This window comes from Syngnathus typhle, unplaced genomic scaffold (genome assembly GCF_033458585.1).
Source record: "Syngnathus typhle isolate RoL2023-S1 ecotype Sweden unplaced genomic scaffold, RoL_Styp_1.0 HiC_scaffold_63, whole genome shotgun sequence".
Lineage (NCBI taxonomy): Eukaryota > Metazoa > Chordata > Actinopteri > Syngnathiformes > Syngnathidae > Syngnathus > Syngnathus typhle.
This window is the reverse complement of record NW_026871969.1, coordinates 198,862-270,950: the sequence shown is the minus strand read 5'-3', so window position 1 is coordinate 270,950 and position 72,089 is coordinate 198,862. Positions and strand designations below refer to the sequence as shown.

Here is a 72,089-nt window from a genome sequence, read left to right as displayed (position 1 = left end):
AAAAAACGCTATCGGGTGCTTTAGAGTGCCGAGTTATTCACTGCGCATGAAGAAATGACCACCTCCAACGTTTGGTTTATGTTTAATAAGCATTTTTAATTTTATTGCTTAAATCGCATTTTCTCGGCGAGCTGAGCACTTTTTCTGAATTGTGCCGCTCCCGTCACTCTGGTTAGGTTGGCATCGAAGAAAACGCTCTCGGGTGCTTTAGAGTGCCGAGTTTATTACTGCGCATTAAGAAATGACCACCTCCAACGTTTGGTTTATGTTTTATAAGCATTTTTAATTTTATTGCTTAAATCGCATTTTCTCGGCGAGCTGAGCACTTTTTCTGAATTGTGCCGCTCCCGTCACTCTGGTTAGGTTGGCATCGAAAAAAACGCTCTCGGGTGCTTTAGAGTGCCGAGTTTATTACTGCGCATTAAGAAATGACCACCTCCAATGTTTGGTTTATGTTTTATAAGCATTTTTAATTTTATTGCTTAAATCGCATTTTCTCGGCGAGCTGAGCACTTTTTCTGAATTGTGCCGCTCCCGTCACTTGGCATCGAAAAAAACGCTCTCGGGTGCTTTAGAGTGCCGAGTTATTCACTGCGCATGAAGAAATGACCACCTCCAACGTTTGGTTTATGTTTTATAAGCATTTTTAATTTTATTGCTTAAATCGCATTTTCTCGGCGAGCTGAGCGCTTTTTCTGAATTGTGCCGCTCCCGTCACTCTGGTTAGGTTGGCATCGAAAAAAACGCTCTCGGGTGCTTTAGAGTGCCGAGTTTATTACTGCGCATTAAGAAATGACCACCTCCAACGTTTGGTTTATGTTTTATAAGCATTTTTAATTTTATTGCCTAAATCGCATTTTCTCGGCGAGCTGAGCACTTTTTCTGAATTGTGCCGCTCCCGTCACTCTGGTTAGGTTGGCATCGAAAAAAACGCTCTCGGGTGCTTTAGAGTGCCGAGTTTATTACTGCGCATTAAGAAATGACCACCTCCAACGTTTGGTTTATGTTTTATAAGCATTTTTAATTTTATTGCTTAAATCGCATTTTCTCGGCGAGCTGAGCACTTTTTCTGAATTGTGCCGCTCCCGTCACTCTGGTTAGGTTGGCATCGAAAAAAACGCTCTCGGGTGCTTTAGAGTGCCGAGTTATTCACTGCGCACGAAGAAATGACCACCTCCAACGTTTGGTTTATGTTTTATAAGCATTTTTAATTTTATTGCTTAAATCGCATTTTCTCGGCGAGCTGAGCGCTTTTTCTGAATTGTGCCGCTCCCGTCACTCTGGTTAGGTTGGCATCGAAAAAAACGCTCTCGGGTGCTTTAGAGTGCCGAGTTTATTACTGCGCATTAAGAAATGACCACCTCCAACGTTTGGTTTATGTTTTATAAGCATTTTTAATTTTATTGCTTAAATCGCATTTTCTCGGCGAGCTGAGCGCTTTTTCTGAATTGTGCCGCTCCCGTCACTCTGGTTAGGTTGGCATCGAAAAAAACGCTCTCGGGTGCTTTAGAGTGCCGAGTTTATTACTGCGCATGAAGAAATGACCACCTCCAACGTTTGGTTTATGTTTTATAAGCATTTTTAATTTTATTGCTTAAATCGCATTTTCTCGGCGAGCTGAGCACTTTTTCTGAATTGTGCCGCTCCCGTCACTCTGGTTAGGTTGGCATCGAAAAAAACGCTATCGGGTGCTTTAGAGTGCCGAGTTATTCACTGCGCATGAAGAAATGACCACCTCCAACGTTTGGTTTATGTTTAATAAGCATTTTTAATTTTATTGCTTAAATCGCATTTTCTCGGCGAGCTGAGCACTTTTTCTGAATTGTGCCGCTCCCGTCACTCTGGTTAGGTTGGCATCGAAAAAAACGCTCTCGGGTGCTTTAGAGTGCCGAGTTTATTACTGCGCATTAAGAAATGACCACCTCCAACGTTTGGTTTATGTTTTATAAGCATTTTTAATTGTATTGCTTAAATCGCATTTTCTCGGCGAGCTGAGCACTTTTTCTGAATTGTGCCGCTCCCGTCACTCTGGTTAGGTTGGCATCGAAAAAAACGCTCTCGGGTGCTTTAGAGTGCCGAGTTTATTACTGCGCATTAAGAAATGACCACCTCCAACGTTTGGTTTATGTTTTATAAGCATTTTTAATTTTATTGCTTAAATCGCATTTTCTCGGCGAGCTGAGCACTTTTTCTGAATTGTGCCGCTCCCGTCACTCTGGTTAGGTTGGCATCGAAAAAAACGCTCTCGGGTGCTTTAGAGTGCCGAGTTTATCACTGCGCATGAAGAAATGACCACCTCCAACGTTTGGTTTATGTTTAATAAGCATTTTTAATTTTATTGCTTAAATCGCATTTTCTCGGCGAGCTGAGCACTTTTTCTGAATTGTGCCGCTCCCGTCACTCTGGTTAGGTTGGCATCGAAAAAAACGCTCTCGGGTGCTTTAGAGTGCCGACTTTATCACTGCGCATGAAGAAATGACCACCTCCAACGTTTGGTTTATGTTTTATAAGCATTTTTAATTTTATTGCTTAAATCGCATTTTCTCGGCGAGCTGAGCACTTTTTCTGAATTGTGCCGCTCCCGTCACTCTGGTTAGGTTGGCATCGAAAAAAACGCTCACGGGTGCTTTAGAGTGCCGAGTTTATTACTGCGCATTAAGAAATGACCACCTCCAACGTTTGGTTTATGTTTTATAAGCATTTTTAATTTTATTGCTTAAATCGCATTTTCTCGGCGAGCTGAGCACTTTTTCTGAATTGTGCCGCTCCCGTCACTCTGGTTAGGTTGGCATCGAAAAAAACGCTCTCGGGTGCTTTAGAGTGCCGAGTTATTCACTGCGCATGAAGAAATGACCACCTCCAACGTTTGGTTTATGTTTTATAAGCATTTTTAATTTTATTGCTTAAATCGCATTTTCTCGGCGAGCTGAGCGCTTTTTCTGAATTGTGCCGCTCCCGTAACTCTGGTTAGGTTGGCATCGAAAAAAACGCTCTCGGGTGCTTTAGAGTGCCGAGTTTATTATTGCGCATTAAGAAATGACCACCTCCAACGTTTGGTTTATGTTTAATAAGCATTTTTAATTTTATTGCTTAAATCGCAATTTCTCGGCGAGCTGAGCACTTTTTCTGAATTGTGCCGCTCCCGTCACTCTGGTTAGGTTGGCATCGAAAAAAACGCTCTCGGGTGCTTTAGAGTGCCGAGTTTATTACTGCGCATTAAGAAATGACCACCTCCAACGTTTGGTTTATGTTTTATAAGCATTTTTAATTTTATTGCTTAAATCGCATTTTCTCGGCGAGCTGAGCACTTTTTCTGAATTGTGCCGCTCCCGTCACTCTGGTTAGGTTGGCATCGAAAAAAACGCTCTCGGGTGCTTTAGAGTGCCGAGTTTATTACTGCGCATTAAGAAATGACCACCTCCAACGTTTGGTTTATGTTTTATAAGCATTTTTAATTTTATTGCTTAAATCGCATTTTCTCGGCGAGCTGAGCACTTTTTCTGAATTGTGCCGCTCCCGTCACTTGGCATCGAAAAAAACGCTCTCGGGTGCTTTAGAGTGCCGAGTTATTCACTGCGCATGAAGAAATGACCACCTCCAACGTTTGGTTTATGTTTTATAAGCATTTTTAATTTTATTGCTTAAATCGCATTTTCTCGGCGAGCTGAGCGCTTTTTCTGAATTGTGCCGCTCCCGTCACTCTGGTTAGGTTGGCATCGAAAAAAACGCTCTCGGGTGCTTTAGAGTGCCGAGTTTATTACTGCGCATTAAGAAATGACCACCTCCAACGTTTGGTTTATGTTTTATAAGCATTTTTAATTTTATTGCCTAAATCGCATTTTCTCGGCGAGCTGAGCACTTTTTCTGAATTGTGCCGCTCCCGTCACTCTGGTTAGGTTGGCATCGAAAAAAACGCTCTCGGGTGCTTTAGAGTGCCGAGTTTATTACTGCGCATTAAGAAATGACCACCTCCAACGTTTGGTTAATGTTTTATAAGCATTTTTAATTGTATTGCTTAAATCGCATTTTCTCGGCGAGCTGAGCACTTTTTCTGAATTGTGCCGCTCCCGTCACTCTGGTTAGGTTGGCATCGAAAAAAACGCTATCGGGTGCTTTAGAGTGCCGAGTTATTCACTGCGCACGAAGAAATGACCACCTCCAACGTTTGGTTTATGTTTTATAAGCAGTTTTAATTTTATTGCTTAAATCGCATTTTCTCGGCGAGCTGAGCGCTTTTTCTGAATTGTGCCGCTCCCGTCACTCTGGTTAGGTTGGCATCGAAAAAAACGCTCTCGGGTGCTTTAGAGTGCCGAGTTTATTACTGCGCATTAAGAAATGACCACCTCCAACGTTTGGTTTATGTTTTATAAGCATTTTTAATTTTATTGCTTAAATCGCATTTTCTCGGCGAGCTGAGCACTTTTTCTGAATTGTGCCGCTCCCGTCACTCTGGTTAGGTTGGCATCGAAAAAAACGCTCTCGGGTGCTTTAGAGTGCCGAGTTTATTACTGCGCATTAAGAAATGACCACCTCCAACGTTTGGTTTATGTTTTATAAGCATTTTTAATTTTATTGCTTAAATCGCATTTTCTCGGCGAGCTGAGCACTTTTTCTGAATTGTGCCGCTCCCGTCACTCTGGTTAGGTTGGCATCGAAAAAAACGCTATCGGGTGCTTTAGAGTGCCGAGTTATTCACTGCGCATGAAGAAATGACCACCTCCAACGTTTGGTTTATGTTTAATAAGCATTTTTAATTTTATTGCTTAAATCGCATTTTCTCGGCGAGCTGAGCACTTTTTCTGAATTGTGCCGCTCCCGTCACTCTGGTTAGGTTGGCATCGAAAAAAACGCTCTCGGGTGCTTTAGAGTGCCGAGTTTATTACTGCGCATTGAGAAATGACCACCTCCAACGTTTGGTTTATGTTTTATAAGCATTTTTAATTTTATTGCTTAAATCGCATTTTCTCGGCGAGCTGAGCACTTTTTCTGAATTGTGCCGCTCCCGTCACTCTGGTTAGGTTGGCATCGAAAAAAACGCTATCGGGTGCTTTAGAGTGCCGAGTTATTCACTGCGCATGAAGAAATGACCACCTCCAACGTTTGGTTTATGTTTAATAAGCATTTTTAATTTTATTGCTTAAATCGCATTTTCTCGGCGAGCTGAGCACTTTTTCTGAATTGTGCCGCTCCCGTCACTCTGGTTAGGTTGGCATCGAAAAAAACGCTCTCGGGTGCTTTAGAGTGCCGAGTTTATTACTGCGCATTAAGAAATGACCACCTCCAACGTTTGGTTTATGTTTTATAAGCATTTTTAATTTTATTGCTTAAATCGCATTTTCTCGGCGAGCTGAGCACTTTTTCTGAATTGTGCCGCTCCCGTCAGTCTGGTTAGGTTGGCATCGAAAAAAACGCTCTCGGGTGCTTTAGAGTGCCGAGTTTATTACTGCGCATTAAGAAATGACCACCTCCAACGTTTGGTTTATGTTTTATAAGCATTTTTAATTTTATTGCTTAAATCGCATTTTCTCGGCGAGCAGAGCGCTGTTTCTGAATTGTGCCGCTCCCGTCACTCTGGTTAGGTTGGCATCGAAAAAAACGCTCTCGGGTGCTTTAGAGTGCCGAGTTATTCACTGCGCATGAAGAAATGACCACCTCCAACGTTTGGTTTATGTTTAATAAGCATTTTTAATTTTATTGCTTAAATCGCATTTTCTCGGCGAGCTGAGCACTTTTTCTGAATTGTGCCGCTCCCGTCACTCTGGTTAGGTTGGCATCGAAAAAAACGCTCTCGGGTGCTTTAGAGTGCCGAGTTTATTACTGCGCATTAAGAAATGACCACCTCCAACGTTTGGTTTATGTTTTATAAGCATTTTTAATTTTATTGCTTAAATCGCATTTTCTCGGCGAGCTGAGCACTTTTTCTGAATTGTGCCGCTCCCGTCACTCTGGTTAGGTTGGCATCGAAAAAAACGCTCTCGGGTGCTTTAGAGTGCCGAGTTTATCACTGCGCATGAAGAAATGACCACCTCCAACGTTTGGTTTATGTTTAATAAGCATTTTTAATTTTATTGCTTAAATCGCATTTTCTCGGCGAGCTGAGCACTTTTTCTGAATTGTGCCGCTCCCGTCACTCTGGTTAGGTTGGCATCGAAAAAAACGCTCTCGGGTGCTTTAGAGTGCCGACTTTATCACTGCGCATGAAGAAATGACCACCTCCAACGTTTGGTTTATGTTTTATAAGCATTTTTAATTTTATTGCTTAAATCGCATTTTCTCGGCGAGCTGAGCACTTTTTCTGAATTGTGCCGCTCCCGTCACTCTGGTTAGGTTGGCATCGAAAAAAACGCTCACGGGTGCAACCTAACCAGAGTGACGGGAGCGGCACAATTCAGAAAAAGTGCTCAGCTCGCCGAGAAAATGCGATTTAAGCAATAAAATTAAAAATTCTTATAAAACATAAACCAAACGTTGGAGGTGGTCATTTCTTAATGCGCAGTAATAAACTCGGCACTCTAAAGCACCCGAGAGCGTTTTTTTCGATGCCAACCTAACCAGAGTGACGGGAGCGGCACAATTCAGAAAAAGTGCTCAGCTCGCCGAGAAAATGCGATTTAAGCAATAAAATTAAAAATGCTTATTAAACATAAACCAAACGTTGGAGGTGGTCATTTCTTCATGCGCAGTAATAAACTCGGCACTCTAAAGCACCCGAGAGCGTTTTTTTCGATGCCAACCTAACCAGAGTGACGGGAGCGGCACAATTCAGAAAAAGTGCTCAGCTCGCCGAGAAAATGCGATTTAAGCAATAAAATTAAAAATGCTTATAAAACATAAACCAAACGTTGGAGGTGGTCATTTCTTAATGCGCAGTAATAAACTCGGCACTCTAAAGCACCCGAGAGCGTTTTTTTTCGATGCCAACCTAACCAGAGTGACGTGAGCGGCACAATTCAGAAAAAGTGCTCAGCTCGCCGAGAAAATGCGATTCAAGCAATAAAATTAAAAATGCTTATTAAACATAAACCAAACGTTGGAGGTGGTCATTTCTTCATGCGCAGTGAATAACTCGGCACTCTAAAGCACCCGATAGCGTTTTTTTCGATGCCAACCTAACCAGAGTGACGGGAGCGGCACAATTCAGAAAAAGTGCTCATCTCGCCGAGAAAATGCGATTTAAGCAATAAAATTAAAAATGCTTATAAAACATAAACCAAACGTTGGAGGTGGTCATTTCTTAATGCGCAGTAATAAACTCGGCACTCTAAAGCACCCGAGAGCGTTTTTTTCGATGCCAACCTAACCAGAGTGACGGGAGCGGCACAATTCAGAAAAAGTGCTCAGCTCGCCGAGAAAATGCGATTTAGGCAATAAAATTAAAAATGCTTATAAAACATAAACCAAACGTTGGAGGTGGTCATTTCTTAATGCGCTGTAATAAACTCGGCACTCTAAAGCACCCGAGAGCGTTTTTTTCGATGCCAACCTAACCAGAGTGACGGGAGCGGCACAATTCAGAAAAAGCGCTCAGCTCGCCGAGAAAATGCGATTTAAGCAATAAAATTAAAAATGCTTATAAAACATAAACCAAACGTTGGAGGTGGTCATTTCTTCATGCGCAGTGAATAACTCGGCACTCTAAAGCACCCGAGAGCGTTTTTTTCGATGCCAACCTAACCAGAGTGACGGGAGCGGCACAATTCAGAAAAAGTGCTCAGCTCGCCGAGAAAATGCGATTTAAGCAATAAAATTAAAAATGCTTATAAAACATAAACCAAACGTTGGAGGTGGTCATTTCTTCATGCGCAGTAATAAACTCGGCACTCTAAAGCACCCGAGAGCGTTTTTTTCGATGCCAACCTAACCAGAGTGACGGGAGCGGCACAATTCAGAAAAAGTGCTCAGCTCGCCGAGAAAATGCGATTTAAGCAATAAAATTAAAAATGCTTATAAAACATAAACCAAACGTTGGAGGTGGTCATTTCTTAATGCGCAGTAATAAACTCGGCACTCTAAAGCACCCGAGAGCGTTTTTTTCGATGCCAACCTAACCAGAGTGACGGGGGCGGCACAATTCAGAAAAAGCGCTCAGCTCGCCGAGAAAATGCGATTTAAGCAATAAAATTAAAAATGCTTATAAAACATAAACCAAACGTTGGAGGTGGTCATTTCTTCATGCGCAGTGAATAACTCGGCACTCTAAAGCACCCGAGAGCGTTTTTTTCGATGCCAACCTAACCAGAGTGACGGGAGCGGCACAATTCAGAAAAAGTGCTCAGCTCGCCGAGAAAATGCGATTTAAGCAATAAAATTAAAAATGCTTATAAAACATAAACCAAACGTTGGAGGTGGTCATTTCTTAATGCGCAGTAATAAACTCGGCACTCTAAAGCACCCGAGAGCGTTTTTTTCGATGCCAACCTAACCAGAGTGACGGGAGCGGCACAATTCAGAAAAAGTGCTCAGCTCGCCGAGAAAATGCGATTTAAGCAATAAAATTAAAAATGCTTATTAAACATAAACCAAACGTTGGAGGTGGTCATTTCTTCATGCGCAGTAATAAACTCGGCACTCTAAAGCACCCGAGAGCGTTTTTTTCGATGCCAACCTAACCAGAGTGACGGGAGCGGCACAATTCAGAAAAAGTGCTCAGCTCGCCGAGAAAATGCGATTTAAGCAATAAAATTAAAAATGCTTATAAAACATAAACCAAACGTTGGAGGTGGTCATTTCTTAATGCGCAGTAATAAACTCGGCACTCTAAAGCACCCGAGAGCGTTTTTTTCGATGCCAACCTAACCAGAGTGACGGGAGCGGCACAATTCAGAAAAAGTGCTCAGCTCGCCGAGAAAATGCGATTTAAGCAATAAAATTAAAAATGCTTATTAAACATAAACCAAACGTTGGAGGTGGTCATTTCTTCATGCGCAGTGAATAACTCGGCACTCTAAAGCACCCGATAGCGTTTTTTTCGATGCCAACCTAACCAGAGTGACGGGAGCGGCACAATTCAGAAAAAGTGCTCAGCTCGCCGAGAAAATGCGATTTAAGCAATAAAATTAAAAATGCTTATAAAACATAAACCAAACGTTGGAGGTGGTCATTTCTTAATGCGCAGTAATAAACTCGGCACTCTAAAGCACCCGAGAGCGTTTTTTTCGATGCCAACCTAACCAGAGTGACGGGAGCGGCACAATTCAGAACAAGTGCTCAGCTCGCCGAGAAAATGCGATTTAAGCAATAAAATTAAAAATGCTTATAAAACATAAACCAAACGTTGGAGGTGGTCATTTCTTAATGCGCAGTAATAAACTCGGCACTCTAAAGCACCCGAGAGCGTTTTTTTCGATGCCAACCTAACCAGAGTGACGGGAGCGGCACAATTCAGAAAAAGCGCTCAGCTCGCCGAGAAAATGCGATTTAAGCAATAAAATTAAAAATGCTTATAAAACATAAACCAAACGTTGGAGGTGGTCATTTCTTCGTGCGCAGTGAATAACTCGGCACTCTAAAGCACCCGAGAGCGTTTTTTTCGATGCCAACCTAACCAGAGTGACGGGAGCGGCACAATTCAGAAAAAGTGCTCAGCTCGCCGAGAAAATGCGATTTAAGCAATGAAACTAAAAATGCTTATAAAACATAAACCAAACGTTGGAGGTGGTCATTTCTTCATGCGCAGTGAATAACTCGGCACTCTAAAGCACCCGAGAGCGTTTTTTTCGATGCCAACCTAACCAGAGTGACGGGAGCGGCACAATTCAGAAAAAGCGCTCAGCTCGCCGAGAAAATGCGATTTAAGCAATAAATTTAAAAATGCTTATAAAACATAAACCAAACGTTGGAGGTGGTCATTTCTTCATGCGCAGTGATAAACTCGGCACTCTAAAGCACCCGAGAGCGTTTTTTTCGATGCCAACCTAACCAGAGTGACGGGAGCGGCACAATTCAGAAAAAGTGCTCAGCTCGCCGAGAAAATGCGATTTAAGCAATAAAATTAAAAATACTTATAAAACATAAACCAAACGTTGGAGGTGGTCATTTCTTAATGCGCAGTAATAAACTCGGCACTCTAAAGCACCCGAGAGCGTTTTTTTCGATGCCAACCTAACCAGAGTGACGGGAGCGGCACAATTCAGAAAAAGCGCTCAACTCGCCGAGAAAATGCGATTTAAGCAATAAAATTAAAAATGCTTATAAAACATAAACCAAACGTTGGAGGTGGTCATTTCTTCATGCGCAGTGATAAACTCGGCACTCTAAAGCACCCGAGAGCGTTTTTTTCGATGCCAACCTAACCATAGTGACGGGAGCGGCACAATTCAGAAAAAGTGCTCAGCTCGCCGAGAAAATGCGATTTAAGCAATAAAATTAAAAATGCTTATAAAACATAAACCAAACGTTGGAGGTGGTCATTTCTTCATGCGCAGTGAATAACTCGGCACTCTAAAGCACCCGAGTGCGTTTTTTTCGATGCCAACCCAACCAGAGTGACGGGAGCGGCACAATTCAGAAAAAGTGCTCAGCTCGCCGAGAAAATGCGATTTAAGCAATAAAATTAAAAATGCTTATAAAACATAAACCAAACGTTGGAGGTGGTCATTCCTTAATGCGCAGTAATAAACTCGGCACTCTAAAGCACCCGAGAGCGTTTTTTTCGATGCCAACCTAACCAGAGTGACGGGAGCGGCACAATTCAGAAAAAGTGCTCAGCTCGCCGAGAAAATGCGATTTAAGCAATAAAATTAAAAATGCTTATAAAACATAAACCAAACGTTGGAAGTGGTCATTTCTTCATGCGCAGTGATAAACTCGGCACTCTAAAGCACCCGAGAGCGTTTTTTTCGATGCCAACCTAACCAGAGTTACGGGAGCGGCACAATTCAGAAAAAGCGCTTAGCTCGCCGAGAAAATGCGATTTAAGCAATAAAATTAAAAATGCTTATAAAACATAAACCAAACGTTGGAGGTGGTCATTTCTTCATGCGCAGTGATAAACTCGGCACTCTAAAGCACCCGAGAGCGTTTTTTTCGATGCCAACCTAACCAGAGTGACGGGAGCGGCACAATTCAGAAAAAGTGCTCAGCTCGCCGAGAAAATGCGATTTAAGCAATAAAATTAAAAATGCTTATAAAACATAAACCAAACGTTGGAGGTGGTCATTTCTTCATGCGCAGTGAATAACTCGGCACTCTAAAGCACCCGAGAGCGTTTTGTTCGATGCCAACCTAACCAGAGTGACGGGAGCGGCACAATTCAGAAAAAGTGCTCAGCTCGCCGAGAAAATGCGATTTAAGCAATAAAATTAAAAATGCTTATAAAACATAAACCAAACGTTGGAGGTGGTCATTTCTTAATGCGCAGTAATAAACTCGGCACTCTAAAGCACCCGTGAGCGTTTTTTTCGATGCCAACCTAACCAGAGTGACGGGAGCGGCACAATTCAGAAAAAGTGCTCAGCTCGCCGAGAAAATGCGATTTAAGCAATAAAATTAAAAATTCTTATAAAACATAAACCAAACGTTGGAGGTGGTCATTTCTTAATGCGCAGTAATAAACTCGGCACTCTAAAGCACCCGAGAGCGTTTTTTTCGATGCCAACCTAACCAGAGTGACGGGAGCGGCACAATTCAGAAAAAGTGCTCAGCTCGCCGAGAAAATGCGATTTAAGCAATAAAATTAAAAATGCTTATTAAACATAAACCAAACGTTGGAGGTGGTCATTTCTTCATGCGCAGTAATAAACTCGGCACTCTAAAGCACCCGAGAGCGTTTTTTTCGATGCCAACCTAACCAGAGTGACGGGAGCGGCACAATTCAGAAAAAGTGCTCAGCTCGCCGAGAAAATGCGATTTAAGCAATAAAATTAAAAATGCTTATAAAACATAAACCAAACGTTGGAGGTGGTCATTTCTTAATGCGCAGTAATAAACTCGGCACTCTAAAGCACCCGAGAGCGTTTTTTTCGATGCCAACCTAACCAGAGTGACGGGAGCGGCACAATTCAGAAAAAGTGCTCAGCTCGCCGAGAAAATGCGATTTAAGCAATAAAATTAAAAATGCTTATTAAACATAAACCAAACGTTGGAGGTGGTCATTTCTTCATGCGCAGTGAATAACTCGGCACTCTAAAGCACCCGATAGCGTTTTTTTCGATGCCAACCTAACCAGAGTGACGGGAGCGGCACAATTCAGAAAAAGTGCTCAGCTCGCCGAGAAAATGCGATTTAAGCAATAAAATTAAAAATGCTTATAAAACATAAACCAAACGTTGGAGGTGGTCCTTTCTTAATGCGCAGTAATAAACTCGGCACTCTAAAGCACCCGAGAGCGTTTTTTTCGATGCCAACCTAACCAGAGTGACGGGAGCGGCACAATTCAGAAAAAGTGCTCAGCTCGCCGAGAAAATGCGATTTAGGCAATAAAATTAAAAATGCTTATAAAACATAAACCAAACGTTGGAGGTGGTCATTTCTTAATGCGCTGTAATAAACTCGGCACTCTAAAGCACCCGAGAGCGTTTTTTTCGATGCCAACCTAACCAGAGTGACGGGAGCGGCACAATTCAGAAAAAGCGCTCAGCTCGCCGAGAAAATGCGATTTAAGCAATAAAATTAAAAATGCTTATAAAACATAAACCAAACGTTGGAGGTGGTCATTTCTTCATGCGCAGTGAATAACTCGGCACTCTAAAGCACCCGAGAGCGTTTTTTTCGATGCCAACCTAACCAGAGTGACGGGAGCGGCACAATTCAGAAAAAGTGCTCAGCTCGCCGAGAAAATGCGATTTAAGCAATAAAATTAAAAATGCTTATAAAACATAAACCAAACGTTGGAGGTGGTCATTTCTTAATGCGCAGTAATAAACTCGGCACTCTAAAGCACCCGAGAGCGTTTTTTTCGATGCCAACCTAACCAGAGTGACGGGAGCGGCACAATTCAGAAAAAGTGCTCAGCTCGCCGAGAAAATGCGATTTAAGCAATAAAATTAAAAATGCTTATAAAACATAAACCAAACGTTGGAGGTGGTCATTTCTTAATGCGCAGTAATAAACTCGGCACTCTAAAGCACCCGAGAGCGTTTTTTTCGATGCCAACCTAACCAGAGTGACGGGAGCGGCACAATTCAGAAAAAAGTGCTCAGCTCGCCGAGAAAATGCGATTTAAGCAATAAAATTAAAAATGCTTATTAAACATAAACCAAACGTTGGAGGTGGTCATTTCTTCATGCGCAGTGAATAACTCGGCACTCTAAAGCACCCGATAGCGTTTTTTTCGATGCCAACCTAACCAGAGTGACGGGAGCGGCACAATTCAGAAAAAGTGCTCAGCTCGCCGAGAAAATGCGATTTAAGCAATAAAATTAAAAATGCTTATAAAACATAAACCAAACGTTGGAGGTGGTCATTTCTTAATGCGCAGTAATAAACTCGGCACTCTAAAGCACCCGAGAGCGTTTTTTTCGATGCCAACCTAACCAGAGTGACGGGAGCGGCACAATTCAGAAAAAGTGCTCAGCTCGCCGAGAAAATGCGATTTAAGCAATAAAATTAAAAATGCTTATAAAACATAAACCAAACGTTGGAGGTGGTCATTTCTTAATGCGCAGTAATAAACTCGGCACTCTAAAGCACCCGAGAGCGTTTTTTTCGATGCCAACCTAACCAGAGTGACGGGAGCGGCACAATTCAGAAAAAAGTGCTCAGCTCGCCGAGAAAATGCGATTTAAGCAATAAAATTAAAAATGCTTATTAAACATAAACCAAACGTTGGAGGTGGTCATTTCTTCATGCGCAGTGAATAACTCGGCACTCTAAAGCACCCGATAGCGTTTTTTTCGATGCCAACCTAACCAGAGTGACGGGAGCGGCACAATTCAGAAAAAGTGCTCAGCTCGCCGAGAAAATGCGATTTAAGCAATAAAATTAAAAATGCTTATAAAACATAAACCAAACGTTGGAGGTGGTCATTTCTTAATGCGCAGTAATAAACTCGGCACTCTAAAGCACCCGAGAGCGTTTTTTTCGATGCCAACCTAACCAGAGTGACGGGAGCGGCACAATTCAGAAAAAGTGCTCAGCTCGCCGAGAAAATGCGATTTAAGCAATAAAATTAAAAATGCTTATAAAACATAAACCAAACGTTGGAGGTGGTCATTTCTTAATGCGCAGTAATAAACTCGGCACTCTAAAGGACCCGAGAGCGTTTTTTTCGATGCCAACCTAACCAGAGTGACGGGAGCGGCACAATTCAGAAAAAGCGCTCAGCTCGCCGAGAAAATGCGATTTAAGCAATAAAATTAAAAATGCTTATAAAACATAAACCAAACGTTGGAGGTGGTCATTTCTTAATGCGCAGTAATAAACTCGGCACTCTAAAGCACCCGAGAGCGTTTTTTTCGATGCCAACCTAACCAGAGTGACGGGAGCGGCACAATTCAGAAAAAGTGCTCAGCTCGCCGAGAAAATGCGATTTAAGCAATAAAATTAAAAATGCTTATTAAACATAAACCAAACGTTGGAGGTGGTCATTTCTTCATGCGCAGTGAATAACTCGGCACTCTAAAGCACCCGAGAGCGTTTTTTTCGATGCCAACCTAACCAGAGTGACGGGGGCGGCACAATTCAGAAAAAGCGCTCAGCTCGCCGAGAAAATGCGATTTAAGCAATAAAATTAAAAATGCTTATAAAACATAAACCAAACGTTGGAGGTGGTCATTTCTTCATGCGCAGTGAATAACTCGGCACTCTAAAGCACCCGAGAGCGTTTTTTTCGATGCCAACCTAACCAGAGTGACGGGAGCGGCACAATTCAGAAAAAGTGCTCAGCTCGCCGAGAAAATGCGATTTAAGCAATAAAATTAAAAATGCTTATAAAACATAAACCAAACGTTGGAGGTGGTCATTTCTTAATGCCCAGTAATAAACTCGGCACTCTAAAGCACCCGAGAGCGTTTTTTTCGATGCCAACCTAACCAGAGTGACGGGAGCGGCACAATTCAGAAAAAGTGCTCAGCTCGCCGAGAAAATGCGATTTAAGCAATAAAATTAAAAATGCTTATTAAACATAAACCAAACGTTGGAGGTGGTCATTTCTTCATGCGCAGTAATAAACTCGGCACTCTAAAGCACCCGAGAGCGTTTTTTTCGATGCCAACCTAACCAGAGTGACGGGAGCGGCACAATTCAGAAAAAGTGCTCAGCTCGCCGAGAAAATGCGATTTAAGCAATAAAATTAAAAATGCTTATAAAACATAAACCAAACGTTGGAGGTGGTCATTTCTTAATGCGCAGTAATAAACTCGGCACTCTAAAGCACCCGAGAGCGTTTTTTTCGATGCCAACCTAACCAGAGTGACGGGAGCGGCACAATTCAGAAAAAGTGCTCAGCTCGCCGAGAAAATGCGATTTAAGCAATAAAATTAAAAATGCTTATTAAACATAAACCAAACGTTGGAGGTGGTCATTTCTTCATGCGCAGTGAATAACTCGGCACTCTAAAGCACCCGATAGCGTTTTTTTCGATGCCAACCTAACCAGAGTGACGGGAGCGGCACAATTCAGAAAAAGTGCTCAGCTCGCCGAGAAAATGCGATTTAAGCAATAAAATTAAAAATGCTTATAAAACATAAACCAAACGTTGGAGGTGGTCATTTCTTAATGCGCAGTAATAAACTCGGCACTCTAAAGCACCCGAGAGCGTTTTTTTCGATGCCAACCTAACCAGAGTGACGGGAGCGGCACAATTCAGAACAAGTGCTCAGCTCGCCGAGAAAATGCGATTTAAGCAATAAAATTAAAAATGCTTATAAAACATAAACCAAACGTTGGAGGTGGTCATTTCTTAATGCGCAGTAATAAACTCGGCACTCTAAAGCACCCGAGAGCGTTTTTTTCGATGCCAACCTAACCAGAGTGACGGGAGCGGCACAATTCAGAAAAAGCGCTCAGCTCGCCGAGAAAATGCGATTTAAGCAATAAAATTAAAAATGCTTATAAAACATAAACCAAACGTTGGAGGTGGTCATTTCTTCGTGCGCAGTGAATAACTCGGCACTCTAAAGCACCCGAGAGCGTTTTTTTCGATGCCAACCTAACCAGAGTGACGGGAGCGGCACAATTCAGAAAAAGTGCTCAGCTCGCCGAGAAAATGCGATTTAAGCAATAAAACTAAAAATGCTTATAAAACATAAACCAAACGTTGGAGGTGGTCATTTCTTCATGCGCAGTGAATAACTCGGCACTCTAAAGCACCCGAGAGCGTTTTTTTCGATGCCAACCTAACCAGAGTGACGGGAGCGGCACAATTCAGAAAAAGCGCTCAGCTCGCCGAGAAAATGCGATTTAAGCAATAAAATTAAAAATGCTTATAAAACATAAACCAAACGTTGGAGGTGGTCATTTCTTCATGCGCAGTGATAAACTCGGCACTCTAAAGCACCCGAGAGCGTTTTTTTCGATGCCAACCTAACCAGAGTGACGGGAGCGGCACAATTCAGAAAAAGTGCTCAGCTCGCCGAGAAAATGCGATTTAAGCAATAAAATTAAAAATGCTTATAAAACATAAACCAAACGTTGGAGGTGGTCATTTCTTCATGCGCAGTGAATAACTCGGCACTCTAAAGCACCCGAGTGCGTTTTTTTCGATGCCAACCCAACCAGAGTGACGGGAGCGGCACAATTCAGAAAAAGTGCTCAGCTCGCCGAGAAAATGCGATTTAAGCAATAAAATTAAAAATGCTTATAAAACATAAACCAAACGTTGGAGGTGGTCATTCCTTAATGCGCAGTAATAAACTCGGCACTCTAAAGCACCCGAGAGCGTTTTTTTCGATGCCAACCTAACCAGAGTGACGGGAGCGGCACAATTCAGAAAAAGTGCTCAGCTCGCCGAGAAAATGCGATTTAAGCAATAAAATTAAAAATGCTTATAAAACATAAACCAAACGTTGGAAGTGGTCATTTCTTCATGCGCAGTGATAAACTCGGCACTCTAAAGCACCCGAGAGCGTTTTTTTCGATGCCAACCTAACCAGAGTTACGGGAGCGGCACAATTCAGAAAAAGCGCTCAGCTCGCCGAGAAAATGCGATTTAAGCAATAAAATTAAAAATGCTTATAAAACATAAACCAAACGTTGGAGGTGGTCATTTCTTCATGCGCAGTGATAAACTCGGCACTCTAAAGCACCCGAGAGCGTTTTTTTCGATGCCAACCTAACCAGAGTGACGGGAGCGGCACAATTCAGAAAAAGCGCTCAGCTCGCCGAGAAAATGCGATTTAAGCAATAAAATTAAAAATGCTTATAAAACATAAACCAAACGTTGGAGGTGGTCATTTCTTCATGCGCAGTGATAAACTCGGCACTCTAAAGCACCCGAGAGCGTTTTTTTCGATGCCAACCTAACCAGAGTGACGGGAGCGGCACAATTCAGAAAAAGTGCTCAGCTCGCCGAGAAAATGCGATTTAAGCAATAAAATTAAAAATGCTTATAAAACATAAACCAAACGTTGGAGGTGGTCATTTCTTCATGCGCAGTGAATAACTCGGCACTCTAAAGCACCCGAGAGCGTTTTGTTCGATGCCAACCTAACCAGAGTGACGGGAGCGGCACAATTCAGAAAAAGTGCTCAGCTCGCCGAGAAAATGCGATTTAAGCAATAAAATTAAAAATGCTTATAAAACGTAAACCAAACGTTGGAGGTGGTCATTTCTTAATGCGCAGTAATAAACTCGGCACTCTAAAGCACCCGTGAGCGTTTTTTTCGATGCCAACCTAACCAGAGTGACGGGAGCGGCACAATTCAGAAAAAGTGCTCAGCTCGCCGAGAAAATGCGATTTAAGCAATAAAATTAAAAATTCTTATAAAACATAAACCAAACGTTGGAGGTGGTCATTTCTTAATGCGCAGTAATAAACTCGGCACTCTAAAGCACCCGAGAGCGTTTTTTTCGATGCCAACCTAACCAGAGTGACGGGAGCGGCACAATTCAGAAAAAGTGCTCAGCTCGCCGAGAAAATGCGATTTAAGCAATAAAATTAAAAATGCTTATTAAACATAAACCAAACGTTGGAGGTGGTCATTTCTTCATGCGCAGTAATAAACTCGGCACTCTAAAGCACCCGAGAGCGTTTTTTTCGATGCCAACCTAACCAGAGTGACGGGAGCGGCACAATTCAGAAAAAGTGCTCAGCTCGCCGAGAAAATGCGATTTAAGCAATAAAATTAAAAATGCTTATAAAACATAAACCAAACGTTGGAGGTGGTCATTTCTTAATGCGCAGTAATAAACTCGGCACTCTAAAGCACCCGAGAGCGTTTTTTTCGATGCCAACCTAACCAGAGTGACGGGAGCGGCACAATTCAGAAAAAGTGCTCAGCTCGCCGAGAAAATGCGATTTAAGCAATAAAATTAAAAATGCTTATTAAACATAAACCAAACGTTGGAGGTGGTCATTTCTTCATGCGCAGTGAATAACTCGGCACTCTAAAGCACCCGATAGCGTTTTTTTCGATGCCAACCTAACCAGAGTGACGGGAGCGGCACAATTCAGAAAAAGTGCTCAGCTCGCCGAGAAAATGCGATTTAAGCAATAAAATTAAAAATGCTTATAAAACATAAACCAAACGTTGGAGGTGGTCATTTCTTAATGCGCAGTAATAAACTCGGCACTCTAAAGCACCCGAGAGCGTTTTTTTCGATGCCAACCTAACCAGAGTGACGGGAGCGGCACAATTCAGAAAAAGTGCTCAGCTCGCCGAGAAAATGCGATTTAGGCAATAAAATTAAAAATGCTTATAAAACATAAACCAAACGTTGGAGGTGGTCATTTCCTCGTGCGCAGTGAATAACTCGGCACTCTAAAGCACCCGAGAGCGTTTTTTTCGATGCCAACCTAACCAGAGTGACGGGAGCGGCACAATTCAGAAAAAGTGCTCAGCTCGCCGAGAAAATGCGATTTAAGCAATAAAACTAAAAATGCTTATAAAACATAAACCAAACGTTGGAGGTGGTCATTTCTTCATGCGCAGTGAATAACTCGGCACTCTAAAGCACCCGAGAGCGTTTTTTTCGATGCCAACCTAACCAGAGTGACGGGAGCGGCACAATTCAGAAAAAGCGCTCAGCTCGCCGAGAAAATGCGATTTAAGCAATAAATTTAAAAATGCTTATAAAACATAAACCAAACGTTGGAGGTGGTCATTTCTTCATGCGCAGTGATAAACTCGGCACTCTAAAGCACCCGAGAGCGTTTTTTTCGATGCCAACCTAACCAGAGTGACGGGAGCGGCACAATTCAGAAAAAGTGCTCAGCTCGCCGAGAAAATGCGATTTAAGCAATAAAATTAAAAATACTTATAAAACATAAACCAAACGTTGGAGGTGGTCATTTCTTCATGCGCAGTGAATAACTCGGCACTCTAAAGCACCCGAGTGCGTTTTTTTCGATGCCAACCCAACCAGAGTGACGGGAGCGGCACAATTCAGAAAAAGTGCTCAGCTCGCCGAGAAAATGCGATTTAAGCAATAAAATTAAAAATGCTTATAAAACATAAACCAAACGTTGGAGGTGGTCATTCCTTAATGCGCAGTAATAAACTCGGCACTCTAAAGCACCCGAGAGCGTTTTTTTCGATGCCAACCTAACCAGAGTGACGGGAGCGGCACAATTCAGAAAAAGTGCTCAGCTCGCCGAGAAAATGCGATTTAAGCAATAAAATTAAAAATGCTTATAAAACATAAACCAAACGTTGGAAGTGGTCATTTCTTCATGCGCAGTGATAAACTCGGCACTCTAAAGCACCCGAGAGCGTTTTTTTCGATGCCAACCTAACCAGAGTTACGGGAGCGGCACAATTCAGAAAAAGCGCTCAGCTCGCCGAGAAAATGCGATTTAAGCAATAAAATTAAAAATGCTTATAAAACATAAACCAAACGTTGGAGGTGGTCATTTCTTCATGCGCAGTGATAAACTCGGCACTCTAAAGCACCCGAGAGCGTTTTTTTCGATGCCAACCTAACCAGAGTTACGGGAGCGGCACAATTCAGAAAAAGCGCTCAGCTCGCCGAGAAAATGCGATTTAAGCAATAAAATTAAAAATGCTTATAAAACATAAACCAAACGTTGGAGGTGGTCATTTCTTCATGCGCAGTGATAAACTCGGCACTCTAAAGCACCCGAGAGCGTTTTTTTCGATGCCAACCTAACCAGAGTGACGGGAGCGGCACAATTCAGAAAAAGCGCTCAGCTCGCCGAGAAAATGCGATTTAAGCAATAAAATTAAAAATGCTTATAAAACATAAACCAAACGTTGGAGGTGGTCATTTCTTCATGCGCAGTGATAAACTCGGCACTCTAAAGCACCCGAGAGCGTTTTTTTCGATGCCAACCTAACCAGAGTGACGGGAGCGGCACAATTCAGAAAAAGTGCTCAGCTCGCCGAGAAAATGCGATTTAAGCAATAAAATTAAAAATGCTTATAAAACATAAACCAAACGTTGGAGGTGGTCATTTCTTCATGCGCAGTGAATAACTCGGCACTCTAAAGCACCCGAGAGCGTTTTGTTCGATGCCAACCTAACCAGAGTGACGGGAGCGGCACAATTCAGAAAAAGTGCTCAGCTCGCCGAGAAAATGCGATTTAAGCAATAAAATTAAAAATGCTTATAAAACATAAACCAAACGTTGGAGGTGGTCATTTCTTAATGCGCAGTAATAAACTCGGCACTCTAAAGCACCCGTGAGCGTTTTTTTCGATGCCAACCTAACCAGAGTGACGGGAGCGGCACAATTCAGAAAAAGTGCTCAGCTCGCCGAGAAAATGCGATTTAAGCAATAAAATTAAAAATTCTTATAAAACATAAACCAAACGTTGGAGGTGGTCATTTCTTAATGCGCAGTAATAAACTCGGCACTCTAAAGCACCCGAGAGCGTTTTTTTCGATGCCAACCTAACCAGAGTGACGGGAGCGGCACAATTCAGAAAAAGTGCTCAGCTCGCCGAGAAAATGCGATTTAAGCAATAAAATTAAAAATGCTTATTAGACATAAACCAAACGTTGGAGGTGGTCATTTCTTCATGCGCAGTAATAAACTCGGCACTCTAAAGCACCCGAGAGCGTTTTTTTCGATGCCAACCTAACCAGAGTGACGGGAGCGGCACAATTCAGAAAAAGTGCTCAGCTCGCCGAGAAAATGCGATTTAAGCAATAAAATTAAAAATGCTTATAAAACATAAACCAAACGTTGGAGGTGGTCATTTCTTAATGCGCAGTAATAAACTCGGCACTCTAAAGCACCCGAGAGCGTTTTTTTCGATGCCAACCTAACCAGAGTGACGGGAGCGGCACAATTCAGAAAAAGTGCTCAGCTCGCCGAGAAAATGCGATTTAAGCAATAAAATTAAAAATGCTTATTAAACATAAACCAAACGTTGGAGGTGGTCATTTCTTCATGCGCAGTGAATAACTCGGCACTCTAAAGCACCCGATAGCGTTTTTTTCGATGCCAACCTAACCAGAGTGACGGGAGCGGCACACTTCAGAAAAAGTGCTCAGCTCGCCGAGAAAATGCGATTTAAGCAATAAAATTAAAAATGCTTATAAAACATAAACCAAACGTTGGAGGTGGTCATTTCTTAATGCGCAGTAATAAACTCGGCACTCTAAAGCACCCGAGAGCGTTTTTTTCGATGCCAACCTAACCAGAGTGACGGGAGCGGCACAATTCAGAAAAAGTGCTCAGCTCGCCGAGAAAATGCGATTTAGGCAATAAAATTAAAAATGCTTATAAAACATAAACCAAACGTTGGAGGTGGTCATTTCTTAATGCGCTGTAATAAACTCGGCACTCTAAAGCACCCGAGAGCGTTTTTTTCGATGCCAACCTAACCAGAGTGACGGGAGCGGCACAATTCAGAAAAAGCGCTCAGCTCGCCGAGAAAATGCGATTTAAGCAATAAAATTAAAAATGCTTATAAAACATAAACCAAACGTTGGAGGTGGTCATTTCTTCATGCGCAGTGAATAACTCGGCACTCTAAAGCACCCGAGAGCGTTTTTTTCGATGCCAACCTAACCAGAGTGACGGGAGCGGCACAATTCAGAAAAAGTGCTCAGCTCGCCGAGAAAATGCGATTTAAGCAATAAAATTAAAAATGCTTATAAAACATAAACCAAACGTTGGAGGTGGTCATTTCTTAATGCGCAGTAATAAACTCGGCACTCTAAAGCACCCGAGAGCGTTTTTTTCGATGCCAACCTAACCAGAGTGACGGGAGCGGCACAATTCAGAAAAAGTGCTCAGCTCGCCGAGAAAATGCGATTTAAGCAATAAAATTAAAAATGCTTATAAAACATAAACCAAACGTTGGAGGTGGTCATTTCTTAATGCGCAGTAATAAACTCGGCACTCTAAAGCACCCGAGAGCGTTTTTTTCGATGCCAACCTAACCAGAGTGACGGGAGCGGCACAATTCAGAAAAAAGTGCTCAGCTCGCCGAGAAAATGCGATTTAAGCAATAAAATTAAAAATGCTTATTAAACATAAACCAAACGTTGGAGGTGGTCATTTCTTCATGCGCAGTGAATAACTCGGCACTCTAAAGCACCCGATAGCGTTTTTTTCGATGCCAACCTAACCAGAGTGACGGGAGCGGCACAATTCAGAAAAAGTGCTCAGCTCGCCGAGAAAATGCGATTTAAGCAATAAAATTAAAAATGCTTATAAAACATAAACCAAACGTTGGAGGTGGTCATTTCTTAATGCGCAGTAATAAACTCGGCACTCTAAAGCACCCGAGAGCGTTTAACCTAACCAGAGTGACGGGAGCGGCACAATTCAGAAAAAGTGCTCAGCTCGCCGAGAAAATGCGATTTAAGCAATAAAATTAAAAATGCTTATAAAACATAAACCAAACGTTGGAGGTGGTCATTTCTTAATGCGCAGTAATAAACTCGGCACTCTAAAGCACCCGAGAGCGTTTTTTTCGATGCCAACCTAACCAGAGTGACGGGAGCGGCACAATTCAGAAAAAAGTGCTCAGCTCGCCGAGAAAATGCGATTTAAGCAATAAAATTAAAAATGCTTATTAAACATAAACCAAACGTTGGAGGTGGTCATTTCTTCATGCGCAGTGAATAACTCGGCACTCTAAAGCACCCGATAGCGTTTTTTTCGATGCCAACCTAACCAGAGTGACGGGAGCGGCACAATTCAGAAAAAGTGCTCAGCTCGCCGAGAAAATGCGATTTAAGCAATAAAATTAAAAATGCTTATAAAACATAAACCAAACGTTGGAGGTGGTCATTTCTTAATGCGCAGTAATAAACTCGGCACTCTAAAGCACCCGAGAGCGTTTTTTTCGATGCCAACCTAACCAGAGTGACGGGAGCGGCACAATTCAGAAAAAGTGCTCAGCTCGCCGAGAAAATGCGATTTAAGCAATAAAATTAAAAATGCTTATAAAACATAAACCAAACGTTGGAGGTGGTCATTTCTTAATGCGCAGTAATAAACTCGGCACTCTAAAGCACCCGAGAGCGTTTTTTTCGATGCCAACCTAACCAGAGTGACGGGAGCGGCACAATTCAGAAAAAGCGCTCAGCTCGCCGAGAAAATGCGATTTAAGCAATAAAATTAAAAATGCTTATAAAACATAAACCAAACGTTGGAGGTGGTCATTTCTTAATGCGCAGTAATAAACTCGGCACTCTAAAGCACCCGAGAGCGTTTTTTTCGATGCCAACCTAACCAGAGTGACGGGAGCGGCACAATTCAGAAAAAGTGCTCAGCTCGCCGAGAAAATGCGATTTAAGCAATAAAATTAAAAATGCTTATAAAACATAAACCAAACGTTGGAGGTGGTCATTTCTTAATGCGCAGTAATAAACTCGGCACTCTAAAGCACCCGAGAGCGTTTTTTTCGATGCCAACCTAACCAGAGTGACGGGAGCGGCACAATTCAGAAAAAGTGCTCAGCTCGCAGAGAAAATGCGATTTAAGCAATAAAATTAAAAATGCTTATAAAACATAAACCAAACGTTGGAGGTGGTCATTTCTTAATGCGCAGTAATAAACTCGGCACTCTAAAGCACCCGAGAGCGTTTTTTTCGATGCCAACCTAACCAGAGTGACGGGAGCGGCACAATTCAGAAAAAGTGCTCAGCTCGCCGAGAAAATGCGATTTAAGCAATAAAATTAAAAATGCTTATAAAACATAAACCAAACGTTGGAGGTGGTCATTTCTTAATGCGCAGTAATAAACTCGGCACTCTAAAGCACCCGAGAGCGTTTTTTTCGATGCCAACCTAACCAGAGTGACGGGAGCGGCACAATTCAGAAAAAGCGCTCAGCTCGCCGAGAAAATGCGATTTAAGCAATAAAATTAAAAATGCTTATAAAACATAAACCAAACGTTGGAGGTGGTCATTTCTTCGTGCGCAGTGAATAACTCGGCACTCTAAAGCACCCGAGAGCGTTTTTTTCGATGCCAACCTAACCAGAGTGACGGGAGCGGCACAATTCAGAAAAAGTGCTCAGCTCGCCGAGAAAATGCGATTTAAGCAATAAAATTAAAAATGCGTATAAAACATAAACCAAACGTTGGAGGTGGTCATTTCTTAATGCGCAGTAATAAACTCGGCACTCTAAAGCACCCGAGAGCGTTTTTTTCGATGCCAACCTAACCAGAGTGACGGGAGCGGCACAATTCAGAAAAAGTGCTCAGCTCGCCGAGAAAATGCGATTTAAGCAATAAAATTAAAAATGCTTATTAAACATAAACCAAACGTTGGAGGTGGTCATTTCTTCATGCGCAGTGAATAACTCGGCACTCTAAAGCACCCGAGAGCGTTTTTTTCGATGCCAACCTAACCAGAGTGACGGGAGCGGCACAATTCAGAAAAAGTGCTCAGCTCGCCGAGAAAATGCGATTTAAGCAATAAAATTAAAAATGCTTATAAAACATAAACCAAACGTTGGAGGTGGTCATTTCTTAATGCGCAGTAATAAACTCGGCACTCTAAAGCACCCGTGAGCGTTTTTTTCCATGCCAACCTAACCAGAGTGAGGGAAGCGGCACAATTCAGAAAAAGCGCTCAGCTCGCCGAGAAAATGCGATTTAAGCAATACATTTAAAAATGCTTATAAAACATAAACCAAACGTTGGAGGTGGTCATTTCTTCATGCGCAGTGATAAACTCGGCACTCTAAAGCACCCGAGAGCGTTTTTTTCGATGCCAACCTAACCAGAGTGACGGGAGCGGCACAATTCAGAAGAAGTGCTCAGCTCGCCGAGAAAATGCGATTTAAGCAATAAAATTAAAAATACTTATAAAACATAAACCAAACGTTGGAGGTGGTCATTTCTTAATGCGCAGTAATAAACTCGGCACTCTAAAGCACCCGAGAGCGTTTTTTTCGATGCCAACCTAACCAGAGTGACGGGAGCGGCACAATTCAGAAAAAGCGCTCAGCTCGCCGAGAAAATGCGATTTAAGCAATAAAATTAAAAATGCTTATAAAACATAAACCAAACGTTGGAGGTGGTCATTTCTTCATGCGCAGTGATAAACTCGGCACTCTAAAGCACCCGAGAGCGTTTTTTTCTATGCCAACCTAACCAGAGTGACGGGAGCGGCACAATTCAGAAAAAGTGCTCAGCTCGCCGAGAAAATGCGATTTAAGCAATAAAATTAAAAATGCTTATAAAACATAAACCAAACGTTGGAGGTGGTCATTTCTTCATGCGCAGTGAATAACTCGGCACTCTAAAGCACCCGAGTGCGTTTTTTTCGATGCCAACCCAACCAGAGTGACGGGAGCGGCACAATTCAGAAAAAGTGCTCAGCTCGCCGAGAAAATGCGATTTAAGCAATAAAATTAAAAATGCTTATAAAACATAAACCAAACGTTGGAGGTGGTCATTTCTTAATGCGCAGTAATAAACTCGGCACTCTAAAGCACCCGAGAGCGTTTTTTTCGATGCCAACCTAACCAGAGTGACGGGAGCGGCACAATTCAGAAAAAGTGCTCAGCTCGCCGAGAAAATGCGATTTAAGCAATAAAATTAAAAATGCTTATAAAACATAAACCAAACGTTGGAAGTGGTCATTTCTTCATGCGCAGTGATAAACTCGGCACTCTAAAGCACCCGAGAGCGTTTTTTTCGATGCCAACCTAACCAGAGTTACGGGAGCGGCACAATTCAGAAAAAGCGCTCAGCTCGCCGAGAAAATGCGATTTAAGCAATAAAATTAAAAATGCTTATAAAACATAAACCAAACGTTGGAGGTGGTCATTTCTTCATGCGCAGTGAATAACTCGGCACTCTAAAGCACCCGAGAGCGTTTTTTTCGATGCCAACCTAACCAGAGTGACGGGAGCGGCACAATTCAGAAAAAGTGCTCAGCTCGCCGAGAAAATGCGATTTAAGCAATAAAATTAAAAATGCTTATAAAACATAAACCAAACGTTGGAGGTGGTCATTTCTTAATGCGCAGTAATAAACTCGGCACTCTAAAGCACCCGAGAGCGTTTTTTTCGATGCCAACCTAACCAGAGTGACGGGAGCGGCACAATTCAGAAAAAAGTGCTCAGCTCGCCGAGAAAATGCGATTTAAGCAATAAAATTAAAAATGCTTATAAAACATAAACCAAACGTTGGAGGTGGTCATTTCTTCATGCGCAGTGATAAACTCGGCACTCTAAAGCACCCGAGAGCGTTTTTTTCGATGCCAACCTAACCAGAGTGACGGGAGCGGCACAATTCAGAAAAAGTGCTCAGCTCGCCGAGAAAATGCGATTTAAGCAATAAAATTAAAAATGCTTATAAAACATAAACCAAACGTTGGAGGTGGTCATTTCTTAATGCGCAGTGAATAACTCGGCACTCTAAAGCACCCGAGTGCGTTTTTTTCGATGCCAACCCAACCAGAGTGACGGGAGCGGCACAATTCAGAAAAAGTGCTCAGCTCGCCGAGAAAATGCGATTTAAGCAATAAAATTAAAAATGCTTATAAAACATAAACCAAACGTTGGAGGTGGTCATTTCTTCATGCGCAGTGAATAACTCGGCACTCTAAAGCACCCGATAGCGTTTTTTTCGATGCCAACCTAACCAGAGTGACGGGAGCGGCACAATTCAGAAAAAGTGCTCAGCTCGCCGAGAAAATGCGATTTAAGCAATAAAATTAAAAATGCTTATTAAACATAAACCAAACGTTGGAGGTGGTCATTTCTTCATGCGCAGTGAATAACTCGGCACTCTAAAGCACCCGATAGCGTTTTTCTCGATGCCAACCTAACCAGAGTGACGGGAGCGGCACAATTCAGAAAAAGTGCTCAGCTCGCCGAGAAAATGCGATTTAAGCAATAAAATTAAAAATGCTTATAAAACATAAACCAAACGTTGGAGGTGGTCATTTCTTAATGCGCAGTAATAAACTCGGCACTCTAAAGCACCCGAGAGCGTTTTTTTCGATGCCAACCTAACCAGAGTGACGGGAGCGGCACAATTCAGAACAAGTGCTCAGCTCGCCGAGAAAATGCGATTTAAGCAATAAAATTAAAAATGCTTATAAAACATAAACCAAACGTTGGAGGTGGTCATTTCTTAATGCGCAGTAATAAACTCGGCACTGTAAAGCACCCGAGAGCGTTTTTTTCGATGCCAACCTAACCAGAGTGACGGGAGCGGCACAATTCAGAAAAAGCGCTCAGCTCGCCGAGAAAATGCGATTTAAGCAATAAAATTAAAAATGCTTATAAAACATAAACCAAACGTTGGAGGTGGTCATTTCTTCGTGCGCAGTGAATAACTCGGCACTCTAAAGCACCCGAGAGCGTTTTTTTCGATGCCAACCTAACCAGAGTGACGGGAGCGGCACAATTCAGAAAAAGTGCTCAGCTCGCCGAGAAAATGCGATTTAAGCAATAAAATTAAAAATGCGTATAAAACATAAACCAAACGTTGGAGGTGGTCATTTCTTAATGCGCAGTAATAAACTCGGCACTCTAAAGCACCCGAGAGCGTTTTTTTCGATGCCAACCTAACCAGAGTGACGGGAGCGGCACAATTCAGAAAAAGTGCTCAGCTCGCCGAGAAAATGCGATTTAAGCAATAAAATTAAAAATGCTTATTAAACATAAACCAAACGTTGGAGGTGGTCATTTCTTCATGCGCAGTGAATAACTCGGCACTCTAAAGCACCCGAGAGCGTTTTTTTCGATGCCAACCTAACCAGAGTGACGGGAGCGGCACAATTCAGAAAAAGTGCTCAGCTCGCCGAGAAAATGCGATTTAAGCAATAAAATTAAAAATGCTTATAAAACATAAACCAAACGTTGGAGGTGGTCATTTCTTCATGCGCAGTGAATAACTCGGCACTCTAAAGCACCCGAGAGCGTTTTTTTCGATGCCAACCTAACCAGAGTGACGGGAGCGGCACAATTCAGAAAAAGTGCTCAGCTCGCCGAGAAAATGCGATTTAAGCAATAAAATTAAAAATGCTTATAAAACATAAACCAAACGTTGGAGGTGGTCATTTCTTCATGCGCAGTGAATAACTCGGCACTCTAAAGCACCCGAGAGCGTTTTTTTCGATGCCAACCTAACCAGAGTGACGGGAGCGGCACAATTCAGAAAAAGTGCTCAGCTCGCCGAGAAAATGCGATTTAAGCAATAAAATTAAAAATGCTTATTAAACATAAACCAAACGTTGGAGGTGGTCATTTCTTCATGCGCAGTAATAAACTCGGCACTCTAAAGCACCCGAGAGCGTTTTTTTCGATGCCAACCTAACCAGAGTGACGGGAGCGGCACAATTCAGATAAAGTGCTCAGCTCGCCGAGAAAATGCGATTTAAGCAATAAAATTAAAAATGCTTATAAAACATAAACCAAACGTTGGAGGTGGTCATTTCTTAATGCGCAGTAATAAACTCGGCACTCTAAAGCACCCGAGAGCGTTTTTTTCGATGCCAACCTAACCAGAGTGACGGGAGCGGCACAATTCAGAAAAAGTGCTCAGCTCGCCGAGAAAATGCGATTTAAGCAATAAAATTAAAAATGCTTATAAAACATAAACCAAACGTTGGAGGTGGTCATTTCTTCATGCGCAGTGATAAACTCGGCACTCTAAAGCACCCGAGAGCGTTTTTTTCGATGCCAACCTAACCAGAGTGACGGGAGCGGCACAATTCAGAAAAAGCGCTCAGCTCGCCGAGAAAATGCGATTTAAGCAATAAAATTAAAAATGCTTATAAAACATAAACCAAACGTTGGAGGTGGTCATTTCTTCGTGCGCAGTGAATAACTCGGCACTCTAAAGCACCCGAGAGCGTTTTTTTCGATGCCAAACTAACCAGAGTGACGGGAGCGGCACAATTCAGAAAAAGCGCTCAGCTCGCCGAGAAAATGCGATTTAAGCAATAAAATTAAAAATGCTTATAAAACATAAACCAAACGTTGGAGGTGGTCATTTCTTCATGCGCAGTGATAAACTCGGCACTCTAAAGCACCCGAGAGCGTTTTTTTCGATGCCAACCTAACCAGAGTGACGGGAGCGGCACAATTCAGAAAAAGTGCTCAGCTCGCCGAGAAAATGCGATTTAAGCAATAAAATTAAAAATGCTTATAAAACATAAACCAAACGTTGGAGGTGGTCATTTCTTCATGCGCAGTGAATAACTCGGCACTCTAAAGCACCCGAGAGCATTTTTTTCGATGCCAACCTAACCAGAGTGACGGGAGCGGCACAATTCAGAAAAAGTGCTCAGCTCGCCGAGAAAATGCGATTTAAGCAATAAAATTAAAAATGCTTATAAAACATAAACCAAACGTTGGAGGTGGTCATTTCTTAATGCGCAGTAATAAACTCGGCACTCTAAAGCACCCGTGAGCGTTTTTTTCGATGCCAACCTAACCAGAGTGACGGGAGCGGCACAATTCAGAAAAAGTGCTCAGCTCGCCGAGAAAATGCGATTTAAGCAATAAAATTAAAAATGCTCATAAAACATAAACCAAACGTTGGAGGTGGTCATTTCTTCATGCGCAGTGATAAAGTCGGCACTCTAAAGCACCCGAGAGCGTTTTTTTCGATGCCAACCTATAACCAGAGTGACGGGAGCGGCACAATTCAGAAAAAGTGCTCAGCTCGCCGAGAAAATGCGATTTAAGCAATAAAATTAAAAATGCTTATTAAACATAAACCAAACGTTGGAGGTGGTCATTTCTTCATGCGCAGTGATAAACTCGGCACTCTAAAGCACCCGAGAGCGTTTTTTTTCGATGCCAACCTAACCAGAGTGACGGGAGCGGCACAATTCAGAAAAAGCGCTCAGCTCGCCGAGAAAATGCGATTTAAGCAATAAAATTAAAAATGCTTATAAAACATAAACCAAACGTTGGAGGTGGTCATTTCTTCATGCGCAGTGATAAACTCGGCACTCTAAAGCACCCGAGAGCGTTTTTTTCGATGCCAACCTAACCAGAGTGACGGGAGCGGCACAATTCAGAAAAAGTGCTCAGCTCGCCGAGAAAATGCGATTCAAGCAATAAAATTAAAAATGCTTATTAAACATAAACCAAACGTTGGAGGTGGTCATTTCTTCATGCGCAGTGATAAACTCGGCACTCTAAAGCACCCGAGAGCGTTTTTTTCGATGCCAACCTAACCAGAGTGACGGGAGCGGCACAATTCAGAAAAAGTGCTCAGCTCGCCGAGAAAATGCGATTCAAGCAATAAAATTAAAAATGCTTATTAAACATAAACCAAACGTTGGAGGTGGTCATTTCTTCATGCGCAGTGAATAACTCGGCACTCTAAAGCACCCGAGAGCGTTTTTTTCGATGCCAACCTAACCAGAGTGACGGGCGGCACAATTCAGAAAAAGTGCTCAGCTCGCCGAGAAAATGCGATTTAAGCAATAAAATTAAAAATGCTTATAAAACATAAACCAAACGTTGGAGGTGGTCATTTCTTAATGCGCAGTAATAAACTCGGCACTCTAAAGCACCCGAGAGCGTTTTTTTCGATGCCAACCTAACCAGAGTGACGAGAGCGGCACAATTCAGAAAAAGTGCTCAGCTCGCCGAGAAAATGCGATTTAAGCAATAAAATTAAAAATGCTTATAAAACATAGACCAAACGTTGGAGGTGGTCATTTCTTAATGCGCAGTAATAAACTCGGCACTCTAAAGCACCCGAGAGCGTTTTTTTCGATGCCAACCTAACCAGAGTGACGGGAGCGGCACAATTCAGAAAAAGTGCTCAGCTCGCCGAGAAAATGCGATTTAAGCAATAAAATTAAAAATGCTTATTAAACATAAACCAAACGTTGGAGGTGGTTATTTCTTCATGCGCAGTGAATAACTCGGCACTCTAAAGCACCCGATAGCGTTTTTTTCGATGCCAACCTAACCAGAGTGACGGGAGCGGCACAATTCAGAAAAAGTGCTCAGCTCGCCGAGAAAATGCGATTTAAGCAATAAAATTAAAAATGCTTATAAAACATAAACCAAACGTTGGAGGTGGTCATTTCTTAATGCGCAGTAATAAACTCGGCACTCTAAAGCACCCGAGAGCGTTTTTTTCGATGCCAACCTAACCAGAGTGACGGGAGCGGCACAATTCAGAAAAAGTGCTCAGCTCGCCGAGAAAATGCGATTTAAGCAATAAAATTAAAAATGCTTATAAAACATAAACCAAACGTTGGAGGTGGTCATTTCTTAATGCGCAGTAATAAACTCGGCACTCTAAAGCACCCGAGAGCGTTTTTTTCGATGCCAACCTAACCAGAGTGACGGGAGCGGCACAATTCAGAAAAAGCGCTCAGCTCGCCGAGAAAATGCGATTTAAGCAATAAAATTAAAAATGCTTATAAAACATAAACCAAACGTTGGAGGTGGTCATTTCTTCGTGCGCAGTGAATAACTCGGCACTCTAAAGCACCCGAGAGCGTTTTTTTCGATGCCAACCTAACCAGAGTGACGGGAGCGGCAAAATTCAGAAAAAGTGCTCAGCTCGCCGAGAAAATGCGATTTAAGCAATAAAATTAAAAATGCTTATAAAACATAAACCAAACGTTGGAGGTGGTCATTTCTTAATGCGCAGTAATAAACTCGGCCCTCTAAAGCACCCGAGAGCGTTTTTTTCGATGCCAACCTAACCAGAGTGACGGGAGCGGCACAATTCAGAAAAAGTGCTCAGCTCGCCGAGAAAATGCGATTTAAGCAATAAAATTAAAAATGCTTATTAAACATAAACCAAACGTTGGAGGTGGTCATTTCTTCATGCGCAGTGAATAACTCGGCACTCTAAAGCACCCGAGAGCGTTTTTTTCGATGCCAACCTAACCAGAGTGAAGGGAGCGGCACAATTCAGAAAAAGCGCTCAGCTCGCCGAGAAAATGCGATTTAAGCAATAAAATTAAAAATGCTTATTAAACATAAACCAAACGTTGGAGGTGGTCATTTCTTCATGCGCAGTGAATAACTCGGCACTCTAAAGCACCCGAGAGCGTTTTTTTCGATGCCAACCTAACCAGAGTGACGGGAGCGGCACAATTCAGAAAAAGCGCTCAGCTCGCCGAGAAAATGCGATTTAAGCAATAAAATTAAAAATGCTTATAAAACATAAACCAAACGTTGGAGGTGGTCATTTCTTCATGCGCAGTGATAAACTCGGCACTCTAAAGCACCCGAGAGCGTTTTTTTCGATGCCAACCTAACCAGAGTGACGGGAGCGGCACAATTCAGAAAAAGTGCTCAGCTCGCCGAGAAAATGCGATTTAAGCAATAAAATTAAAAATGCTTATAAAACATAAACCAAACGTTGGAGGTGGTCATTTCTTCATGCGCAGTGAATAACTCGGCACTCTAAAGCACCCGAGAGCGTTTTTTTCGATGCCAACCTAACCAGAGTGACGGGCGGCACAATTCAGAAAAAGTGCTCAGCTCGCCGAGAAAATGCGATTTAAGCAATAAAATTAAAAATGCTTATAAAACATAAACCAAACGTTGGAGGTGGTCATTTCTTAATGCGCAGTAATAAACTCGGCACTCTAAAGCACCCGAGAGCGTTTTTTTCGATGCCAACCTAACCAGAGTGACGAGAGCGGCACAATTCAGAAAAAGTGCTCAGCTCGCCGAGAAAATGCGATTTAAGCAATAAAATTAAAAATGCTTATAAAACATAGACCAAACGTTGGAGGTGGTCATTTCTTAATGCGCAGTAATAAACTCGGCACTCTAAAGCACCCGAGAGCGTTTTTTTCGATGCCAACCTAACCAGAGTGACGGGAGCGGCACAATTCAGAAAAAGTGCTCAGCTCGCCGAGAAAATGCGATTTAAGCAATAAAATTAAAAATGCTTATTAAACATAAACCAAACGTTGGAGGTGGTTATTTCTTCATGCGCAGTGAATAACTCGGCACTCTAAAGCACCCGATAGCGTTTTTTTCGATGCCAACCTAACCAGAGTGACGGGAGCGGCACAATTCAGAAAAAGTGCTCAGCTCGCCGAGAAAATGCGATTTAAGCAATAAAATTAAAAATGCTTATAAAACATAAACCAAACGTTGGAGGTGGTCATTTCTTAATGCGCAGTAATAAACTCGGCACTCTAAAGCACCCGAGAGCGTTTTTTTCGATGCCAACCTAACCAGAGTGACGGGAGCGGCACAATTCAGAAAAAGTGCTCAGCTCGCCGAGAAAATGCGATTTAAGCAATAAAATTAAAAATGCGTATAAAACATAAACCAAACGTTGGAGGTGGTCATTTCTTAATGCGCAGTAATAAACTCGGCACTCTAAAGCACCCGAGAGCGTTTTTTTCGATGCCAACCTAACCAGAGTGACGGGAGCGGCACAATTCAGAAAAAGTGCTCAGCTCGCCGAGAAAATGCGATTTAAGCAATAAAATTAAAAATGCTTATTAAACATAAACCAAACGTTGGAGGTGGTCATTTCTTCATGCGCAGTGAATAACTCGGCACTCTAAAGCACCCGAGAGCGTTTTTTTCGATGCCAACCTAACCAGAGTGACGGGAGCGGCACAATTCAGAAAAAGTGCTCAGCTCGCCGAGAAAATGCGATTTAAGCAATAAAATTAAAAATGCTTATAAAACATAAACCAAACGTTGGAGGTGGTCATTTCTTCATGCGCAGTGAATAACTCGGCACTCTAAAGCACCCGAGAGCGTTTTTTTCGATGCCAACCTAACCAGAGTGACGGGAGCGGCACAATTCAGAAAAAGTGCTCAGCTCGCCGAGAAAATGCGATTTAAGCAATAAAATTAAAAATGCTTATAAAACATAAACCAAACGTTGGAGGTGGTCATTTCTTCATGCGCAGTGAATAACTCGGCACTCTAAAGCACCCGAGAGCGTTTTTTTCGATGCCAACCTAACCAGAGTGACGGGAGCGGCACAATTCAGAAAAAGTGCTCAGCTCGCCGAGAAAATGCGATTTAAGCAATAAAATTAAAAATGCTTATTAAACATAAACCAAACGTTGGAGGTGGTCATTTCTTCATGCGCAGTAATAAACTCGGCACTCTAAAGCACCCGAGAGCGTTTTTTTCGATGCCAACCTAACCAGAGTGACGGGAGCGGCACAATTCAGATAAAGTGCTCAGCTCGCCGAGAAAATGCGATTTAAGCAATAAAATTAAAAATGCTTATAAAACATAAACCAAACTGTCAGGTTCAAAATCAGCAAAAGGATCAGCAGACAAAACCAGTGAGGCAGAATGTTGAGTCTTTTCTCGCGAGGAGTGCATCCAGACCTACAGCAGTCCAAAATACACTAAAGATCTGTCACACCCCTCGCTCTTTTTATTAAGGGATGCCCTATCTACAATGTGAGACCAGCCCCTAACAGGTGGGGGGGAAAGCATGGCCTAGTCTCATGAGAAAATAAAGGAGCGCAAGGACATAAACAAGTATTCTATGTGAAACAAGTAGTTACAGACAGGACGCCATGGGAAAGGAATGCAAGGACAGAATGTCATGTGCAGACATCAACAGAGTAGATTGAGCTATCAGCAACTTTCTTGGATTCCCAGAGGTGTAGAAGGTCAGGAAGCCCCAGACAGCATCGTATGACTTGTTGTGGACTGGTGGACGTCTGCAAGGCGAAACAGCAAGCATTCTGCGCAATAACTTATTAATAAGTACTCATTAGGGAACGCATGATAACATATATATACAATTTATCTAACAATTCCCCCCTGTTTATCATAAGTTCCCGGAGACCAACCCATCACCCATATGGCCACTTCAAAAAGATTTACAGCCACAGGGATCACATTTCGCAGGAACCAACTTACACACGGGAGGAAATTGAGTCACAATCGGCAAAGCCCGGGTCAGAAAACAAATCGGACAAGTTTACCACAACAGATTCGCTGACCGGGCCGTCAACAGAGAAGGAACCCCCGCCGACCGAAAGGTCATCCCTTAGGAGCAACGGGAAAGTCTCAGCTGGTGGAGAGATAGCAGCCGTAATTAGCCTGTTAATTAGGGATCGGAGACAAGGGATGCAACAACATCCACACAAGGTCAAAATGGCAGAGAAAACGGCAACGGAGACCAGGGCAGAGGAAACCAGGGTGCGGTACTTTCCGAACACGTTCAACCAGTCGGCCCAAACCTCCGTGTTCACTCCACTGTGCTCCTTCATCTTCCCGTTCAAGGCCCGCAGGCCCTCAAGGGCCTGGGACAGGCTTCCGTCGGCCGCAGTGTTATTTGGAATAAAAGTGCAACATTGCTCACCGAACATGGCGCAGACACCGCCCTCTCTTGAGAGTAGCATGTCAAGGGCCATTCGATTCTGGAAAGCCATGAGGGAAGTAGCGGCCAGTTGGGAGTGGACCGCCTTGAAACCCGCCTCGGTCCAGTTTCCAAGCCTCTGCACGTTGTAATGGACGTAGTTAATCCTGTCAACATTTTTGTTAAGAGTACACCACCAACACAGGGCGGATTCAAAACCAGCTGCTATCTGATTCACCAGCTTATACTCATCCGGCACTCCCCTAGGAACACCAATGGCGTCGATGTAGGTTGGATTAGCTGCGCCCCGCCATTCGGCGTCTCGTTTCGTTCTCGGCCAGAATTTGGGCACTACGGACTTAGCAAAAGACGTTAGATCATAAGAGGACATTGGTATCAAATGAACAGGTAGCAATAGGGTTACCAAAGCGCAAATTCCAGCGCTGTCGAAAGGCAACCTATCATAAAGCTTGTTACTATTACACCAAAACCAAATATCACAACGAGCAATGGGCAAAAAAGGGGCCGTGACCTCGGTCACGGACCCACACCACGGAGCAGGTATGGCGCCGAGCTTCACCCCGGTACCAGGCAATCTAATGCATGTAAAATTACCCTTAGCTACAACAGACGAAAAAAGGGGTTTGTGCTTTGTCATAGGGGCAACAGGGTAAACCGTATCCCATCTAAAACAATCGTGAGTGGGTGAAATGGACGAGTCTAACATCAAAACGACAGCACACTTAGGGCCTATATTTGCAGGTATGATTTTCAAAAGAGGTCTGGGACCCATGCATGCAATGCAACTAGCGCCAGCCATCTTTGCGGCCTGCTCAGCCATAAGAAGCCAGTTGTTAGTATGACCGCTTATCCCTGTGGAGGCCACAAAATAGCTGTCTACATCAGTGAGGAGCGTACTTGTGATCTTTGCTCCCGCTGACAAGGTGTATTTTTTTGTAACGGGACGGTCTGCGACCGACATTGTTCTATTAAGGCAAATAGCAATAGGAAAGCGAGGATCGGTTCCAGAGGACCAAGCCCACAGTTGAAAACCCCAACAAGAAGTGTTAAACAAGGTGGCATTTGGAGGACGAATATGACCGTCAGGGAGTGTAAGAGTCAAAAGGAGGCTTGTGCCCCGATTCATCAAAGTCACTCGTTTAGCAAAGAACACAGCCTCGTCACTGGAACCAGAGGGCCAATACCCTCGCATTTGCGTGGTGACAAGGGTGCCCCAGCCGGTGTTAACCGGGTGGCCAGTTAAATACCACCAATACCCGAGCCATCTATCTCCAGTAGTGGGGCGACCATTACGAAACCCTTTCAAACTTTTCAAAGGTAAAATAATAGAAGAAGATGTGTTAGGAGCCACAGTAAACATTAATGAGTTATTATAAGCCCAAGACAAAAGCCATGGTACACAGGTCGGAACACGGACGGCTCCTGGAACACAAACAACATGACCAAAAGGGGATTTAGTGTCGCGCTTATGTCTAGCAAGTTCTCCCCATGAGCCACATCGACTAGAATTAGCGTTAGCAGTCGCCTGAGAGAATAATGTGCGAGGCTCACGGTACTCTATCCCTCCAGATAAAGTAACCCCCGAAAGAAATATAATGGTAACACAAACCAGCAAAAACAACCAAAAGCACATGGTAGACTTCGCGCAGGCTACAGCCCGATTAAAGCACTCACCAAATGACTCTCCAATGCTCATGTTTTGGATCTCCCCAGAGTCAACACCCTGAGCTTCGGGTTGGTGTCTTGGAATTCTTCGGCTAGCTTTCGTGTCAACCCTGGATCTTGACACCAGAATCAGGCACTATTACCAGACTTTGCTCACCTTCCGTACTTAGGTTGGGTCTGCGGAGATCACTTTTTTACAATGAGTTAAATGAATCCACGTGTTGCGTTCGGCTATTTTTAAAGCATTAGGTGTCGTGAGTAGTACCAAAAAGGGACCTTCCCATTTGGGTGAATGCCAATTCTTCCTCTTGATACTCCTGATCAAAACCCAGTCTCCCGGTACCACCTTGGGGTCTTCCTGCAGAGAAATGGGTTCATCATCAGTGTTATTGGTTAGAAACTTTTGACGTTCCAACATTTTCCTCATGTAATCAGCTAACGTGGCTTCCTCGGGGATCTCCCATGTGTTTTTGAACTGAGGAAGCCTGTAAGGTCTCCCAAACATAGTTTCATAAGGAGTTAGCCCTGTTGTACTTGTAATATTTATGTACATTTTAACCAGGTCTAAACACTGAGTCCACGGTCGTTTGTTTCTTCCATACATTTCTTTAATCTGTTTTTTATAGACTGGTTCGCTCTCTCAACCAGGCCAGCGGATTGCGGTCTGTATGAACAATGGTTCTTTACATTTATGTGGAACATTCTCCCAATGTTATGCACTATTTGATTTACAAAATGTGGACCATTGTCGCTATAAATTGTTTCTGGAATACCGTACCTTGGAATGATGTCTTTGCATAAGGCTTTTGCCACTGTGAGTGCATCTGCATGTTTGGTAGGAAATATTTCTACCCATTTAGAAAATGCGTCTATTATGACCAATCAATATTCTTTCCCTTCACATTTATGTAATTGGATATAATCCATATGTATAGTCTGAAACGGGTACAATGGAGTCGGGAATTTCCCTCTCTGAGGTCTTAAATTGCCTTGTGGGTTATGTTTAGCACAGATCAAACACGCTCTGCAAAATCGTTGTGAAAAAGCGGCAAAGCCGTATGTTGTATAAATAGCCTCGACTTGTTTCACCATACCTCCCGCCGAGACATGGGTGACCCCGTGACTTGAAATAGCAGCCCATTTGAACAAGCTACGAGGCAAGACAGGTTTGCCCAAAGGTCACACAAAAAGACCATCGGTGTTTTTAGTAGCACCCCGCTTTTCCCAAGAGAGTCGTTCCTGGGAGGGGCTCTGAGACTGCATGTCAAGCAACACATCAGGGGAGATGTGTGACATTGAATCATGAGCCGTGAGAGACGAGAGGACATGAAGCAGGCCTTCCGCAGCGGCCTTAGCGGATTTGTCAGCAAAAGCATTACCGAGAGAAACAGGATCAGAGCCCGCAGTGTGAGCAGCACACTTGCAAACCGCTACCTTTAAAGGCAGCTGGACAGCATCCAAAAGTTGAGTTAGTATAGCGGAATGGGAGACGGGCTTCCCTGTAGAAGTTATCATGCCACGGTTGCTCCACTGCTGAGCAAAAACATGCACTGTAGCAAAAGCATACTGACTATCAGTCCAGATAGTGACGGACTTGTTTGCAAACAATTTACAGGCCCCAGTCAAAGCAATGAGCTCAGCGGCCTGTGCCGACATATTGGATGGCAGTTTAGCAGCCTCCAAAACCACGTCGGCAGTAACAATGGCATACCCAGTAAGGGTCACACCAGATTCATTCTTCTTAGAAGACCCATCAACAAAAACCACATGACCATCTGGCAGAGGCGTATCTTCCAAATCAGGCCGAGCCTTTGCAATCTGTTGGGCAGCATCGACACAATCATGGAATTCGCCATCGTCAGGAAGGGGAATGAGAGTGGCAGGATTGAGTGTCGTGCATCTTTCAACGGTCAGATGCGGCTGAGACAGCAACGTAGCCATGCAAGAAAGATGACGCGCAGGCGACAGAAAGGTCATATTAGTCTGTAGCAGAAGAGCCGAGACAGCATGAGGAACTTTCAGTGTTAAAGGATGAAATAACACAACACCAGCACTGCTCTCCACAGCCATGGAGGCTGCCACCACGGCCCTCACGCATGGTGGGAGAGCACATGCAACACTGTCCAGTTTAGAGGAATAAAAAGCAATAGGACGCAATTTTGAGCCATGTGATTGGAGCAAAACAGAGGTCATGTAATGACCTTTGCAGTCAACAGTCTGGACAAACACCTTATCATAGTTGGGTAAGGCTAGAGTGGAGCTGGAGACTAAAGCCTGTTTGATCAAAACAAAAGCATCCTCGGCTTCAGGAGTCCATTTTAAGTGAGCGGACATTGAGATGTCTTCCACATACATCAATTTGGACAGAGGAGCAACAATTTGGGCATAATCAAGTATCCAGTTTCTACAATAACCTGTGAGACCCAAAAAAGACATCATTTGCTTCTTTGTTAGTGGCTTAGGAGCTTGTAAAATAGAGGCTTTTCTGCTTTCAATTATGGATCGACCTTGGGAACTTAGATTGTGGCCTAGATACTTAATTTCAGCAGACCACAGTTGAAGCTTGTTCTTGCTGACCTTGTGGCCTTCACTTGCCAAGTGATGCAGCACTGCAAGCGTGTCTTTTTGGCAAGAGGCAAAATCAGGAGATGCTATCAAAATGTCATCAACATAAAGCAAGATCTGACTTCCCATTGGCGGGACAAATTTAGCCATGCTGGCTGCCATCACCTGGGAGTAAATTGTCGGGCTTTCACAGTACCCTTGTGGTAACCTTGAAAAGGTGTACCTTGAGCCAGCATATGTAAACGCAAACCAAAACTGACTCTCTTTTGCAATAGGGACAGAGAAAAAAGCATTGCTAATGTCAATCACTGTGAAGATTTTCGCATCAGGTGTCAATGAATTCAACAAAGTATGCGGGTCAGGGACACAAGGTGCTCTCTGAATAACAGCATTGTTTACAGCTTGCAAGTCTTGCACCATTCTCCACCCCACAGAAGGGGGTGCCTTCTTTACAGGGAAAATTGGGGTATTGCAAGGAGAATCCGGGCAAGGAACGATGACACCTGCTTTTAATAAATCAGAAATAACAGGTGCTATACCCTGTAAGGCATCAGGTTTTAAAGGATACTGCCTCACACAAGGGCGGTATTCAGTTTTAGGTCTTATGACAACAGGAAGCGCACCTTTCACTAAACCAACGTCAGAAGGACCCGCAGACCAAAGATGACTTGGGACCTCAGCGAGGATGTGCTCGTCATCGGACGTCAACACATAATCTCAAGATGAGGGTGTTTGCTCAACACCAGGATCAGCGTGGATTCCACTAATGAATGACAAGGCTTTAGTCATATTTTGTTTGAAGAGCTTGGTGGAAGGACTGTAAAAGGAGCCAGGATCAACCTGAGTCCAGTCAGAAGCTGCCAAGGCATCACCAGCCATAAATCCTAAACTCTGCCAGGCTGCGGTGTGAGGCCTGTAGAGAGAGATGTGGAGCGGAGTGGGAGACACGTGTAACTTCTGCACAGCAGGGGGAGCCGCTTGTATGACTACACAAGCACGGCTCTCACCATCGTGCAGAAGGAAAGAAGTTGTCAAGGTGGCAGGTGTAGCAGCCTCAAGCATGTTCTCGTAGTTGTGATCAGGACCCGGTGTGTCTTTATGCCACATAGTTATGTATAGTTGATTGGCTTCCATTGCTTGTTCAGGGCAGCGCAAAAGGGTGGCCACACGGGCCAAAAGAGGGGAACCAAATTCCATCACTTCTGCGTCAGCCAAATCCAATGAATAAAAATAGTAGCAGTGAAATTGGCCAAATATCTGTAACTGGTGTCGCCTTTTGACAGCAATTTGACCATTAAGAGACACAAGGGAAAGCCCAAGGGCAGTGAGAGCGTCTCTACCTAGCAAATTAATAGGGCAACTGGGCATCAGCAAAATGGGAATGCAACAACTTCCCCCTTCTGGGTCCCGTATCCAAACTGGTCGAGACTGGGGAACTGGGGTTGCCAGCCCATTCGCTGCTCTCACCCAAAAGGATCTACCGTTACTTTGCACATCTGCAGGTATGTCACGACACGTGGTCACACATGCCCCTGAGTCACACAAAAAGGTTATTGGAGTCCCGTTTACGAATAGAGTTATCACTGGCTTCTCAACATTGTTCATCAACAAATCTTGAATGTTCAAATCTACATCAACAGGGGGAGCTGTTGACAAGACAGTTGTTTCAACTGTATTTTGACCTTCGGCCAGTCATAAGGGAGGTCTACTCCCACCCCTGTGATTATCTGGGCAGTTTCTTGCTATATGGCCTGTTTCCCCACATGACCAGCAAACGGGAGGTCCAGCATTGTACCGTCTTGACTGACCTGAAGCGGGCTGGTCATTCGTTCCATAATTGGGAGAATCACGACTGTACCCCCCTCTACCCTTGCCACGGAATTTGTTACGACCACGCCCCCCCAGGCGCGGTTCGAAGGTCTTATTTTGATAAAACATCTCAGACTGCTCTCCTTTAACAAAAAACACGGTGCCCATTTTCCCCTTCTCTTTTGCCCTTTTTGCATTGACAACTTTCTCGGCGTGTATAGCATGATCAATGAACTGTGGCAAGGTAGATGTCGGGAAAGTGATCATATGTTTAGTGATCCAGCTCTGGATCGCTGGTCGCGAATTCGCATGTAGAGCGTTTTTGAGTTGTTGGTCATAAACATCAGATCCATGCTCCAAGCCACTATTGGCCTTGAACACTCTCTCGAGTCTGTGCCTAAAGTCTTCAAACAACTCATCTTCTTTTTGTTTGGTTCGGCCAATGTCTGTGTAATTTGCTCTACGTTCAAATTTTATTTTGATCCTGCCCAATAGTTGGTCAATTTCTCTTTGTAATGGCACCCCGGTACATTCCAATGGACGGCCCCGGGAATCAAAGGGATCCCAGGTGCCTTTAACGCTTGCCCAATGTTTGGTTAAAGATGCCATAAAAACCTGTTGTACTTCATCGCCACTCAAATTGTATGAAGCAATGAGTTGTCTCATGTCGGTACAATATTGATCAACATCTTCAGTGGGCAACGCTATACCCTCAATTGCTGATTTTATATCAGCGTGGGTCCATGTTCTGTATACTAAAATTGTGGGTCCTCCCTCATCATGAGGATTCGCCACTTCAATCATCGGGTATGCGTCTGCGTCAGCCGAAGGAACCAACTTAGCACGGCCCCGCGTCAACACACCACGAGCACGGCTCCGCGTCAACACACCACGAGCAGAAGCACCATACTCAGGAGGATGATTTGTGCTTGGTAATTTGGGGTACAGAGACGGGAAAATTGGTTCACTTTGGCGTGCTGCAATCTCCGTCTCTATAGATTGATCATTCTTTTCATCCTCATTCATCGCATCGTCAGCTTTGGCCTTCAAGCGAGCCCGCGCTGACACTGTCTCATCATCCTCCTGCCTGTGCAACAACAAGTTCTTTCTTATCTTTCCTCCGTCTTCCTTATCTCTCAGTCTTTCTCTTATCTGCCCACATTTTCTCTTCTCAGCCTCCAATTCCCATTTTACTATTAGATGATATCCGTCGTTATTCCTCTTTACACCACATTTAGCATCAATTGATTGCTTTAGGTTATTCAACGAATTTGTTTTCAGCTGACCGTCAAATTTGTAATCGGTTATCCATTTGTCAAGATATTTAACATTTTCGGGGTCAACTGCTTCCATCAATGTCCAATCTTTGCATTTCAATTCATGTCGGGGCAGCGGCTTTTGCTTGCTATTTGCTGTCCCCATGATTTATTTGTTTAGTTTACGGATTTGGCAATTTGAATGGCACCCGCAGTGTCCTAAAGCCAATTTAGTTCACAGGACAGTGGATAAATGTTCGATGTGTGGTGGGTCTCCGGAGGAAACGGAGAATCCTTGCTTTCGTCCACACAAAGCCACTGTTTACACTCCTGCGTGTTTATACAGAGGACTCAAACCTCAAATCAGAGCTCAAATGAGGTCACTCTCAGTCAAACCATACACACGCACACACACACACAATGCGCATTCCTATCGTCTCACAGGCAAGCAGGGGAGCCCGCCCTCCAGTGGATTTTAACAACTCTTTAACCTCCCTATTGTGTAAGGAAAACTTATCTTTACCTTTTTCCCAAAGTAAATATAAAACCTATCTTTTCACGGAGAAAGAAGCCAAACCAGCTAAACAAGGGATAAGGAAAACCCACCACAGATGGCAGCAGAAAACTAACACAGTAGGAAGGTTAGTGAGGAGGCCCCACCACACCTCAGCGGGATTTAACTGCTCCAACTACCTGTACTTCTTTATTTCTTTAGAAAACAGAGGAGTCTGCCCTCCTGTGGAATTTAACTGACGTTTACGTCAGGGGACTCCAGCATCCCATACAGAATTTAACTGTCTCTAAATATGCACTTGATAGGGTCTAGAATTGTCAAGGTTTCAAGTGACCTCTTGCCACTACACTTTCATTCCTTTCAACAGAATCAACATTCATACTCACAGTCCGCTGGGCCTTTCCCTCGGACGATCTCGTCAACCACTCCGGCGTCCAGCTGACTGATCGAGTCAGCCCCGTGAAAAGGGTTTCCTCTATATGCCTTGGCCAAGGACTTGTCCTGCGTCGAAAAGTCAGCCGGAACCCGAAGTAGGTCTATTGAGATCCCGGACGAGCCCCCAAAAATCTGTCAGGTTCAAAATCAGCAAAAGGATCAGCAGACAAAACCAGTGAGGCAGAATGTTGAGTCTTTTCTCGCGAGGAGTGCATCCAGACTTACAGCAGTCCAAAATACACTAAAGATCTGTCACACCCCTCGCTCTTTTTATTAAGGGATGCCCTATCTACAATGTGAGACCAGCCCCTAACAGGTGGGGGGGAAAGCATGGCCTAGTCTCATGAGAAAATAAAGGAGCGCAAGGACATAAACAAGTATTCTATGTGAAACAAGTAGTTACAGACAGGACGCCATGGGAAAGGAATGCAAGGACAGAATGTCATGTGCAGACATCAACAGAGTAGATTGAGCTATCAGCAACTTTCTTGGATTCCCAGAGGTGTAGAAGGTCAGGAAGCCCCAGACAGCATCGTATGACTTGTTGTGGACTGGTGGACGTCTGCAAGGCGAAACAGCAAGCATTCTGCGCAATAACTTATTAATAAGTACTCATTAGGGAACGCATGATAACATATATATACAATTTATCTAACACAAACGTTGGAGGTGGTCATTTCTTAATGCGCAGTAATAAACTCGGCACTCTAAAGCACCCGAGAGCGTTTTTTTCGATGCCAACCTAACCAGAGTGACGGGAGCGGCACAATTCAGAAAAAGTGCTCAGCTCGCCGAGAAAATGCGATTTAAGCAATAAAATTAAAAATGCTTATAAAACATAAACCAAACGTTGGAGGTGGTCATTTCTTCATGCGCAGTGATAAACTCGGCACTCTAAAGCACCCGAGAGCGTTTTTTTCGATGCCAACCTAACCAGAGTGACGGGAGCGGCACAATTCAGAAAAAGCGCTCAGCTCGCCGAGAAAATGCGATTTAAGCAATAAAATTAAAAATGCTTATAAAACATAAACCAAACGTTGGAGGTGGTCATTTCTTCGTGCGCAGTGAATAACTCGGCACTCTAAAGCACCCGAGAGCGTTTTTTTCGATGCCAAACTAACCAGAGTGACGGGAGCGGCACAATTCAGAAAAAGCGCTCAGCTCGCCGAGAAAATGCGATTTAAGCAATAAAATTAAAAATGCTTATAAAACATAAACCAAACGTTGGAGGTGGTCATTTCTTCATGCGCAGTGATAAACTCGGCACTCTAAAGCACCCGAGAGCGTTTTTTTCGATGCCAACCTAACCAGAGTGACGGGAGCGGCACAATTCAGAAAAAGTGCTCAGCTCGCCGAGAAAATGCGATTTAAGCAATAAAATTAAAAATGCTTATAAAACATAAACCAAACGTTGGAGGTGGTCATTTCTTCATGCGCAGTGAATAACTCGGCACTCTAAAGCACCCGAGAGCATTTTTTTCGATGCCAACCTAACCAGAGTGACGGGAGCGGCACAATTCAGAAAAAGTGCTCAGCTCGCCGAGAAAATGCGATTTAAGCAATAAAATTAAAAATGCTTATAAAACATAAACCAAACGTTGGAGGTGGTCATTTCTTAATGCGCAGTAATAAACTCGGCACTCTAAAGCACCCGTGAGCGTTTTTTTCGATGCCAACCTAACCAGAGTGACGGGAGCGGCACAATTCAGAAAAAGTGCTCAGCTCGCCGAGAAAATGCGATTTAAGCAATAAAATTAAAAATGCTCATAAAACATAAACCAAACGTTGGAGGTGGTCATTTCTTCATGCGCAGTGATAAAGTCGGCACTCTAAAGCACCCGAGAGCGTTTTTTTCGATGCCAACCTATAACCAGAGTGACGGGAGCGGCACAATTCAGAAAAAGTGCTCAGCTCGCCGAGAAAATGCGATTTAAGCAATAAAATTAAAAATGCTTATTAAACATAAACCAAACGTTGGAGGTGGTCATTTCTTCATGCGCAGTGATAAACTCGGCACTCTAAAGCACCCGAGAGCGTTTTTTTTCGATGCCAACCTAACCAGAGTGACGGGAGCGGCACAATTCAGAAAAAGCGCTCAGCTCGCCGAGAAAATGCGATTTAAGCAATAAAATTAAAAATGCTTATAAAACATAAACCAAACGTTGGAGGTGGTCATTTCTTCATGCGCAGTGATAAACTCGGCACTCTAAAGCACCCGAGAGCGTTTTTTTCGATGCCAACCTAACCAGAGTGACGGGAGCGGCACAATTCAGAAAAAGTGCTCAGCTCGCCGAGAAAATGCGATTCAAGCAATAAAATTAAAAATGCTTATTAAACATAAACCAAACGTTGGAGGTGGTCATTTCTTCATGCGCAGTGATAAACTCGGCACTCTAAAGCACCCGAGAGCGTTTTTTTCGATGCCAACCTAACCAGAGTGACGGGAGCGGCACAATTCAGAAAAAGTGCTCAGCTCGCCGAGAAAATGCGATTCAAGCAATAAAATTAAAAATGCTTATTAAACATAAACCAAACGTTGGAGGTGGTCATTTCTTCATGCGCAGTGAATAACTCGGCACTCTAAAGCACCCGAGAGCGTTTTTTTCGATGCCAACCTAACCAGAGTGACGGGCGGCACAATTCAGAAAAAGTGCTCAGCTCGCCGAGAAAATGCGATTTAAGCAATAAAATTAAAAATGCTTATAAAACATAAACCAAACGTTGGAGGTGGTCATTTCTTAATGCGCAGTAATAAACTCGGCACTCTAAAGCACCCGAGAGCGTTTTTTTCGATGCCAACCTAACCAGAGTGACGAGAGCGGCACAATTCAGAAAAAGTGCTCAGCTCGCCGAGAAAATGCGATTTAAGCAATAAAATTAAAAATGCTTATAAAACATAGACCAAACGTTGGAGGTGGTCATTTCTTAATGCGCAGTAATAAACTCGGCACTCTAAAGCACCCGAGAGCGTTTTTTTCGATGCCAACCTAACCAGAGTGACGGGAGCGGCACAATTCAGAAAAAGTGCTCAGCTCGCCGAGAAAATGCGATTTAAGCAATAAAATTAAAAATGCTTATTAAACATAAACCAAACGTTGGAGGTGGTTATTTCTTCATGCGCAGTGAATAACTCGGCACTCTAAAGCACCCGATAGCGTTTTTTTCGATGCCAACCTAACCAGAGTGACGGGAGCGGCACAATTCAGAAAAAGTGCTCAGCTCGCCGAGAAAATGCGATTTAAGCAATAAAATTAAAAATGCTTATAAAACATAAACCAAACGTTGGAGGTGGTCATTTCTTAATGCGCAGTAATAAACTCGGCACTCTAAAGCACCCGAGAGCGTTTTTTTCGATGCCAACCTAACCAGAGTGACGGGAGCGGCACAATTCAGAAAAAGTGCTCAGCTCGCCGAGAAAATGCGATTTAAGCAATAAAATTAAAAATGCTTATAAAACATAAACCAAACGTTGGAGGTGGTCATTTCTTAATGCGCAGTAATAAACTCGGCACTCTAAAGCACCCGAGAGCGTTTTTTTCGATGCCAACCTAACCAGAGTGACGGGAGCGGCACAATTCAGAAAAAGCGCTCAGCTCGCCGAGAAAATGCGATTTAAGCAATAAAATTAAAAATGCTTATAAAACATAAACCAAACGTTGGAGGTGGTCATTTCTTCGTGCGCAGTGAATAACTCGGCACTCTAAAGCACCCGAGAGCGTTTTTTTCGATGCCAACCTAACCAGAGTGACGGGAGCGGCAAAATTCAGAAAAAGTGCTCAGCTCGCCGAGAAAATGCGATTTAAGCAATAAAATTAAAAATGCTTATAAAACATAAACCAAACGTTGGAGGTGGTCATTTCTTAATGCGCAGTAATAAACTCGGCCCTCTAAAGCACCCGAGAGCGTTTTTTTCGATGCCAACCTAACCAGAGTGACGGGAGCGGCACAATTCAGAAAAAGTGCTCAGCTCGCCGAGAAAATGCGATTTAAGCAATAAAATTAAAAATGCTTATTAAACATAAACCAAACGTTGGAGGTGGTCATTTCTTCATGCGCAGTGAATAACTCGGCACTCTAAAGCACCCGAGAGCGTTTTTTTCGATGCCAACCTAACCAGAGTGAAGGGAGCGGCACAATTCAGAAAAAGCGCTCAGCTCGCCGAGAAAATGCGATTTAAGCAATAAAATTAAAAATGCTTATTAAACATAAACCAAACGTTGGAGGTGGTCATTTCTTCATGCGCAGTGAATAACTCGGCACTCTAAAGCACCCGAGAGCGTTTTTTTCGATGCCAACCTAACCAGAGTGACGGGAGCGGCACAATTCAGAAAAAGCGCTCAGCTCGCCGAGAAAATGCGATTTAAGCAATAAAATTAAAAATGCTTATAAAACATAAACCAAACGTTGGAGGTGGTCATTTCTTCATGCGCAGTGATAAACTCGGCACTCTAAAGCACCCGAGAGCGTTTTTTTCGATGCCAACCTAACCAGAGTGACGGGAGCGGCACAATTCAGAAAAAGTGCTCAGCTCGCCGAGAAAATGCGATTTAAGCAATAAAATTAAAAATGCTTATAAAACATAAACCAAACGTTGGAGGTGGTCATTTCTTCATGCGCAGTGAATAACTCGGCACTCTAAAGCACCCGAGAGCGTTTTTTTCGATGCCAACCTAACCAGAGTGACGGGCGGCACAATTCAGAAAAAGTGCTCAGCTCGCCGAGAAAATGCGATTTAAGCAATAAAATTAAAAATGCTTATAAAACATAAACCAAACGTTGGAGGTGGTCATTTCTTAATGCGCAGTAATAAACTCGGCACTCTAAAGCACCCGAGAGCGTTTTTTTCGATGCCAACCTAACCAGAGTGACGAGAGCGGCACAATTCAGAAAAAGTGCTCAGCTCGCCGAGAAAATGCGATTTAAGCAATAAAATTAAAAATGCTTATAAAACATAGACCAAACGTTGGAGGTGGTCATTTCTTAATGCGCAGTAATAAACTCGGCACTCTAAAGCACCCGAGAGCGTTTTTTTCGATGCCAACCTAACCAGAGTGACGGGAGCGGCACAATTCAGAAAAAGTGCTCAGCTCGCCGAGAAAATGCGATTTAAGCAATAAAATTAAAAATGCTTATTAAACATAAACCAAACGTTGGAGGTGGTTATTTCTTCATGCGCAGTGAATAACTCGGCACTCTAAAGCACCCGATAGCGTTTTTTTCGATGCCAACCTAACCAGAGTGACGGGAGCGGCACAATTCAGAAAAAGTGCTCAGCTCGCCGAGAAAATGCGATTTAAGCAATAAAATTAAAAATGCTTATAAAACATAAACCAAACGTTGGAGGTGGTCATTTCTTAATGCGCAGTAATAAACTCGGCACTCTAAAGCACCCGAGAGCGTTTTTTTCGATGCCAACCTAACCAGAGTGACGGGAGCGGCACAATTCAGAAAAAGTGCTCAGCTCGCCGAGAAAATGCGATTTAAGCAATAAAATTAAAAATGCTTATAAAACATAAACCAAACGTTGGAGGTGGTCATTTCTTAATGCGCAGTAATAAACTCGGCACTCTAAAGCACCCGAGAGCGTTTTTTTCGATGCCAACCTAACCAGAGTGACGGGAGCGGCACAATTCAGAAAAAGCGCTCAGCTCGCCGAGAAAATGCGATTTAAGCAATAAAATTAAAAATGCTTATAAAACATAAACCAAACGTTGGAGGTGGTCATTTCTTCGTGCGCAGTGAATAACTCGGCACTCTAAAGCACCCGAGAGCGTTTTTTTCGATGCCAACCTAACCAGAGTGACGGGAGCGGCAAAATTCAGAAAAAGTGCTCAGCTCGCCGAGAAAATGCGATTTAAGCAATACAATTAAAAATGCTTATAAAACATAAACCAAACGTTGGAGGTGGTCATTTCTTAATGCGCAGTAATAAACTCGGCCCTCTAAAGCACCCGAGAGCGTTTTTTTCGATGCCAACCTAACCAGAGTGACGGGAGCGGCACAATTCAGAAAAAGTGCTCAGCTCGCCGAGAAAATGCGATTTAAGCAATAAAATTAAAAATGCTTATTAAACATAAACCAAACGTTGGAGGTGGTCATTTCTTCATGCGCAGTGAATAACTCGGCACTCTAAAGCACCCGAGAGCGTTTTTTTCGATGCCAACCTAACCAGAGTGAAGGGAGCGGCACAATTCAGAAAAAGCGCTCAGCTCGCCGAGAAAATGCGATTTAAGCAATAAAATTAAAAATGCTTATTAAACATAAACCAAACGTTGGAGGTGGTCATTTCTTCATGCGCAGTGAATAACTCGGCACTCTAAAGCACCCGAGAGCGTTTTTTTCGATGCCAACCTAACCAGAGTGACGGGAGCGGCACAATTCAGAAAAAGCGCTCAGCTCGCCGAGAAAATGCGATTTAAGCAATAAAATAAAAAATGCTTATAAAACATAAACCAAACGTTGGAGGTGGTCATTTCTTCATGCGCAGTGATAAACTCGGCACTCTAAAGCACCCGAGAGCGTTTTTTTCGATGCCAACCTAACCAGAGTGACGGGAGCGGCACAATTCAGAAAAAGTGCTCAGCTCGCCGAGAAAATGCGATTTAAGCAATAAAATTCAAAATGCTTATAAAACATAAACCAAACGTTGGAGGTGGTCATTTCTTCATGCGCAGTGAATAACTCGGCACTCTAAAGCACCCGAGAGCGTTTTTTTCGATGCCAACCTAACCAGAGTGACGGGAGCGGCACAATTCAGAAAAAGTGCTCAGCTCGCCGAGAAAATGCGATTTAAGCAATAAAATTAAAAATGCTTATAAAACATAAACCAAACGTTGGAGGTGGTCATTTCTTCATGCGCAGTGAATAATTCGGCACTCTAAAGCACCCGAGAGCGTTTTTTTCGATGCCAACCTAACCAGAGTGACGGGAGCGGCACAATTCAGAAAAAGCGCTCAGCTCGCCGAGAAAATGCGATTTAAGCAATAAAATTAAAAATGCTTATTAAACATAAACTAAACGTTGGAGGTGGTCATTTCTTCATGCGCAGTGAATAACTCGGCACTCTAAAGCACCCGAGAGCGTTTTTTTCGATGCCAACCTAACCAGAGTGACGGGAGCGGCACAATTCAGAAAAAGCGCTCAGCTCGCCGAGAAAATGCGATTTAAGCAATAAAATTAAAAATGCTTATAAAACATAAACCAAACGTTGGAGGTGGTCATTTCTTCATGCGCAGTGATAAACTCGGCACTCTAAAGCACCCGAGAGCGTTTTTTTCGATGCCAACCTAACCAGAGTGACGGGAGCGGCACAATTCAGAAAAAGTGCTCAGCTCGCCGAGAAAATGCGATTTAAGCAATAAAATTAAAAATGCTTATAAAACATAAACCAAACGTTGGAGGTGGTCATTTCTTCATGCGCAGTGAATAACTCGGCACTCTAAAGCACCCGAGAGCATTTTTTTCGATGCCAACCTAACCAGAGTGACGGGAGCGGCACAATTCAGAAAAAGTGCTCAGCTCGCCGAGAAAATGCGATTTAAGCAATAAAATTAAAAATGCTTATAAAACATAAACCAAACGTTGGAGGTGGTCATTTCTTAATGCGCAGTAATAAACTCGGCACTCTAAAGCACCCGTGAGCGTTTTTTTCGATGCCAACCTAACCAGAGTGACGGGAGCGGCACAATTCAGAAAAAGTGCTCAGCTCGCCGAGAAAATGCGATTTAAGCAATAAAATTAAAAATGCTTATAAAACATAAACCAAACGTTGGAGGTGGTCATTTCTTCATGCGCAGTGATAAAGTCGGCACTCTAAAGCACCCGAGAGCGTTTTTTTCGATGCCAACCTAACCAGAGTGACGGGAGCGGCACAATTCAGAAAAAGTGCTCAGCTCGCCGAGAAAATGCGATTTAAGCAATAAAATTAAAAATGCTTATTAAACATAAACCAAACGTTGGAGGTGGTCATTTCTTCATGCGCAGTGATAAACCCGGCACTCTAAAGCACCCGAGAGCGTTTTTTTCGATGCCAACCTAACCAGAGTGACGGGAGCGGCACAATTCAGAAAAAGTGCTCAGCTCGCCGAGAAAATGCGATTTAAGCAATAAAACTAAAAATGCTTATAAAACATAAACCAAACGTTGGAGGTGGTCATTTCTTCATGCGCAGTGAATAACTCGGCACTCTAAAGCACCCGAGAGCGTTTTTTTCGATGCACACCTAACCAGAGTGACGGGAGCGGCACAATTCAGAAAAAGCGCTCAGCTCGCCGAGAAAATGCGATTTAAGCAATAAATTTAAAAATGCTTATAAAACATAAACCAAACGTTGGAGGTGGTCATTTCTTCATGCGCAGTGATAAACTCGGCACTCTAAAGCACCCGAGAGCGTTTTTTTCGATGCCAACCTAACCAGAGTGACGGGAGCGGCACAATTCAGAAAAAGTGCTCAGCTCGCCGAGAAAATGCGATTTAAGCAATAAAATTAAAAATGCTTATAAAACATAAACCAAACGTTGGAGGTGGTCATTTCTTCATGCGCAGTGATAAACTCGGCACTCTAAAGCACCCGAGAGCGTTTTTTTTCGATGCCAACCTAACCAGAGTGACGGGAGCGGCACAATTCAGAAAAAGCGCTCAGCTCGCCGAGAAAATGCGATTTAAGCAATAAAATTAAAAATGCTTATAAAACATAAACCAAACGTTGGAGGTGGTCATTTCTTCATGCGCAGTGATAAACTCGGCACTCTAAAGCACCCGAGAGCGTTTTTTTCGATGCCAACCTAACCAGAGTGACGGGAGCGGCACAATTCAGAAAAAGTGCTCAGCTCGCCGAGAAAATGCGATTCAAGCAATAAAATTAAAAATGCTTATTAAACATAAACCAAACGTTGGAGGTGGTCATTTCTTCATGCGCAGTGAATAACTCGGCACTCTAAAGCACCCGAGAGCGTTTTTTTCGATGCCAACCTAACCAGAGTGACGGGCGGCACAATTCAGAAAAAGTGCTCAGCTCGCCGAGAAAATGCGATTTAAGCAATAAAATTAAAAATGCTTATAAAACATAAACCAAACGTTGGAGGTGGTCATTTCTTAATGCGCAGTAATAAACTCGGCACTCTAAAGCACCCGAGAGCGTTTTTTTCGATGCCAACCTAACCAGAGTGACGAGAGCGGCACAATTCAGAAAAAGTGCTCAGCTCGCCGAGAAAATGCGATTTAAGCAATAAAATTAAAAATGCTTATAAAACATAGACCAAACGTTGGAGGTGGTCATTTCTTAATGCGCAGTAATAAACTCGGCACTCTAAAGCACCCGAGAGCGTTTTTTTCGATGCCAACCTAACCAGAGTGACGGGAGCGGCACAATTCAGAAAAAGCGGTCAGCTCGCCGAGAAAATGCGATTTAAGCAATAAAATTAAAAATGCTTATAAAACATAAACCAAACGTTGGAGGTGGTCATTTCTTCGTGCGCAGTGAATAACTCGGCACTCTAAAGCACCCGAGAGCGTTTTTTTCGATGCCAACCTAACCAGAGTGACGGGAGCGGCACAATTCAGAAAAAGTGCTCAGCTCGCCGAGAAAATGCGATTTAAGTAATAAAATTAAAAATGCTTATAAAACATAAACCAAACGTTGGAGGTGGTCATTTCTTAATGCGCAGTAATAAACTCGGCACTCTAAAGCACCCGAGAGCGTTTTTTTCGATGCCAACCTAACCAGAGTGACGGGAGCGGCACAATTCAGAAAAAGTGCTCAGCTCGCCGAGAAAATGCGATTTAAGCAATAAAATTAAAAATGCTTATTAAACATAAACCAAACGTTGGAGGTGGTCATTTCTTCATGCGCAGTGAATAACTCGGCACTCTAAAGCACCCGAGAGCGTTTTTTTCGATGCCAACCTAACCAGAGTGACGGGAGCGGCACAATTCAGAAAAAGCGCTCAGCTCGCCGAGAAAATGCGATTTAAGCAATAAAATTAAAAATGCTTATTAAACATAAACCAAACGTTGGAGGTGGTCATTTCTTCATGCGCAGTGAATAACTCGGCACTCTAAAGCACCCGAGAGCGTTTTTTTCGATGCCAACCTAACCAGAGTGACGGGAGCGGCACAATTCAGAAAAAGCGCTCAGCTCGCCGAGAAAATGCGATTTAAGCAATAAAATTAAAAATGCTTATAAAACATAAACCAAACGTTGGAGGTGGTCATTTCTTCATGCGCAGTGATAAACTCGGCACTCTAAAGCACCCGAGAGCGTTTTTTTCGATGCCAACCTAACCAGAGTGACGGGAGCGGCACAATTCAGAAAAAGTGCTCAGCTCGCCGAGAAAATGCGATTTAAGCAATAAAATTAAAAATGCTTATAAAACATAAACCAAACGTTGGAGGTGGTCATTTCTTCATGCGCAGTGAATAACTCGGCACTCTAAAGCACCCGAGAGCGTTTTTTTCGATGCCAACCTAACCAGAGTGACGGGAGCGGCACAATTCAGAAAAAGTGCTCAGCTCGCCGAGAAAATGCGATTTAAGCAATAAAATTAAAAATGCTTATAAAACATAAACCAAACGTTGGAGGTGGTCATTTCTTAATGCGCAGTAATAAACTCGGCACTCTAAAGCACCCGAGAGCGTTTTTTTCGATGCCAACCTAACCAGAGTTACGGGAGCGGCACAATTCAGAAAAAGCGCTCAGCTCGCCGAGAAAATGCGATTTAAGCAATAAAATTAAAAATGCTTATAAAACATAAACCAAACGTTGGAGGTGGTCATTTCTTAATGCGCAGTAATAAACTCGGCACTCTAAAGCACCCGAAAGCGTTTTTTTCGATGCCAACCTAACCAGAGTGACGGGAGCGGCACAATTCAGAAAAAGTGCTCAGCTCGCCGAGAAAATGCGATTTAAGCAATAAAATTAAATATGCTTATTAAACATAAACCAAACGTTGGAGGTGGTCATTTCTTCATGCGCAGTGAATAACTCGGCACTCTAAAGCACCCGATAGCGTTTTTTTCGATGCCAACCTAACCAGAGTGACGGGAGCGGCACAATTCAGAAAAAGTGCTCAGCTCGCCGAGAAAATGCGATTTAAGCAATAAAATTAAAAATGCTTATAAAACATAAACCAAACGTTGGAGGTGGTCATTTCTTAATGCGCAGTAATAAACTCGGCACTCTAAAGCACCCGAGAGCGTTTTTTTCGATGCCAACCTAACCAGAGTGACGGGAGCGGCACAATTCAGAAAAAGCGCTCAGCTCGCCGAGAAAATGCGAATTAAGCAATAAAATTAAAAATGCTTATAAAACATAAACCAAACGTTGGAGGTGGTCATTTCTTCGTGCGCAGTGAATAACTCGGCACTCTAAAGCACCCGAGAGCGTTTTTTTCGATGCCAAACTAACCAGAGTGACGGGAGCGGCACAATTCAGAAAAAGCGCTCAGCTCGCCGAGAAAATGCGATTTAAGCAATAAAATTAAAAATGCTTATTAAACATAAACCAAACGTTGGAGGTGGTCATTTCTTCATGCGCAGTGAATAACTCGGCACTCTAAAGCACCCGAGAGCGTTTTTTTCGATGCCAACCTAACCAGAGTGACGGGAGCGGCACAATTCAGAAAAAGCGCTCAGCTCGCCGAGAAAATGCGATTTAAGCAATAAAATTAAAAATGCTTATGAAACATAAACCAAACGTTGGAGGTGGTCATTTCTTCATGCGCAGTGATAAACTCGGCACTCTAAAGCACCCGAGAGCGTTTTTTTCGATGCCAACCTAACCAGAGTGACGGGAGCGGCACAATTCAGAAAAAGTGCTCAGCTCGCCGAGAAAATGCGATTTAAGCAATAAAATTAAAAATGCTTATAAAACATAAACCAAACGTTGGAGGTGGTCATTTCTTCATGCGCAGTGATAAACTCGGCACTCTAAAGCACCCGAGAGCGTTTTTTTCGATGCCAACCTAACCAGAGTGACGGGAGCGGCACAATTCAGAAAAAGTGCTCAGCTCGCCGAGAAAATGCGATTTAAGCAATAAAATTAAAAATGCTTATAAAACATAAACCAAACGTTGGAGGTGGTCATTTCTCCATGCGCAGTGATAAACTCGGCACTCTAAAGCACCCGAGAGCGTTTTTTTCGATGCCAACCTAACCAGAGTGACGGGAGCGGCACAATTCATAAAAAGTGCTCAGCTCGCCGAGAAAATGCGATTTAAGCAATAAAACTAAAAATGCTTATAAAACATAAACCAAACGTTGGAGGTGGTCATTTCTTCATGCGCAGTGAATAATTCGGCACTCTAAAGCACCCGAGAACGTTTTTTTCGATGCCAACCTAACCAGAGTGACGGGAGCGGCACAATTCAGAAAAAGTGCTCAGCTCGCCGAGAAAATGCGATTCAAGCAATAAAATTAAAAATGCTTATTAAACATAAACCAAACGTTGGAGGTGGTCATTTCTTCGTGCGCAGTGAATAACTCGGCACTCTAAAGCACCCGAGAGCGTTTTTTTCGATGCCAACCTAACCAGAGTGACGGGAGCGGCACAATTCAGAAAAAGTGCTCAGCTCGCCGAGAAAATGCGATTTAAGCAATAAAATTAAAAATGCTTATAAAACATAAACCAAACGTTAAAGGTGGTCATTTCTTAATGCGCAGTAATAAACTCGGCCCTCTAAAGCACCCGAGAGCGTTTTTTTCGATGCCAACCTAACCAGAGTGACGGGAGCGGCACAATTCAGAAAAAGTGCTCAGCTCGCCGAGAAAATGCGATTTAAGCAATAAAATTAAAAATGCTTATTAAACATAAACCAAACGTTGGAGGTGGTCATTTCTTCATGCGCAGTGAATAACTCGGCACTCTAAAGCACCCGAGAGCGTTTTTTTCGATGCCAACCTAACCAGAGTGAAGGGAGCGGCACAATTCAGAAAAAGCGCTCAGCTCGCCGAGAAAATGCGATTTAAGCAATAAAATTAAAAATGCTTATTAAACATAAACCAAACGTTGGAGGTGGTCATTTCTTCATGCGCAGTGAATAACTCGGCACTCTAAAGCACCCGAGAGCGTTTTTTTCGATGCCAACCTAACCAGAGTGACGGGAGCGGCACAATTCAGAAAAAGTGCTCAGCTCGCCGAGAAAATGCGATTTAAGCAATAAAATTAAAAATGCTTATAAAACATAAACCAAACGTTGGAGGTGGTCATTTCTTAATGCGCAGTAATAAACTCGGCACTCTAAAGCACCCGAGAGCGTTTTTTTCGATGCCAACCTAACCAGAGTGACGGGAGCGGCACAATTCAGAAAAAGCGCTCAGCTCGCCGAGAAAATGCGATTTAAGCAATAAATTTAAAAATGCTTATAAAACATAAACCAAACGTTGGAGGTGGTCATTTCTTCATGCGCAGTGATAAACTCGGCACTCTAAAGCACCCGAGAGCGTTTTTTTCGATGCCAACCTAACCAGAGTGACGGGAGCGGCACAATTCAGAAAAAGTGCTCAGCTCGCCGAGAAAATGCGATTTAAGCAATAAAATTAAAAATGCTTATAAAACATAAACCAAACGTTGGAGGTGGTCATTTCTTCATGCGCAGTGATAAACTCGGCACTCTAAAGCACCCGAGAGCGTTTTTTTCGATGCCAACCTAACCAGAGTGACGGGAGCGGCACAATTCAGAAAAAGCGCTCAGCTCGCCGAGAAAATGCGATTTAAGCAATAAAATTAAAAATGCTTATAAAACATAAACCAAACGTTGGAGGTGGTCATTTCTTCATGCGCAGTGATAAACTCGGCACTCTAAAGCACCCGAGAGCGTTTTTTTCGATGCCAACCTAACCAGAGTGACGGGAGCGGCACAATTCAGAAAAAGTGCTCAGCTCGCCGAGAAAATGCGATTCAAGCAATAAAATTAAAAATGCTTATTAAACATAAACCAAACGTTGGAGGTGGTCATTTCTTCATGCGCAGTGAATAACTCAGCACTCTAAAGCACCCGAGAGCGTTTTTTTCGATGCCAACCTAACCAGAGTGACGGGCGGCACAATTCAGAAAAAGTGCTCAGCTCGCCGAGAAAATGCGATTTAAGCAATAAAATTAAAAATGCTTATGAAACATAAACCAAACGTTGGAGGTGGTCATTTCTTAATGCGCAGTAATAAACTCGGCACTCTAAAGCACCCGAGAGCGTTTTTTTCGATGCCAACCTAACCAGAGTGACGAGAGCGGCACAATTCAGAAAAAGTGCTCAGCTCGCCGAGAAAATGCGATTTAAGCAATAAAATTAAAAGTGCTTATAAAACATAAACCAAACGTTGGAGGTGGTCATTTCTTAATGCGCAGTAATAAACTCGGCACTCTAAAGCACCCGAGAGCGTTTTTTTCGATGCCAACCTAACCAGAGTGACGGGAGCGGCACAATTCAGAAAAAGCGGTCAGCTCGCCGAGAAAATGCGATTTAAGCAATAAAATTAAAAATGCTTATAAAACATAAACCAAACGTTGGAGGTGGTCATTTCTTCGTGCGCAGTGAATAACTCGGCACTCTAAAGCACCCGAGAGCGTTTTTTTCGATGCCAACCTAACCAGAGTGACGGGAGCGGCACAATTCAGAAAAAGTGCTCAGCTCGCCGAGAAAATGCGATTTAAGCAATAAAATTAAAAATGCTTATAAAACATAAACCAAACGTTGGAGGTGGTCATTTCTTAATGCGCAGTAATAAACTCGGCACTCTAAAGCACCCGAGAGCGTTTTTTTCGATGCCAACCTAACCAGAGTGACGGGAGCGGCACAATTCAGAAAAAGTGCTCAGCTCGCCGAGAAAATGCGATTTAAGCAATAAAATTAAAAATGCTTATTAAACATAAACCAAACGTTGGAGGTGGTCATTTCTTCATGCACAGTGAATAACTCGGCACTCTAAAGCACCCGAGAGCGTTTTTTTCGATGCCAACCTAACCAGAGTGACGGGAGCGGCACAATTCAGAAAAAGCGCTCAGCTCGCCGAGAAAATGCGATTTAAGCAATAAAATTAAAAATGCTTATGAAACATAAACCAAACGTTGGAGGTGGTCATTTCTTCATGCGCAGTGATAAACTCGGCACTCTAAAGCACCCGAGAGCGTTTTTTTCGATGCCAACCTAACCAGAGTGACGGGAGCGGCACAATTCAGAAAAAGCGTTCAGCTCGCCGAGAAAATGCGATTTAAGCAATAAAATTAAAAATGCTTATAAAACATAAACCAAACGTTGGAGGTGGTCATTTCTTCTTGCGCAGTGATAAACTCGGCACTCTAAAGCACCCGAGAGCGTTTTTTTCGATGCCAACCTAACCAGAGTGACGGGAGCGGCACAATTCAGAAAAAGTGCTCAGCTCGCCGAGAAAATGCGATTCAAGCAATAAAATTAAAAATGCTTATTAAACATAAACCAAACGTTGGAGGTGGTCATTTCTTCATGCGCAGTGAATAACTCGGCACTCTAAAGCACCCGAGAGCGTTTTTTTCGATGCCAACCTAACCAGAGTGACGGGAGCGGCACAATTCAGAAAAAGTGCTCAGCTCGCCGAGAAAATGCGATTTAAGCAATAAAATTAAAAATGTTTATAAAACATAAACCAAACGTTGGAGGTGGTCATTTCTTAATGCGCAGTAATAAACTCGGCACTCTAAAGCACCCGAGAGCGTTTTTTTTCGATGCCAACCTAACCAGAGTGACGGGAGCGGCACAATTCAGAAAAAGTGCTCAGCTCGCCGAGAAAATGCGATTTAAGCAATAAAATTAAAAATGCTTATAAAACATAAACCAAACATTGGAGGTGGTCATTTCTTAATGCGCAGTAATAAACTCGGCACTCTAAAGCACCCGAGAGCGTTTTTTTCGATGCCAACCTAACCAGAGTGACGGGAGCGGCACAATTCAGAAAAAGTGCTCAGCTCGCCGAGAAAATGCGATTTAAGCAATAAAATTAAAAATGCTTATTAAACATAAACCAAACGTTGGAGGTGGTCATTCCTTCATGCGCAGTGAATAACTCGGCACTCTAAAGCACCCGATAGCGTTTTTTTCGATGCCAACCTAACCAGAGTGACGGGAGCGGCACAATTCAGAAAAAGTGCTCAGCTCGCCGAGAAAATGCGATTTAAGCAATAAAATTAAAAATGCTTATAAAACATAAACCAAACGTTGGAGGTGGTCATTTCTTAATGCGCAGTAATAAACTCGGCACTCTAAAGCACCCGAGAGCGTTTTTTTCGATGCCAACCTAACCAGAGTGACGGGAGCGGCACAATTAAGAAAAAGTGCTCAGCTCGCCGAGAAAATGCGATTTAAGCAATAAAATTAAAAATGCTTATAAAAGAGGTGGTCATTTCTTAATGCGCAGTAATAAACTCGGCACTCTAAAGCACCCGAGAGCGTTTTTTTCGATGCCAACCTAACCAGAGTGACGGGAGCGGCACAATTCAGAAAAAGCGCTCAGCTCGCCGAGAAAATGCGATTTAAGCAATAAAATTAAAAATGCTTATAAAACATAAACCAAACGTTGGAGGTGGTCATTTCTTCGTGCGCAGTGAATAACTCGGCACTCTAAAGCACCCGAGAGCGTTTTTTTCGATGCCAACCTAACCAGAGTGACGGGAGCGGCACAATTCAGAAAAAGTGCTCAGCTCGCCGAGAAAATGCGATTTAAGCAATAAAATTAAAAATGCTTATAAAACATAAACCAAACGTTGGAGGTGGTCATTTCTTAATGCGCAGTAATAAACTCGGCACTCTAAAGCACCCGAGAGCGTTTTTTTCGATGCCAACCTAACCAGAGTGACGGGAGCGGCAAAATTCAGAAAATGTGCTCAGCTCGCCGAGAAAATGCGATTTAGGCAATAAAATTAAAAATGCTTATTAAACATAAACCAAACGTTGGAGGTGGTCATTTCTTCATGCGCAGTGAATAACTCGGCACTCTAAAGCACCCGAGAGCGTTTTTTTCGATGCCAACCTAACCAGAGTGACGGGAGCGGCACAATTCAGAAAAAGCGCTCAGCTCGCCGAGAAAATGCGATTTAAGCAATACAATTAAAAATGCTTATTAAACATAAACCAAACGTTGGAGGTGGTCATTTCTTCATGCGCAGTGAATAACTCGGCACTCTAAAGCACCCGAGAGCGTTTTTTTCGATGCCAACCTAACCAGAGTGACGGGAGCGGCACAATTCAGAAAAAGCGCTCAGCTCGCCGAGAAAATGCGATTTAAGCAATAAAATTAAAAATGCTTATAAAACATAAACCAAACGTTGGAGGTGGTCATTTCTTCATGCGCAGTGATAAACTCGGCACTCTAAAGCACCCGAGAGCGTTTTTTTCGATGCCAACCTAACCAGAGTGACGGGAGCGGCACAATTCAGAAAAAGTGCTCAGCTCGCCGAGAAAATGCGATTTAAGCAATAAAATTAAAAATGCTTATAAAACATAAACCAAACGTTGGAGGTGGTCATTTCTTCATGCGCAGTGAATAACTCGGCACTCTAAAGCACCCGAGAGCGTTTTTTTCGATGCCAACCTAACCAGAGTGACGGGAGCGGCACAATTCAGAAAAAGTGCTCAGCTCGCCGAGAAAATGCGATTTAAGCAATAAAATTAAAAATGCTTATAAAACATAAACCAAACGTTGGAGGTGGTCATTTCTTAATGCGCAGTAATAAACTCGACACTCTAAAGCACCCGAGAGCGTTTTTTTCGATGCCAACCTAACCAGAGTGACGGGAGCGGCACAATTCAGAAAAAGTGCTCAGCTCGCCGAGAAAATGCGATTTAAGCAATAAAATTAAAAATGCTTATAAAACATAAACCAAACGTTGGAAGTGGTCATTTCTTCATGCGCAGTGATAAACTCGGCACTCTAAAGCACCCGAGAGCGTTTTTTGCGATGCCAACCTAACCAGAGTTACGGGAGCGGCACAATTCAGAAAAAGCGCTCAGCTCGCCGAGAAAATGCGATTTAAGCAATAAAATTAAAAATGCTTATAAAACATAAACCAAACGTTGGAGGTGGTCATTTCTTCATGCGCAGTGATAAACTCGGCACTCTAAAGCACCCGAGAGCGTTTTTTTCGATGCCAACCTAACCAGAGTGACGGGAGCGGCACAATTCAGAAAAAGCGCTCAGCTCGCCGAGAAAATGCGATTTAAGCAATAAAATTAAAAATGCTTATAAAACATAAACCAAACGTTGGAGGTGGTCATTTCTTCATGCGCAGTGATAAACTCGGCACTCTAAAGCACCCGAGAGCGTTTTTTTCGATGCCAACCTAACCAGAGTGACGGGAGCGGCACAATTCAGAAAAAGTGCTCAGCTCGCCGAGAAAATGCGATTTAAGCAACAAAATTAAAAATGCTTATAAAACATAAACCAAACGTTGGAGGTGGTCATTTCTTCATGCGCAGTGATAAACTCGGCACTCTAAAGCACCCGTGAGCGTTTTTTTCGATGCCAACCTAACCAGAGTGACGGGAGCGGCACAATTCAGAAAAAGCGCTCAGCTCGCCGAGAAAATGCGATTTAAGCAATAAAATTTAAAATGCTTATAAAACATAAACCAAACGTTGGAGGTGGTCATTTCTTCATGCGCAGTGATAAACTCGGCACTCTAAAGCACCCGAGAGCGTTTTTTTCGATGCCAACCTAACCAGAGTGACGGGAGCGGCACAATTCAGAAAAAGTGCTCAGCTCGCCGAGAAAATGCGATTTAAGCAATAAAATTAAAAATGCTTATAAAACATAAACCAAACGTTGGAGGTGGTCATTTCTTAATGCGCAGTAATAAACTCGACACTCTAAAGCACCCGAGAGCGTTTTTTTCGATGCCAACCTAACCAGAGTGACGGGAGCGGCACAATTCAGAAAAAGTGCTCAGCTCGCCGAGAAAATGCGATTTAAGCAATAAAATTAAAAATGCTTATAAAACATAAACCAAACGTTGGAAGTGGTCATTTCTTCATGCGCAGTGATAAACTCGGCACTCTAAAGCACCCGAGAGCGTTTTTTGCGATGCCAACCTAACCAGAGTTACGGGAGCGGCACAATTCAGAAAAAGCGCTCAGCTCGCCGAGAAAATGCGATTTAAGCAATAAAATTAAAAATGCTTATAAAACATAAACCAAACGTTGGAGGTGGTCATTTCTTCATGCGCAGTGATAAACTCGGCACTCTAAAGCACCCGAGAGCGTTTTTTTCGATGCCAACCTAACCAGAGTGACGGGAGCGGCACAATTCAGAAAAAGCGCTCAGCTCGCCGAGAAAATGCGATTTAAGCAATAAAATTAAAAATGCTTATAAAACATAAACCAAACGTTGGAGGTGGTCATTTCTTCGTGCGCAGTGAATAACTCGGCACTCTAAAGCACCCGAGAGCGTTTTTTTCGATGCCAACCTAACCAGAGTGACGGGAGCGGCACAATTCAGAAAAAGTGCTCAGCTCGCCGAGAAAATGCGATTTAAGTAATAAAATTAAAAATGCTTATAAAACATAAACCAAACGTTGGAGGTGGTCATTTCTTAATGCGCAGTAATAAACTCGGCACTCTAAAGCACCCGAGAGCGTTTTTTTCGATGCCAACCTAACCAGAGTGACGGGAGCGGCACAATTCAGAAAAAGTGCTCAGCTCGCCGAGAAAATGCGATTTAAGCAATAAAATTAAAAATGCTTATTAAACATAAACCAAACGTTGGAGGTGGTCATTTCTTCATGCGCAGTGAATAACTCGGCACTCTAAAGCACCCGAGAGCGTTTTTTTCGATGCCAACCTAACCAGAGTGACGGGAGCGGCACAATTCAGAAAAAGCGCTCAGCTCGCCGAGAAAATGCGATTTAAGCAATAAAATTAAAAATGCTTATTAAACATAAACCAAACGTTGGAGGTGGTCATTTCTTCATGCGCAGTGAATAACTCGGCACTCTAAAGCACCCGAGAGCGTTTTTTTCGATGCCAACCTAACCAGAGTGACGGGAGCGGCACAATTCAGAAAAAGCGCTCAGCTCGCCGAGAAAATGCGATTTAAGCAATAAAATTAAAAATGCTTATAAAACATAAACCAAACGTTGGAGGTGGTCATTTCTTCATGCGCAGTGATAAACTCGGCACTCTAAAGCACCCGAGAGCGTTTTTTTCGATGCCAACCTAACCAGAGTGACGGGAGCGGCACAATTCAGAAAAAGTGCTCAGCTCGCCGAGAAAATGCGATTTAAGCAATAAAATTAAAAATGCTTATAAAACATAAACCAAACGTTGGAGGTGGTCATTTCTTCATGCGCAGTGAATAACTCGGCACTCTAAAGCACCCGAGAGCGTTTTTTTCGATGCCAACCTAACCAGAGTGACGGGAGCGGCACAATTCAGAAAAAGTGCTCAGCTCGCCGAGAAAATGCGATTTAAGCAATAAAATTAAAAATGCTTATAAAACATAAACCAAACGTTGGAGGTGGTCATTTCTTAATGCGCAGTAATAAACTCGGCACTCTAAAGCACCCGAGAGCGTTTTTTTCGATGCCAACCTAACCAGAGTTACGGGAGCGGCACAATTCAGAAAAAGCGCTCAGCTCGCCGAGAAAATGCGATTTAAGCAATAAAATTAAAAATGCTTATAAAACATAAACCAAACGTTGGAGGTGGTCATTTCTTAATGCGCAGTAATAAACTCGGCACTCTAAAGCACCCGAAAGCGTTTTTTTCGATGCCAACCTAACCAGAGTGACGGGAGCGGCACAATTCAGAAAAAGTGCTCAGCTCGCCGAGAAAATGCGATTTAAGCAATAAAATTAAATATGCTTATTAAACATAAACCAAACGTTGGAGGTGGTCATTTCTTCATGCGCAGTGAATAACTCGGCACTCTAAAGCACCCGATAGCGTTTTTTTCGATGCCAACCTAACCAGAGTGACGGGAGCGGCACAATTCAGAAAAAGTGCTCAGCTCGCCGAGAAAATGCGATTTAAGCAATAAAATTAAAAATGCTTATAAAACATAAACCAAACGTTGGAGGTGGTCATTTCTTAATGCGCAGTAATAAACTCGGCACTCTAAAGCACCCGAGAGCGTTTTTTTCGATGCCAACCTAACCAGAGTGACGGGAGCGGCACAATTCAGAAAAAGCGCTCAGCTCGCCGAGAAAATGCGAATTAAGCAATAAAATTAAAAATGCTTATAAAACATAAACCAAACGTTGGAGGTGGTCATTTCTTCGTGCGCAGTGAATAACTCGGCACTCTAAAGCACCCGAGAGCGTTTTTTTCGATGCCAAACTAACCAGAGTGACGGGAGCGGCACAATTCAGAAAAAGCGCTCAGCTCGCCGAGAAAATGCGATTTAAGCAATAAAATTAAAAATGCTTATTAAACATAAACCAAACGTTGGAGGTGGTCATTTCTTCATGCGCAGTGAATAACTCGGCACTCTAAAGCACCCGAGAGCGTTTTTTTCGATGCCAACCTAACCAGAGTGACGGGAGCGGCACAATTCAGAAAAAGCGCTCAGCTCGCCGAGAAAATGCGATTTAAGCAATAAAATTAAAAATGCTTATGAAACATAAACCAAACGTTGGAGGTGGTCATTTCTTCATGCGCAGTGATAAACTCGGCACTCTAAAGCACCCGAGAGCGTTTTTTTCGATGCCAACCTAACCAGAGTGACGGGAGCGGCACAATTCAGAAAAAGTGCTCAGCTCGCCGAGAAAATGCGATTTAAGCAATAAAATTAAAAATGCTTATAAAACATAAACCAAACGTTGGAGGTGGTCATTTCTTCATGCGCAGTGATAAACTCGGCACTCTAAAGCACCCGAGAGCGTTTTTTTCGATGCCAACCTAACCAGAGTGACGGGAGCGGCACAATTCAGAAAAAGTGCTCAGCTCGCCGAGAAAATGCGATTTAAGCAATAAAATTAAAAATGCTTATAAAACATAAACCAAACGTTGGAGGTGGTCATTTCTCCATGCGCAGTGATAAACTCGGCACTCTAAAGCACCCGAGAGCGTTTTTTTCGATGCCAACCTAACCAGAGTGACGGGAGCGGCACAATTCATAAAAAGTGCTCAGCTCGCCGAGAAAATGCGATTTAAGCAATAAAACTAAAAATGCTTATAAAACATAAACCAAACGTTGGAGGTGGTCATTTCTTCATGCGCAGTGAATAATTCGGCACTCTAAAGCACCCGAGAACGTTTTTTTCGATGCCAACCTAACCAGAGTGACGGGAGCGGCACAATTCAGAAAAAGTGCTCAGCTCGCCGAGAAAATGCGATTCAAGCAATAAAATTAAAAATGCTTATTAAACATAAACCAAACGTTGGAGGTGGTCATTTCTTCGTGCGCAGTGAATAACTCGGCACTCTAAAGCACCCGAGAGCGTTTTTTTCGATGCCAACCTAACCAGAGTGACGGGAGCGGCACAATTCAGAAAAAGTGCTCAGCTCGCCGAGAAAATGCGATTTAAGCAATAAAATTAAAAATGCTTATAAAACATAAACCAAACGTTAAAGGTGGTCATTTCTTAATGCGCAGTAATAAACTCGGCCCTCTAAAGCACCCGAGAGCGTTTTTTTCGATGCCAACCTAACCAGAGTGACGGGAGCGGCACAATTCAGAAAAAGTGCTCAGCTCGCCGAGAAAATGCGATTTAAGCAATAAAATTAAAAATGCTTATTAAACATAAACCAAACGTTGGAGGTGGTCATTTCTTCATGCGCAGTGAATAACTCGGCACTCTAAAGCACCCGAGAGCGTTTTTTTCGATGCCAACCTAACCAGAGTGAAGGGAGCGGCACAATTCAGAAAAAGCGCTCAGCTCGCCGAGAAAATGCGATTTAAGCAATAAAATTAAAAATGCTTATTAAACATAAACCAAACGTTGGAGGTGGTCATTTCTTCATGCGCAGTGAATAACTCGGCACTCTAAAGCACCCGAGAGCGTTTTTTTCGATGCCAACCTAACCAGAGTGACGGGAGCGGCACAATTCAGAAAAAGTGCTCAGCTCGCCGAGAAAATGCGATTTAAGCAATAAAATTAAAAATGCTTATAAAACATAAACCAAACGTTGGAGGTGGTCATTTCTTAATGCGCAGTAATAAACTCGGCACTCTAAAGCACCCGAGAGCGTTTTTTTCGATGCCAACCTAACCAGAGTGACGGGAGCGGCACAATTCAGAAAAAGCGCTCAGCTCGCCGAGAAAATGCGATTTAAGCAATAAATTTAAAAATGCTTATAAAACATAAACCAAACGTTGGAGGTGGTCATTTCTTCATGCGCAGTGATAAACTCGGCACTCTAAAGCACCCGAGAGCGTTTTTTTCGATGCCAACCTAACCAGAGTGACGGGAGCGGCACAATTCAGAAAAAGTGCTCAGCTCGCCGAGAAAATGCGATTTAAGCAATAAAATTAAAAATGCTTATAAAACATAAACCAAACGTTGGAGGTGGTCATTTCTTCATGCGCAGTGATAAACTCGGCACTCTAAAGCACCCGAGAGCGTTTTTTTCGATGCCAACCTAACCAGAGTGACGGGAGCGGCACAATTCAGAAAAAGCGCTCAGCTCGCCGAGAAAATGCGATTTAAGCAATAAAATTAAAAATGCTTATAAAACATAAACCAAACGTTGGAGGTGGTCATTTCTTCATGCGCAGTGATAAACTCGGCACTCTAAAGCACCCGAGAGCGTTTTTTTCGATGCCAACCTAACCAGAGTGACGGGAGCGGCACAATTCAGAAAAAGTGCTCAGCTCGCCGAGAAAATGCGATTCAAGCAATAAAATTAAAAATGCTTATTAAACATAAACCAAACGTTGGAGGTGGTCATTTCTTCATGCGCAGTGAATAACTCAGCACTCTAAAGCACCCGAGAGCGTTTTTTTCGATGCCAACCTAACCAGAGTGACGGGCGGCACAATTCAGAAAAAGTGCTCAGCTCGCCGAGAAAATGCGATTTAAGCAATAAAATTAAAAATGCTTATGAAACATAAACCAAACGTTGGAGGTGGTCATTTCTTAATGCGCAGTAATAAACTCGGCACTCTAAAGCACCCGAGAGCGTTTTTTTCGATGCCAACCTAACCAGAGTGACGAGAGCGGCACAATTCAGAAAAAGTGCTCAGCTCGCCGAGAAAATGCGATTTAAGCAATAAAATTAAAAGTGCTTATAAAACATAAACCAAACGTTGGAGGTGGTCATTTCTTAATGCGCAGTAATAAACTCGGCACTCTAAAGCACCCGAGAGCGTTTTTTTCGATGCCAACCTAACCAGAGTGACGGGAGCGGCACAATTCAGAAAAAGCGGTCAGCTCGCCGAGAAAATGCGATTTAAGCAATAAAATTAAAAATGCTTATAAAACATAAACCAAACGTTGGAGGTGGTCATTTCTTCGTGCGCAGTGAATAACTCGGCACTCTAAAGCACCCGAGAGCGTTTTTTTCGATGCCAACCTAACCAGAGTGACGGGAGCGGCACAATTCAGAAAAAGTGCTCAGCTCGCCGAGAAAATGCGATTTAAGCAATAAAATTAAAAATGCTTATAAAACATAAACCAAACGTTGGAGGTGGTCATTTCTTAATGCGCAGTAATAAACTCGGCACTCTAAAGCACCCGAGAGCGTTTTTTTCGATGCCAACCTAACCAGAGTGACGGGAGCGGCACAATTCAGAAAAAGTGCTCAGCTCGCCGAGAAAATGCGATTTAAGCAATAAAATTAAAAATGCTTATTAAACATAAACCAAACGTTGGAGGTGGTCATTTCTTCATGCACAGTGAATAACTCGGCACTCTAAAGCACCCGAGAGCGTTTTTTTCGATGCCAACCTAACCAGAGTGACGGGAGCGGCACAATTCAGAAAAAGCGCTCAGCTCGCCGAGAAAATGCGATTTAAGCAATAAAATTAAAAATGCTTATGAAACATAAACCAAACGTTGGAGGTGGTCATTTCTTCATGCGCAGTGATAAACTCGGCACTCTAAAGCACCCGAGAGCGTTTTTTTCGATGCCAACCTAACCAGAGTGACGGGAGCGGCACAATTCAGAAAAAGCGTTCAGCTCGCCGAGAAAATGCGATTTAAGCAATAAAATTAAAAATGCTTATAAAACATAAACCAAACGTTGGAGGTGGTCATTTCTTCTTGCGCAGTGATAAACTCGGCACTCTAAAGCACCCGAGAGCGTTTTTTTCGATGCCAACCTAACCAGAGTGACGGGAGCGGCACAATTCAGAAAAAGTGCTCAGCTCGCCGAGAAAATGCGATTCAAGCAATAAAATTAAAAATGCTTATTAAACATAAACCAAACGTTGGAGGTGGTCATTTCTTCATGCGCAGTGAATAACTCGGCACTCTAAAGCACCCGAGAGCGTTTTTTTCGATGCCAACCTAACCAGAGTGACGGGAGCGGCACAATTCAGAAAAAGTGCTCAGCTCGCCGAGAAAATGCGATTTAAGCAATAAAATTAAAAATGTTTATAAAACATAAACCAAACGTTGGAGGTGGTCATTTCTTAATGCGCAGTAATAAACTCGGCACTCTAAAGCACCCGAGAGCGTTTTTTTTCGATGCCAACCTAACCAGAGTGACGGGAGCGGCACAATTCAGAAAAAGTGCTCAGCTCGCCGAGAAAATGCGATTTAAGCAATAAAATTAAAAATGCTTATAAAACATAAACCAAACATTGGAGGTGGTCATTTCTTAATGCGCAGTAATAAACTCGGCACTCTAAAGCACCCGAGAGCGTTTTTTTCGATGCCAACCTAACCAGAGTGACGGGAGCGGCACAATTCAGAAAAAGTGCTCAGCTCGCCGAGAAAATGCGATTTAAGCAATAAAATTAAAAATGCTTATTAAACATAAACCAAACGTTGGAGGTGGTCATTCCTTCATGCGCAGTGAATAACTCGGCACTCTAAAGCACCCGATAGCGTTTTTTTCGATGCCAACCTAACCAGAGTGACGGGAGCGGCACAATTCAGAAAAAGTGCTCAGCTCGCCGAGAAAATGCGATTTAAGCAATAAAATTAAAAATGCTTATAAAACATAAACCAAACGTTGGAGGTGGTCATTTCTTAATGCGCAGTAATAAACTCGGCACTCTAAAGCACCCGAGAGCGTTTTTTTCGATGCCAACCTAACCAGAGTGACGGGAGCGGCACAATTAAGAAAAAGTGCTCAGCTCGCCGAGAAAATGCGATTTAAGCAATAAAATTAAAAATGCTTATAAAAGAGGTGGTCATTTCTTAATGCGCAGTAATAAACTCGGCACTCTAAAGCACCCGAGAGCGTTTTTTTCGATGCCAACCTAACCAGAGTGACGGGAGCGGCACAATTCAGAAAAAGCGCTCAGCTCGCCGAGAAAATGCGATTTAAGCAATAAAATTAAAAATGCTTATAAAACATAAACCAAACGTTGGAGGTGGTCATTTCTTCGTGCGCAGTGAATAACTCGGCACTCTAAAGCACCCGAGAGCGTTTTTTTCGATGCCAACCTAACCAGAGTGACGGGAGCGGCACAATTCAGAAAAAGTGCTCAGCTCGCCGAGAAAATGCGATTTAAGCAATAAAATTAAAAATGCTTATAAAACATAAACCAAACGTTGGAGGTGGTCATTTCTTAATGCGCAGTAATAAACTCGGCACTCTAAAGCACCCGAGAGCGTTTTTTTCGATGCCAACCTAACCAGAGTGACGGGAGCGGCAAAATTCAGAAAATGTGCTCAGCTCGCCGAGAAAATGCGATTTAGGCAATAAAATTAAAAATGCTTATTAAACATAAACCAAACGTTGGAGGTGGTCATTTCTTCATGCGCAGTGAATAACTCGGCACTCTAAAGCACCCGAGAGCGTTTTTTTCGATGCCAACCTAACCAGAGTGACGGGAGCGGCACAATTCAGAAAAAGCGCTCAGCTCGCCGAGAAAATGCGATTTAAGCAATACAATTAAAAATGCTTATTAAACATAAACCAAACGTTGGAGGTGGTCATTTCTTCATGCGCAGTGAATAACTCGGCACTCTAAAGCACCCGAGAGCGTTTTTTTCGATGCCAACCTAACCAGAGTGACGGGAGCGGCACAATTCAGAAAAAGCGCTCAGCTCGCCGAGAAAATGCGATTTAAGCAATAAAATTAAAAATGCTTATAAAACATAAACCAAACGTTGGAGGTGGTCATTTCTTCATGCGCAGTGATAAACTCGGCACTCTAAAGCACCCGAGAGCGTTTTTTTCGATGCCAACCTAACCAGAGTGACGGGAGCGGCACAATTCAGAAAAAGTGCTCAGCTCGCCGAGAAAATGCGATTTAAGCAATAAAATTAAAAATGCTTATAAAACATAAACCAAACGTTGGAGGTGGTCATTTCTTCATGCGCAGTGAATAACTCGGCACTCTAAAGCACCCGAGAGCGTTTTTTTCGATGCCAACCTAACCAGAGTGACGGGAGCGGCACAATTCAGAAAAAGTGCTCAGCTCGCCGAGAAAATGCGATTTAAGCAATAAAATTAAAAATGCTTATAAAACATAAACCAAACGTTGGAGGTGGTCATTTCTTAATGCGCAGTAATAAACTCGACACTCTAAAGCACCCGAGAGCGTTTTTTTCGATGCCAACCTAACCAGAGTGACGGGAGCGGCACAATTCAGAAAAAGTGCTCAGCTCGCCGAGAAAATGCGATTTAAGCAATAAAATTAAAAATGCTTATAAAACATAAACCAAACGTTGGAAGTGGTCATTTCTTCATGCGCAGTGATAAACTCGGCACTCTAAAGCACCCGAGAGCGTTTTTTGCGATGCCAACCTAACCAGAGTTACGGGAGCGGCACAATTCAGAAAAAGCGCTCAGCTCGCCGAGAAAATGCGATTTAAGCAATAAAATTAAAAATGCTTATAAAACATAAACCAAACGTTGGAGGTGGTCATTTCTTCATGCGCAGTGATAAACTCGGCACTCTAAAGCACCCGAGAGCGTTTTTTTCGATGCCAACCTAACCAGAGTGACGGGAGCGGCACAATTCAGAAAAAGCGCTCAG

The 72,089-nt window shown here is 43.0% G+C and overlaps 1 protein-coding gene across 1 annotated transcript; it reads right to left on the bottom strand.

The window, feature by feature from the left end:
* Positions 1-34,812: 34,812 nt before the first annotated feature.
* On the bottom strand, positions 34,813-44,698 carry LOC133148324 (uncharacterized). Its single transcript, XM_061271423.1, has 2 exons — positions 43,988-44,698; positions 34,813-37,815 (listed from the first exon to the last, which is right to left on the bottom strand). The coding sequence occupies exon 2, from the start codon at positions 37,486-37,488 to the stop codon at positions 35,326-35,328; it is 2,163 nt and encodes a 720-aa protein (XP_061127407.1). The 5' UTR covers positions 37,489-37,815; positions 43,988-44,698; the 3' UTR covers positions 34,813-35,325.
* Positions 44,699-72,089: the final 27,391 nt, after the last annotated feature.

Coding starts and splice junctions, on each gene's coding strand:
- LOC133148324 (XM_061271423.1), bottom strand. CDS start 37,488: ATGAGCATTGGAGAGTCATTTGGTGAGTGCTTTAATCGGGCTGTAGCC.